Below are 72089 nucleotides of genomic sequence, written 5' to 3' on the forward strand. Positions count from 1 at the left end.
TAAATAGTGGCATTGAGACTTTTTCTTTAGTGTTTTCATGGGGGAACCCATGCTGACCTCTCAAATGATATCTACAAGAGCAAAAGAAAGCTCCCTGTGTTGTAAGATGGTCTATTATTCCCAGTTATCTTGTTTTTAAGCTAGAAAGTTTTAAATCCTTGCCAATTTTTTTTTTTAAACTGTAGACAGTTGTGTCTCTGGATGAAACTAGTAGGAGTTTCGAGAACTCTTCTCTGACAGTGATTTTAGGAAACAACAGGAGCTGAAAAGCAACAACTTTCAGCCCAAAAGTGGTTCACATTACAGGTTGGATCTGAAGCTATATCCCTCAAATCAGTGGATTCATGCAGGCATCATCTCCCTGTGTACAAGGAGGAACAAGAGCAGGCAGACTGCAACAGAGACACCCTCAAACATGTTATGAAAGAAAAGAGTGCTCAGGAGCACAGGCATGGGGACGCATTCGAGGTTATACTTGCTTTTGTTTATTTCCACTGGAATAGTGCTTTGCACATGTTCCTTGCATCAAGGAATATACCCAAGTTACAGTCTCCAACAAAGCCTTTGGTCCACACAGAATTTGAGTGTTACATGATGTCAATTATGGTTGATATGTGAATATGAGTTGGTGTAAGTGGGAAATGAGATAGTGTTATTGGGCAGGGTAAAAAAGCTGATCACATGGTACAGGATGCTCTATTGATAGTTAATCAACCTATGAAAAAGCTTAGGCTTCTATGTTCAAAATCACGTACTGTGAGGTCTAGTGCAAGCACATATTTCCTGGAAACTGCCAAATGTTTACCAATAAAATCCCCTTTGGTTATAATGACATCTCAGGTAGACATACAGACACCAGGGAAACAAACGCAGATTCTTTTTCTTTTCACAATATCGTCTTCTTTTCTGTGATACTTTCACACTCAGCATAGCTACTTAGAAGTGCTTATTAGAAAAAGGGAAATATTTTTTTTTAAAATGCATGGATACAATTGGGGTTCTTAATCTCCATTTAGTCACTAAGTTCCACTTTTCAGAATTTAGAGTGAAATCTCATGCCTCGAGATGTCCTGGACACTTAGCACACTTGGTGTCTAGCTATGAACCCATGAGTTTAGGCATCCATTTTTAAAAGAAGGTGAAGTGGGTTTTTTGTATTTATGTCCAGCTTGAATTCCTGCTGCACAGTGTGCTGGTGAAAGGGCAATGATAGTGAGCTGAAGGCACTGGCTCAGGTATCAGGAGATCTGGATTCTGTGCGTGGCTCTGCCAAGCCTTCTTTTAAATGAGTTGCATCATCTTTGTGCTTCATTCTTTCTCATCTGCAGAACAAGGAAAACAAATCCCAATTTACATTGGCATTGAGAGCATTAATTCATTACTGTCTGTAAAGGAGATCAATTCTCTGATAAAAGGTGCTAGAGGAATGCAAAGTATTTCTATTATATAAGTATGAAAATGGAGACACTGTCAAGGTCTGCCTTGGCTAAATCAAAGGCTCCAATACCAACTGCAGTCCCTCTGAGAGCTGAAAACTGGCTGGTCTTTGGGTATGTGGCGGGATTTGTGAATTCTGATCAAGGCAGGAATAACATTTAGCACTGGTAAAGATTTTCTTTAAAGGTAAAGTTGCTGTTTCTTGGTGACACAGAGCACTTTACTGTCTAGTTTGTCGTGGTTGTGTGTTTTGCAAAGAATGCGCCTCATCCCTGCGATATATTCCTGCTGGCTTCTGTCAGTGGAAAGTACACCAAGGTACTCAAGGGCCTGTAAGTGGTCCATCACAGTTCAATGGCCCCTTTTATTTCTCACTGTCGAGTCCCATCAAGTTCTAGTGGCAGTCATTAAGTCTTTATGACACGCTACAGAAGCATCATAAAAGGTACATTTAGGAAGAGATCAAGTGAAGCAAATGAGAAGAGAAGATTTCTATTCAATACTCACCGCAAGTGAGGGTTAACCTAGGACACACAAGTACACAAGCCAAGTGTAAGTAATAATAAAGGGGTTGTTTTACAAAAATAAAACGTCCAACTTTTGGACTGTGCTGGAGTCAGCTATACCTCAGACATATGCGATTCTTGGTGTACTCCCATTACATAGTAAACATACCCTGCATGAAGTTTGTAAATATTAGCAAATACTTTTCTTTCCCTGTATTTGCAAGAACGCAAATTTAGAGGCAAAATTTCTCAAGTGCTCTAGTCCCATGGGTAAAACAGCTAGTAATGAGACTATGAAGAACAGTGATTCCTTATTCAGTGGAGTGCTGTTAGCAGGGTAGGCTTCTGTGCATTGTCTGTGGCTAGTCTTTTAAGTCCTACTACCATCTACCTCACCAGTTAGTCCTTCAACATCATGCACCATATTTCCAGTGTGTACCTCCCTTTTGGCATCAGCAATATTTTGTAATGATTCCAGGCCTCAGGCAATGAAGACTCTTTAAGCACCACAGACAGAATTGCCTCTTGACCTGGTCACAATTTTTCCACCAAAACACATTTTCCAGAAAATAACTCTTTGTCAGTGGTAACTTTTTAACTTTTTTTTTTTTTTTCCTGGAAACACAATGGCACTTTGAAAGCTTTTGGCAGACACCAGGCAAGTTGGCTGCCTGGCTAAAGGTGTGACTGCCCAACGGGCTCACAATCTGGCTAGCTTCTCAGGGAACCAGCCAAATTCCTTGGCTTCCCAGTTGTAGCTGAGCAGGTATTTTGTCTGGCCAATGGACTGGGTTGTTCCCATTTGCTGGAAACTTGGCTGCTGGTGTTTTGTCCTAAGTACAATGTTAGGAGCCTGGAATTTTACACAAAGCAGAAGCTGGTTTGGTTGGGTTTTTTTTCTTCCTGTCACCACCAGTCACCTGAAATACACAGCACTAAGTTGTGCTCCAGTTATAAAGATGTTGCATCCAAGTAGAAAGGTCTTGATATCACTTTTGACCAGAGTTTGTGTTTCAATCTGTGTCTAAGGATGGTGGCAGTAGACCGCGATCATTTCTGGTGTGGTCTAAAATATGACTTCTTTTTACTGATTGATTTTTGCAAGAGTAAAAAGAAGATGAAAGCCACTGTGTGCCCTCCTTTTTCCTCCTCATCTTGTGATCTATCAATATATTTCAAAAAGTCTCCTGGCTTAGATTCTTGGCACTAAGAAAGTATTAGAATTTCTCCTCATTCCCACTACATGTGAATGCATGTGATGGTCTTGTCTCTTTTTTTCTATGTAATGAAACATCAGTGCCCCAAAGGCACCGGTCATTCATATTCTTACGCCAGCATTCTTGACACTGTCTTGACTTCTTCCAGGCAGTCTTTTTGTGCATCAGCAGCAACACATGAGACAGCATGCCTTCTTAGATCTTTTTCAAGTGACCCCTTAAAAATTTCCTCTGTTTGTCTTCTCAACACAGTTTCTTGAATTTAAACATAGACAACCATTTTGATGAGGAATACAGGTATGTCATGTTTTAGAGGCTAGGATCACTATATTCCCAACGAATTTGCATGAATATTGTTTTCAGGAGATACGCCTCTGTACATCTGAAGTATAAAAGTGTTTAATGGTAGTCACTTTAATACAAATTTTACATTCAATTTGTCTTGCCCAGCCCAGCCCAGGAATGTATTTTATATCTAATTCATGTAACTCTCATATATTCATGCATACTATTATATACTTAAAACATTCAATGCAGTTAAATTTAAAACTTTTTAACCACAGTCCATCTCCTTTGATCCTCTAAGCTTTCCAGTGTCAGACAATATATGTAACATACATTCCTTCCTCAAGGAAAGAAATTACTGGAGCTAGACAAATTTTCAGCAAAGTGCATTTGGATTATTTATACCAATTTTATTTACAAATTCAGTTTGAATTAATTAGGTACCTTTGGCTAGAACCTCGTCTCCTCCTCTTTTACCACAAAGGTAAAGGAGGATGTGACAGATACTGGATTTATCTGACAGCCTGTGAGCAGCGTGCTTACCTGGGCTGTGAGAAACCCAGGGTTAGAAGCACAACTCCACTTTGCATAAAACATTTAAATATTGCAAAAGAAAGACCACAGAGAAGTGTCCAGGAATGAGCCTCCACCTGGTGTGTGACAAATTCCTTGTAAGGCTGGAGCTCCAATCTCTGCTCCTGCAAATGTTTATCCAAAGTGAATGTGCATCAGCAGATAACTGGAGAGTGACTTTTTAACCATATGTGGTGATTATGCCACTTTTCTGGGAGGTGAGCAATGGAGACAGAGGACAGAGTTGAATCTGGATAGCTCGTGTCCTGTGTAAGTGCTACAACCCTTGAGATACTGAATAAAGGGGCAACTGTCTCCCCAGCAGCAGTTCTGAGAACTACTCCCTCTCCACATATTTATATTTCTGCTTCTGTGAAAATTCTTCAGATGAAATATTTCATGTTAGCTAGAACATGACATATCAAATTAAATCAACTTCAAGTTTTTGTTTGGCAAGAAGATTCAAATTCTCTTTGATCCCAGCTGAATTTTCGCCCAAATTTTTATTTGACTGCCAAGCCACAAAATCAATTATTTGGACAGCCATCTAGTAGATGTGTCTGATGAAATTGCTCAGAACAAATTTTACTGAAAAATGGCACAGTTTTTCTGTGTTTCTGTAAACAGATAACCTCACTGCCAAACAAATATTTTTAACTATTTACCTTCCCTTTGGCTCCCACATTTCTGTAAGGTTTCAAGGACATTCTGTAAGGTTTCAAGGACAATCAAAATATCCAAACATAGCTTATGCTTTTCTGCTGGGATTTCCATGCTCAACATGTGGTACCCTCGCAAGACCTGGAGAACAATCTGTGTTTCTATGGATTTTTTTTTTAAAAAGTGTGTATTTTCTCATTATGTTGCATGCACCACTGAGGATCCAGATATGTACTATCACTTTCTTTTGTAAATAGAGAAAACAAGACATAGGTAGGTAGATTGTTGGCTTGACTCTACCCAGGCAAAACCTGCAGAAGTAATAAGTGTGTAGAGTCAGATGTTCTCTTATCTTCAGTAAATTTAAAGAGTTAGCAGCCCTCAGAGCCTGGTTTCAAGCCACTTCAGCTAAGATACAGTAACTGATCACAGCCATAGTAACAGTCATAGCAGTGCAAACCAAGCAGACAAGTCTAAATGTCCTCTAGAAGGGGTCTAAAGCTGTCCACACTCAAATAGTTGTGCTTTTTCAGCTGAATGGGCAGCAGCTCCTAGCTGTGGGGTGGTAGTTGGAAGCTGAACAGTGAAACTATTGTACAAATGCACATACCCTAATGTTTGGTCTCGGATGCTAGACCTTACTAGCAGCATGAATTAATATGGTTATTTTACCAGAAGCACTGCCTAGGAACTGATGTCAACAGCTTTAATATCCAACAACTGCAAGAAAAGTGGGTAATTCAAGCTTATATTGGAATTATATCTGCTTCCTCAAACCTGTAATGCTCCACCTGCATTGCAAAGATGTCCATCCGTCCAATCCCTTTGTTTAAAAGACTGACCTCAGGAGTTGTTTGAGATAGTCACACAGATTAACTGGGCAGATGGTTTTAAATAAACATCCACCCAAGTGGTTAACATGTGCTAATCAGCCCAGCAGCGCTGACAGTCACATGCCTGCATCTTTTCCCATCCAGAGTGGCCAGAGTTCTGTTCCTCTGAGTGGTGCGACTTCTGCAGTGCCCAAAACAGGTACTGACATAAACTCTGGATTAGCAAGGCATTTAAACATGTGTTTAAGTATCACTGCAGCAATCAGATTTGAACCTTGAATGAAAAGCCTTGTTCAATTAGAAAAATACAGGAATTTCTATGAGAAATCAGATTGAACATCCAGCTAGTTCAAGCCCACCTTAGACTGTGGTCAGACCAGAGGTTTACAAGGCAGGCAGAAGAAGCCTGCAGCAGGCAGATGGAAATCCATCTGCTCCAGAGTGGTTTAAGTACTGGGCTATAAGATCAAAGATACTCTCCTCTTCTTTTAGTTTAGTTCCTAATCTCCCTTTTCCACACCACTTGCCATATTACACACTTTTCTCATGTAGCTCTTACTTGCCTCAGATCTGTGAAAATATCAGTACACCCAGTCTCTCTTCCTGTGAGAGGTTTTGATCATTTATCATACTTTTCTGTTCTCCATTCTGGATTTGCAGCAGCCTTTGCAAAGTAACTCACCATGGTCCTATGGCGGTCCCTGGGCATCCTGTTTGGTACCTGGCACAGCAGGGTGCCTCTCCACTTTTGATTCCTGCTGGTAAGCAGAGGGGTCAGGGAGAGGGATGGAATTTCCCAGCCCCTTTTTGTCATCATGTGTCATTTTATTGCTGCAAGCTTTGATCCTGAGAATTGTTTGTAGTTAAACATGTAAAGGGTTTTTGAGTAAAATGTGCATTAGTGATAGATGTAATTTGAAGGGTGCTGGGACCCTGGGAAATGAATGAGGTTTGCCTTCTCTAATACAATTACTAAAAATGCAGACAGATCAGCTCAACAAGCATGTACAATTTCAGTTCATTTTGCATTGGTTTCAAAGCAAATGCATGTGAGACCTTGACAGGCATATGCTGAGACTCTGAGTAGAGTTCCAGGCACCTTGAGCTGATTTAAGTTTGGTCAGCCTTAGTCTTAACTTCTCCCTTTTTTTCCTGCCCAGCCTCATATTCCTTCCTTCTTCCTCGTGCTAGAACTAATATTCGCATGTCTGCAATATGATCTACTTTGTGAGATGATCTGGTTTAAAGAGGATCACTTTTTAAAGTTATTTTTTTGGAAACTGCCAAGGCGACTTGCAGGCCTATGGACCATTTACATCCTTTTTGCATGGTAAATGGGATGTAAAAGCTTCATAGGCTTTGAATTCACCAGCCACAGAAGGACACGTGTCTCCCATCTCTTCCACTCAGCTGTGGGAAGATTCAACCGTCTAAAATTCCCTGTTCTACTTAGTGGTATGTCTAATTAATTTTCTCTTAGTGTTCAGAGCTGCACTGCATATGGGAGCACTGTATCTGCAGAGCAAGCTCTTAAAGCCAGAATTGGACCATAATTTTGGCGAGAGGCCACTACAGCAGGAGAAGCAACAAACCTATTTATAATAGGCATTTTGTCCATCAGAAGAATGTCAACAGACAAATTACCATAACCTGCCTGAACCAGCTCAGCCCTCCTGCAAATGAAAGCCCAGATTGTATTGGGAGTGTTTGTTTTGTCATTTTTTAAATAAATGAAGAAATCAATGGTGTATTCACAGCAGCCAGTAAAGCAAGTAGTCATTTTAGATGGACAACCCCAGAATCCTTACTGCTGGCACTAAGTGGCTGCAGTTCTGGCTGGTATCAGCATTAATCTCACCTGGGTAAACATAGATTTGCCCGAGTCACAAATTTAAGCTGTATCAGCTGCCATGCTTTCATCTACTAGTTTCAGGAATGTGGTTTCTGCACTGGATCCATCTGGAAATTACCCCCCCAAGACAGATTGCTTGTCAGTGTCTCCTTGGGGCTTGTCTTCAGTGCTAAACGCTGCTTTTTCTACCTTTTTTTTTTTTTTTAACCTTGGGGTAGCTGATGTACATCAACGATCTGAAGATAAAAGGAAAGGTAAAGAATACCTGCAGCCACAAGAACAGTTGCAGTGGGACAGGGGAGAGATGCTGGCTGTGGGGTAGAGCCTTAGTACAGCAGGACTTTGTAACCTTAGGGACACCTGGGAGCTGTCTACCATGTCATCTCATTCATGCTGGCACATGTAGTGGGCGAATGAGATTGAGGCTAAAGGCTATACAATGTGCACAAGAAACACACAAAGTTTTTTAATCGTGATGTTGGAGTCCTGACTTGTCCATTTTGAACTGTAAAAAAAGTCAGTTCTGTACTTTTCACACTGTTTCACACACAGGGTAGTCTTTGTTTTCAACTACATTAAGGCCCTTCTGTACCTTCATCTTGGTCATTTTATTGCATGACAGCCCTTTCTATTGACAGAGAAGTAGCTTGTTGCTGTTAATATTTTCGAGGCATTGCACTGGAGAGGAACATTGACTGGAACAGCATTGCCCAGCTGTCCCAGAGCCTCAAACAGAATCCCAAAACTTCATGGTGCAAGTACAAAGGGCTGGTGTGATCAGGCCACCAGGTCCATCAGCAAGGCCTGCCACATTTGGGCATGTTCCACTAGCAAGACACAGAAAGAGGATACCCTGTGAGTCTATTACATAGATATTTAGGTATTCTGCTGCTCAAATCATCTTCCCTCCTCATGGAAAAAACAACCCATATGGCAAGGCAGGGCTGATGGCAGGGGACCTGGGAGCCTTGAAGGCTAAATCTGAGCCACCAAGTCAGCCTTGTGGCACTGACACAGAGCTATGGACCTGGAAGCTCAAGTTCTTGGTTACTTTCCAGATCTATTAGCTGGACTCTGAGCAAGCTGCATGTCGCCGGTGGATCCAGCCTGCATTTCATCAGAAGTACACTGAAGATATTTTGATGAAACATTTTCAAGTTTATGAGTATATATTTTCTAATAAAACCCTTTTACATTGCAAATTTCTCACTACTCTCAACAGTTAAATTTTCACCTTTTGTCATATTCACACGGTCTGTCCCAACATATTTGATTCATTTGACTCTGCTAATGCTTGGAGATCGCCTAAAAATTCATTTGCAAGGAAGAAGGACAATAAAAAATTAAAGGTAACCTTCACAAAGATTCTCATCTTTCTCTGCCTTTGAGGTCTGAGTAGATAAAATTATCTTATATATGTTAATGACACTCTTTGCTTCAGCATCACGTCACCTCCCAGAGATTTTATGGTTAATCCATATGTACTATTTCCCTCCCCGTAATTCTTGTTAAGTTTTCTATCTGCCTTTAGACCATTGCCTTCCCAGAACAAGAGTACTGCTTTTCTGAATTCTGTCCATCTAGCATATACTGGGGGATACTATAATAATAGCATAATATATCATTAATATAATAAATGTTTTAAAACAGTTACTATTTTATATGTATGGTATCATTTAATGTCTTTCCCAGTAAAAAATAAGTATAATAATAATTGTGCTGAATCATCAGTCGTTCTTGAGCTTGAGAAAGCGTAATCTAAAAGGAGAACGAACTTACAAAAGCATGTAGGTATTAATTTACTCCCTGGATTCCGATTCAGTAGAACTCTTAAGCACTTACCTAAATTCCTGTGCAGCAAAGCACTTAATCTTAGATTAACTCAAAGTTTTAAACACATTTCTTTTCAAGAAAACACTTAAACTAAATATATCCATAATCGAACTGAATTACAATTCCACATTGACCAGGATAGCCAACTGGCTTTAAAAGGAATCATGAAAAAGTCATTTGGGCCATGTTTCCACCCAGAAATTGTACTGCTCCAACTATCTTCTAAAGTGCAGATGAAGATATATTGACAGTGAAGTGTTTATATCAGAGTAGTTCACTACCATATGAAAAGCAGAAGACTGTATCTGCATTTTTCAGCTGCATTTTTCCTATAGGTTTCAGCTATGTAGTTGTGCTGGTGAAAGTCATGCCTTGGACCAAAATATTATACTAATACTAAAAAGTCGACACTGGAATTGACAGAGAAACGAATAACCTCATCTGTCAAAGACATCATGAGGTTGTGAAGATAGAGCTGGATGGAAAAATACTTGCTGTGCCTGAAAAAATGTTCCTACTTCGTAGTTAACCAAAGGGCTCCCAAATGATTAGGCTTTTTTGGGCTAAACACAAACGCAGTATATTGCTGTAACAAAATAAAGTAAATATGAGGATAGTAAAGACTGAAGTAGGGGACTAAAAGAAGATGCAGATTTATAGCTTTATCTATATTGTCAATGTCTTTCACGCCCTGGTTTCTGTTTCCATTCACATATTGCAAATGACATAAACATTAGACAGTAACCGAAGAAATGAGACTGGAGCACACCAGTAGGAAGCAGCACTATAACACAGCAACCTCATATGATAAAGCTATATTCCAGCAGTAGGTAAAAACAAGGGCAGCTAGCAGCAGCCAAAAACCAGCAAAGGACAGAGAGTACCCATAACAGCACGTCTTCTGCAATGATCAGTGGACAGAATTAATATTCTTTTTGACACTTTCTTTTTTAGGGTTGAAATTTTCAAGTAAAGTAACATACCCTGACCTTACAGTGATTTACAAAAGGAAAATAATAGTTTTTCTAGTTCTCGGGAGGTTCTGAAACTGAGAAGAATTGTCAATGCTATTTTTTTAAGACTAGTTTACCTACAGGACTCTCTGAAGATCTTGGATGTTTTATAGTGAGCTTTTTATTTTTGTTTATTTGAGTTACTGGCATCAGTCTCTGATTAAATAATGTGAACAAATAGGGAGGAAGGAAACACAAAGACTTTTTTGCCTCCTAACTCTTTACATGGCATTAGAATTGGAAATTTGCAAACTGGAAACCGAGTTTTAAGCAGGCAGAAAAGACTCCCCATCAACTCAGTTAATCAGCGTTTATTTTCCTAGTTGGCTAATGTCCTATACCAGTGTCTGCTCACTGGTATAATACTTTTTCTAAAATTTTATCGTTCTTAAATGTCTATTAAAATTTTTTTCCCTAAAAAATAAACCAACAAGGTAGAGAATCCATGAATTCAGAGGCATTTTTTGCTCTTTTTTCTAAAAAGAAAAAGTACTGAAATCTTTTCTGTGTTATGACTGAAGAAGAGTGTTGCAGGGTTATTTTTTTTTTGTTTCACAAAATTTGCTGAGAATCTTTGAGAATAAGATTTTAAAGGCCATGTGGTAATAGAATTTGAGGTAAATACATTTAATTTAATCCAAAACAAGATCAGTATGAGGGAGATGCCCCTGGAGAATGAGTCAAGTGGTTTGATCAATTCCTAATATCTTATACTGATTAATGTTCTTTTATCTGACAGTGAATATTCAAATATATAAACCTGTAAGCCTATAATATAAACCTGTGCCTACAGACATGTAGGCAAAGCCACATTCATGGCTCCTAGTAGTAGCTCTGTGACTCCTAAGAGGAATTTGAAAAGCCTAGATGTGCCATTTCCACTACCCAAACTTTAATCTGATCACTAAACTCGAAATGTAGGATGACTTCTAAAACGACCTTTCTTGGAATTCTCAGCCATATAGAAACTGAAAATCATGTTGGGAAACTGTTTCGTAACATGCGAGTGACAGGTGTTATATTTTTAATATATGAATATCTGGAAGATATTTCTGTTTCCATGAGAAATCGATGAGAGTTGAATTCTCTAAGGTTAGGTGAAGTATCGGTCATTGTAACCACGCAATTTTATCCTGGACTGATCATGCAAAAATACCTTCATTTTTTATTATACTACAGAAACTGATAATACTGACAGAGAGTTGGCAGATGCAAACCTTAAGCCATCTTATTTTCCTACATTCTTCCGCGAAGCTCAGAACTGTGTGTTTGTCTGTTCTCTAAAGAAAAAAATATTAAAAAAGATCGGTGCCAGAAACCCGGGACTCACGCAACCCTTTGCTAACAACTTGGTGCCAATATGTGGCCAGTGGGACTGGTGACACACTTCCTTTCTGAGCACTGAAAATACAGCATTTGAATAGTGCGTTGCATAACCTGAAGATTTGCATTCAAATAAATAGAGTAAAAGTTGCAATGATGACCAAGCTGAAATCCAAACACCCAGAGTATGAAATCAGCTATTCTCATAGACCACTACAGTTTGAAAAAATTGCCAGTGTCTTGCTGTCCCACTCACTTTCCCAAAATGTGACAAGCAAAGACTGTCTTGGGCAGAGCTCCACCATCCCACTCTCAATTGGCTAAGCACTGTTACAGCTCCAGAAGTAAAGTGAACACCACCAGATATGTTCTGTGCATCTTTATATATATATATAAAAATATATAGGGTTATAATTTAATGTGATAAAATCCCATTATGGGAAATGAATGCTATAGAACAGTTTTCAGATTCCCCTCTTAACGAACCATAATACACAAATGAATCCATCTGTGAATGCAAAATTCATTTACACATGCAAATTGCATAACTGATTGAACAGTTACCAGACTTGTGTGCTCAGGTGAGGGATTATTTTAACATCTACCTCAAATTCTGTGGATGCAGTGTAGGCGTTCTGCTGAGTTTATGACTAATATCCCTCAGGGGAGAGCTACGAAAGGGAGAAAATAATCTGTCAAGAGCATACTTAACTTGATTAGTTTGAGCCTAAATATTTGAGCAGCCTTTGAACCTGAGCTGAGATGGTTCCAGGAACCTTCTCTAAGACAAGTGCCTCTGACTGCAGGTTCAGGATTGGCGTCTCTTCCTTAGTAAAGCAACATACTGTACAAGTAAAAGGATATTATGCTGGATCTGGGAAGTATTTTACAAGTATGTAGTAAGTGTGTGTTTAGATACTTAAATACTACATGCACTACTTTCAGACAGCATTTGTATTTAGGGCATGACCCTGAGTCAGGAGGCTACATATGGCAGGGTTTGTTTGTTTTTCAGTTCCATTGTTTTTTAGGTTTCTGCTCACCACTATCATGTCTAATTGTTCCTCTTGCTTTACACATCCACTGACTGCATGCTTCTTCTAAGAGAGTGTAGACAGCCCATCTCTATGCAAAGAAGGGACAAATAGTTTGGGTTTGGTTTTTTTTAAAAAGTGTTGTTTCTCCTCATATGCTGGACCTTGAGAGGGGAATGTACCTTCAGAAGGGACCAGCGCCCTTCAAATTCTTATCTAAAGGAATCCCACAGGAAACCTTGGAGCTCTTACAAAAATTTGGACTGTCTGTTATTTATCAGATTTACAAGGACACTAGTCTTTGGCTATCAAGCCCTCTTGGAGCCACCAACTGTCCTCTCCCCTTCTTTTTGCTTTTAACAGTAGAGGTAAACATTGACTTAAGTTTGCTTCATGCTATCAATCTGTAGTACAAACAGGTTAACTATAAATGCTGGCAAGATCTTAGCTCTGTATTAGCCCTGAAGCCCTGACATCAGCGCCTGGTTATGTCAAGTTACAGGCTCTCTAGCAACTGACAACAAACATTTGGACCCAGCCTTTACTGGGTGAGGAAACTGTAAGAGCATCTTTCTCACCAGTGGTCTGCTATCATTTCCCTGATTTGTTAGCCAGAGCCTTTAATGGTTGCACACCTCTCAACATCTTCTTAGTTACAAAGTTCGCGGTACTAATTTTTCTCCTATATAAAAAGACCCATACATTTCCTATGTGGCTGCTTCTTGTGACAAGCCAGAAACTGAGGTAACCTCTCTTGAGTAACAACCCAGAGGCATATTATAAAACTACATTTTTAAGCATATTTCAATTATGTCATTGTAATTATATGCATGTAAAGCACCGCAAAAACATCCAATGCTTGGGAAAGTTAAAAGGGACGACTTGACAGATACAGCCTATTCTAATATGTAAAGAGCAACTGAGTTCAGAAACTATTCCTAGAGTATGGTAATACAGTTTGGGCTTCTCTGAGGGGAGACATTAGTATCCCTCCCTGAGTGAACCTGGTAAGCATTCAAAAAAAAAGGCAAATAAAAATCTCAAAAATAACATTATGTAGAGCCATGACAATATGTAACATGATATCATGCTGGTGAGGTAAATTACTGAGAATGATGGTGACATAAAATATTGTCCAGCAGGAATAGTAGGTGAAACTCTTGTGTTCCAGTCCTGATAGATTCCCTGGCCCTTTTCTCACAGTCCTTTTCTTGCTTCCCTTTCCTTGCCTGTTTTTGTTCTACTGTTCTTTTTTTTTTTCTTTTAGTTTTGTGACCTAGGCTAATTCACATGACCATATCAGAGCTGCCTGTGAAATCACATTCCCACAACTCAAAGCTGTAGTTAGTGCTAAATAATGCTTATAAATTAATTTGGGACTATTAGATAAAAGGTATAAACCCACTGTATTTCTATTATTACATTAATTCAAAGACCTTCTGATGGTGTATTTTGGGGCCAAATCCTCCTCTGTTTGCCACTCAGAGCAGCGTAAAAGCTTTTTCAGCCCATGATCATTTGGTACTACTTCCAACTTGCTGAAATATGTTCTGTCCACAGCTGAAGAGTTCCTGATGAATCCAGCCCATTTTAACCTAAGAGTGCTTGAGTTTATGACGTGGTTATCTGTACAAATGTGCAGACCTACATGGTTAAAGTTCACTGTTTTAAACAGTATATCTCCACACATACTTGCCCCCGGCTTTCTTAACCATATAATTTAAAGTGTTTTAAACAATGAAATTATTATGGCCACTGCACTCACAATTCATTTTTCTACATTTTTTTTTACCTTGAGTGATATCTTGTGCACCTATTCTATAATAAACAATCCACAACAACAGAGGTTAAGTGAGTTGACAACAGAGATGGGTCTGTTCCAAAACTCCAGTTCTGAATGCATCTGAATTTCAGCAAGTTCAAAGTGAAGTGCAGGGCAATGAAACTCAGCCCTTTCTCAAATACTTCTTTTCCTGATTTCACAGGTTAGTTTCACTTTCTGTGACACAAATTAGTCCTCAACTGGGGCATTTGCATTTACTTCTCTGAAATGCAAGTTTAAATTGAAGCTGGGACTGGGAGGAGCATCCTGCTAGCACAGAAAAGAGAGCTGGTGGTTTGACTTTTTCTTGCTGGTTGAAGGGGCACTGTTCATCTCGTTGCCTCTCCTTCCTTCAGCGGGCACCACGAGATTTCCTCTCCTCTTCCACACTTCTGCAATTGCCGACACCCTTCTGAGAGCACACAGAGCCACAGTTTCTGTGTTTGTATAGAAGTGGTTTTCAGTACTTTGGCTCTGAGACACAGGAACCCAAAGAACTCATGTATTCTCTGACCTCCTTGCTATAATCTTTTTCTAATTCTTTAACTTATGCTAATCCCTTGACAATTTCAATGTTTTTCTAGGGAAAAGGGAATAATATTTTCTTTGTGAGGAAGCTACAAGGAGCTTAGTAACCTGAATGGTAACAGATTCTCGTGAAAAGAACTTCTCTAGCCTAGCATGAACAAACTAATCTTTCAGCAATAAGATATAAGACACAGCATTTTCAGGAGATTAGAGAAGGCCTTGGGCTGATCTAGTAAAAAGAAACTGAAGGCTGACAGGTTACAGCCATTTGGCAAACCAAATAACATCCAAGAAATATGTGGTTCACTACATGAATTGTCTCCAGTGTTAAAAGGAAAAGTCAACCTTGGTCATTATTTCTGCTGTTCTGATGGCAGTGACATGATCCATTGGTAGATGCCAAGAGGAGCCCTGCTGAGCCTGAGGCATTTTGAGTGAGATTGACTCTGCTGCTGCTCCTCCGCTGTGCCCATCCCTCCCGTAGCACCCCACAAGGTAAGAGCTGTTGCCAGCACTGCGGCTGCAGAGAGGAAGTGCTCGAGCCTGGAGCTGGAGCAGGTGGAGGAGACCCCGCAGGGGCCCACACTGAAAGCAGCCTTGTTAAGCAGCACGCGTCTGCCGGCAGTGGCATGCCCTGTGCATCTCCTCCATGCATGATCTGACATGCCCAGTGTCAGATCACATATAGGAGCTGAGATGTGGGCATGCATTCTCAAGTGATGATTCCCTCTGACCTCCTCCCCTCCCACGTGATGCAATTACGCGGGAGCCTCCCTGTTCCAGACTTTTGACAGTTCAGAGGTCTGCAAAGGGTTGAGCCAGACTCATTTTGTGTTAAGGATGAAATACGCCTGGGAAGACGGTTAGAATAAGACCTGGAGGATTTTAGAGGTACGGAAGGCTGGTATCCATCCCCTACATAAACAGAATTTCTTTTGATAGATAAAGCAGGTTCCTGTCTGTACCAACAGGAGAGGAAAAATCTGAAAGAATTAACGGGCTGTTTGTTTTTCAGTGAGATGCTTGTTGGTTTTTGCTTGTCCTATTCTGAGACGCTATTTTTGGAGAAATATATTTGCTTCGGCAAGTGCACTTGGGAGCCTTGACCCATGTCATCACAGCCACTGTACTCAGCTGAGCAGGCTGGAAAGGCAGACCAATGCTCCATGCCAGGGACCGTATATGACACAATGTTCTGTTAAATATCGCTGCATGTAGCACACACTCAAGCAGGAACATTTCTGAACAGAAACTGCACTGTCTAGACATGAACAATGTATGGAGGTGGACCACTCAAACAGGACAGAGCAGTGGTGTGAAAGCTTTCCCCTGCTGTAGTAGTTGCAACCTTCATTCTTTGTCTTCATAGTTCAGTAGGCACAAGGGCTTCAGTGGTCCTTTCCACACTAAGAAGAATTAAAAATAAAGATCTCCTCTCTGCCCAAATAATCTTTAGTTCTCTTTAAACAAAATTCTCCCATGTGCAGAAGTGTAACACAAGAGTTATATCCCACTTACAGACAACCTGAGGATTAAGCATAACTCTGATGCTGTATAAACTGTATCCTGGCCCTGCACACAGGGCTGAAATTCACTCAGTATTGTGCTGTGCACAGTCCTTCAGTGAGAAAGTCAATACAAGGAATCAAGAATATACCAGTATTACCACTCTTATCCTATGTATGTATCTGGTTTCACTGTCTTCCCTGTTGGCCCAACAAGTGTTGATATTACAGCAGAGGCAGCTTATCCAGCTAGAAGACGAGCTGGCTGCAGGACTGTCCATAGAGAAAGTACCGTGAGAAGAAACAGAATATGAGAAACTGTCACAGCTCAATGGGAATAAGTTGTGTGCCTAAAACTCCCCCCAGAAGAACAATAAATCTTTCTAGTTTGGAGGACTTTTTAGTATAGAGGACTTTATAGCCCAGCTTTGTGAATGTGACTGTTTCAGCTGAGGGGTTTGCATGTTGCAGGTGGCCTGTGTCGGTTTCAGTGGTTTTTCACAGGTGCCTAAAAGACAATTTGTGAGTTCTGATATATTGGCTGGAAGTGGCCTCCCGTAATATGTGAGATAATACTTAGTGTTACCGAAAGATACGACTTTTTGTGTCCTGCATTCCAGTTCTGTGTAACCACCCAGCCTCATTTTTACCTACTTTATCAACATACCATTTGGGTAGTTTTAAGAAATACAAATGTGCTGGGAGCAGGGAAAGTTCTACTGACTTTTTCCTCTATGACTGCACAACGTCTGCCTTTCTGTGGAGCCGAGTTTAAAAGTTGGATCAGGTGTGCTGGAATCTCTTCTCCTACATAGTCTGTTTAAAAACAGACATAAATGATGTAAAGAGACTGACCAAAAAAGGCAGAGAACTGGATATGCAGCTTTGAAGTTAGTTCAAGAGAATATCAGAGTCATTCTTTCCATTGTTATTTGAGTGCTCTCATTACTGCATGGTACGGTGTATTCTTTGGAAAAGAAGAGGAGTGCATATGGGGGAACAGATTGGACAGTGTTATAGTCTAAAGTTATTTGCTATTCACTCTACAAGGTACAACTGAAAACATAATTCACTGCAGTGACTAACTGAAAGGTGCATATTGCTTCTGTATGCATTGGCAAACTGTCAAGCTGCTAGTGTGAGCTCTTCCTTACCCCTGCGTCCTGGCCCTGATGTGGGGTACTCAACTGTTGTGAACAGCCTGTGCAGACCTGCAAAAGTCACACATGGAAAAGACCAAGAGGTTATCTGATCCATTTCCTTAGCAGTGCCAGATTGCACCTTTTAGATTATTCAAGGCATTTTTATTCTCCTTTTTTTTCTCTCTCTGCCACTGTTTGAAGGTATTAAAACCTGCTATCCACACAGGACTGAATTCAGGCTTTATGTCTAAACCACGATCAATGTAACCATAGTAGATTTCTGATATGGGAGACTGCTGGACTCAGAGGCATTCTCCACCGAGTGGAGACCAGAAGGAAAGGAAAGGTTCGGATTTGAACAGGATCCTAAAACTTGGCGTCTTTGTTCCAAAACAGATATGAGTTTGCATCAAGATTAAATGGAGAAGATACATTTTAGTTTAGTCACTCCAGACATGAAAGCCAACTTTTTCCTGGAAAAAAAAAAATGATAGCTGTAGTATCTGTTCATCGTGTGGCCCTGTTGCCTACAACATGTTCAGTGAGGGTCTGCAATGGCAGCCAGCCTGCACAACCCTTCCTGCAGGATCCAGTGCCACCTTTTCTTACAGTGCCCGACTTACTGCAGTAGCAGTCTCCCCGCTGTGTCTTGCCAGTGAAGGACCACATCAGCTTTTCCCGCTCTTATGTACTAGTGACATTAGGTATCAAAATCCCCTCTCTGCTTTACCTATGAGCCCCAGTAATGTCCTTCCCACAAGGCTCTGTTAACGGGTGCCAGATTTCCACACATTATCATGATAATGGATATTCCAATTGCAATCTTTCCACATTGCTCTCCAAGCAGATTTAGATGCCGGCATTGCAGCATGCCCTGCAAGCTGTCCAACTGTAAAGAAAGGCAAAGGAATTTAATCTCTCTAGATTTCATACAAGGCATCTGAACACTCCAATAGAGAGCTGCAAAATAACTCACTTCCCACTGTTGAGAATAATTATTGTTAGTTAATGTATAATTGTGTAACTAGGGCCTTTCCCAGCATTAGAAGGAAATTTGAGAGGCAGGTCTTCAGCTGATACACGCAGGTTTAATGATCTTGTCCCAAGTGCTTGTAAAAGACTAGTGCGAGACAAGCCCAGAACTAAATGAGGCCTTGTTTATTAAGCAAGGCTGCTGTATTTGCACTAGACAGCATAGCAGAAGAAAGACATTTCTGACAGTTCTTTTATTCAGCTGGCTTAGGCATTGCTTATTTGTCACGTTTTAATAGCTCTGTGTCAATTAGCAGTTCCTTTAGTCAAAATGAAAGTTGCATTGTCATCATCTGTTTATTATAGACACACATTGAAATAACATACAACACAGTTAACGTCAACTGTCAGGTTCTGGCCACTTCTGTTTAGTAAAAGCAGTATGGTTTCTTCAACCCAGCTAAGGAAAATTATGGTTTTGGTAGAGCAGATGCAGCTGTCGCATGGTCTGTTGTACACGTAGTACAATAACTTCAGCAAGGCAGCCCGAGCCTGTCCACATGCTTGTGATACAGTGGCAGTAATGCAAGACTGTACACTCTAGACTACTTTTAGACTTATCTTGGAAGTGTGGGGGTAGAGGATTGGGGGCTGTAGTTTCTGCAGGACACATTTCTGCACTCAAATATAGGCTGTTGTAATCAGATCTCTCATGAAAATGAAGGGCTTCAGGCTTCTTGGTATATTGCCAGGACAACCTTAACTTGGGCAAAATGTTGCTGCTCCTCCTTCCCCTGTGAAAATTTCATCACAAAAGGTGATGATGCAAATTGCTTTATAGGATCACAGACACACCTTATATTAACTCTGATTGTCACTGAATTGCAAAAGATCGGGGGTGAGAGTAGGGAGTGAAGCAAGGGTAGAAGATGAGGCAGACCTAAAAGCCAGGCTCCCCTGCCTAGGGAATCTTTATTGTTACAAGTATCCCCAATCAGTGAGAGTTCTTGAGCAAAGGCTGTTGACCTGAGTAAATGTTTGCAAATTGGTCCCATTATTTGCATACGTTTCCTTCTTCCAAAGAAATCTTAAATGCATGCAAGGAAAGCACTGAATTTTCTGTGCTGACTGAAGCAATGCCATCTGCAGAGTTCACCCATCTCCTTACTGACTCAATCTTTTAAAATAAATTAACTACCCCACGTAGTTTTATTTCCTCCTCCTCCCTTTTTCTCCTTCTCTCTTTGGCAAAAGAAGTAACTAATATTCAAAGGAAATGAGTTGTGAAACCTCTAACAGCCTGCTAACCATTAGTTTCTATAACCCATGCTGGCAATGCAATATTCACTGGGGACCTCTGGCTGGCTCAGATGGTCCTCTTAAGTGAAAGAAGCAGCTAGGGATGGATGTTCACCTCTGGATGCCCTTAGAGAGCACCACAACACTTCGTCTTGATGGGGTCAGTGTTCCCTTCCCCATTCCTCTTCTCTTCCTCTCCCCACCAACTGCTCCAGAGATTTTTGCAGATGGACCAGATAGCCAGGTGTAGTTAGGGGTTGTCTACTGTTATGCTCTCTGCCTTCCCTCAACTCTGATTCTTGCCAGGCCTCTCCCACATCTCATTGCTGGCACCGTTGTGAATCTGACCTGAGTTACCAGGATTTTTCCATGAGCTCCCAAAGGAGAGCAGCAACGTGGGCAATTTGCATCTGCTGAAATCCAAGTTCCCTCCAAACCCTCTTAATAACTCTTCTGATAATGGTCTAGGAGGGTACAAACCATAAGTTAAAAGGCACAAACAGCTTGCTAGCACTTCACTTGCAGGACAGCTGTGGGTGTTATGGCTCAGACTTTGCTGTCTTTTTCCCAATACCACACATGATGGAGGAGGGACCACAAAGGACCACGTAACAGGTGAAGGGGCTGTGGAGGTAGACTATGCCAGGAACTCTTGTCTTCTTACAAAACTCCTTTAACCATAGAAGGAAGAGGCACGTGCCCGGAGACAGCGTGGGTGGGCCATGACCCTTCTTTCACTCCAGGACACCAAACACAAAAGCAACTAGTATCCATAGCAAAAAATTCTTTGAAATTCATACTCCTTTAACTGTATGTATCCAACTCTCTTGCTTGCTTACTCAGATCTTTTTTTCCCCCAGATAAGACCCAAGCTAACCTTGCAAGCTGTTGCTGCAGGATTTGGAACAGGAGAATAGATGATAAGAATATGATCCTTTCCAATGTTTTCAAGGTCTATAGCCATCCTCATTTGTTATCCACAAGACTCTATTCACCAAGAGGGAAAATAAAAAGCCATCAACATTGTCTCTGTCTTTCCTCTGCCAAAATGAATGTGATGACTTTGTTTCTATAAAGGGAAGAGGTAGGTGGGAACAGCTCTTCAGGCATGTTGACTAACAAAACATGAGCACTACACGCCAAGCACAGAAGGGAGCCTGATGTGGATATGGGAACTGCCCAGTCACACACAAGGCCCTCCGTTGCACAACCTGGCACACAGACATGCAGCTGTGCAGCCCAACTGGGAGATGGGGGAGGCCAACAGCTCCTTGAATTCTCCCCTGTAATCTGCCCCTGTCACATTCAGGCAGACGCCGTAACACTGGAGAAGACTTTTGCACTGCATGACACAAGATTGATAGAAGTTAATTTAAACTAGTTTGGGAAACAAGTCTCAGAGCAATGTGCAAACGTTCATCCATATTACTATACACGAATAGAATTTAACTCCTTCTTAATGACACAAAAATAAGACTCGGCAGTGATGTTTTACATAACAAAATAACAGATTGTTGCATTATTCACTGACTCTGTTACCATGGAGCTCAGCTAGCCTTGAGCATACAGTAATGTGCTCTGGGTGTCATGATGGTAAAACCCAGTCCAAGACCGACATTGTCCGAGTTAGCATTTTTTGTACAGCTGTATGCTGATCTGTCTAGATGAATGTCAGTGTGAAGGACTAGCATAAGCATTTGGTACTACCAGTGTTTGTCTGCAAGACTGAGGGCATGGTGAAGCAGAAGGAGAAGGCCAGAGTCTTTCTTTGTAAAATATTTTGAAGGAAACCGGGTTTCATCATCCTGTTCTGAAGATCTAGCGACTGCTGTGGATGGCTGAGGAACAAGGCAGTCAAGGAAATACACGCAGAAAAGATGTTGAAATACCTGGACTTCCTGGTGAAGATATTTCTCTCAAACACTATCTCAGTGAAAAACAGATGATCCAAATGCATATTTTGCCTTGAACACATTACAGCCATTCCACACAGGTATTGTACTCATCACCAGTTATTCATTAAGCAGCATGACTAACATCAGTCATGTGGTGTTTGTTCACTCATTATCTGTCCATGGGTGAAGAAGTCTGTTGCAGTGGTATGCAGGTTGTTTTGGTAAAGGTTTTTATTCTTTTTTTTATTATTATTTAGTATGTGTTACTGTACATTCAGGGCACAAAACATGCTATGTGTAAATACTTAGGCCAAGAGGTGTGAACAATCCCATGGAGAATTTCTGAACTTTCTACAAATGTCTCATATAAAATTCTGCATCACCTGTGGACCAGTCTTACCCTTTCTGCACTGAAGAAGCAAAACTGCTTGTCATGATAGTACACGCCTCAACTTACTTAAAACCATACTTGGCTAAATGTATGATACTTGAAAGCAGTGTTGGAGGTGTCCAAATTTCAATGGATAAAGAAAAGTGAAAGATGCAGAGTTGCCAGGCATCATAGAGAACAGAGGTGTCAACCAGACGAAAATAGAATTCCAAGTGAAAAATGTCACAGGCTTGAAGAGAGGATCATAGTTCATACTCAGTACAACATGCAGTCTTTGCCACTACATGACAGCTTTCCTTTGCCCAAATAATGTCTTTTATTTGCTCCATCTAAAACGTTTTCTGACATTTATTCATTCATTTCAGGCTGTTCTAGGAAACATCTGTACAGCAAATGTGTCTTAGACATACAGCTTGGATGAAAGAGATTTCCTTTTGGACTGGACAGCCTGAAATAATGACCTATGCAAATAATACAAAGGATTGATACTTGTGGTATTGCTCACCACAGTGCTATCTGCTGTTTCTCCCCTGATTTTTTAATGAGATTTTAGAGCCTTTGAGTGAATAACCCCAGCCTTTTCATTAACTTAGCTAGCATGAAAAGCTGTGGGGCCTATATGGCAGGTGCTGTGGGTTAACAATAGGGGTACTGTTTAATCCAAGGGAAACAGAGAGTGGAAAAGGGCCATGAATAAAAGGATATGGGATCTTTTATGAGGTCAGGAGAGGCATTTTAGATCAGGAGGTGCAAAGAGAGGCCAGCTACAGAAAACATTCCTTCTTGCCATGCTCACTTGGACAGCAGCATGAAATTATGACTTGTAATTTGTTCTGCAAAAGACAAAGCAATCAAAGTGAAATATCTAAATGCAAGAAGTTTGTTGATACTCAGAGGATCACCTCTGCTTGTAAGAGTAGTTGGCTACAGTTCCTTGGGGAATAAACTACTCTTCTGGATGATGTTCCTTACCAGGCTCACCTCTTTGAAACTTGGAGAAACACAAGGAGACAGTCTAACAAGTGCAATAGCATTTCAACACAGGGAAAAATGGTATGTGATTTACAGGTTGGTTTGGTTTTAAAGACTGACTGACTCAGTTACTGACAGCACTAATTATGCAATCAGTGATTGGGAGTTTAGAGTAAAAAGTAGAAGTATTGAATCAAAATTGCAAACAAACTTTCTATAAAATGCCTGAAAGTGGTTTTGCTCTCATCTGCGCTTTATAATTGCAGTAGGTTCAGGGTCAGTCATGTCATTCCTTGTGCCTTTAAGATAGTGTTTCAGTGGTATAAATGGGCCTTTAGAGACTTCGAGACAGATGGAGAAGAGTACAGTTTCAAAATTTAATCAAATACCTTCTAGTTACGAAGCACAGATGTTCAGGGTCAGGAACACACAAGTGTAATATTGCTATAACGTGTCAGGCTACTGATGCTGCTGTTGGAATAACCTAACCATTTGCAGGTGACTCAGAAGGTGCAAGAGCACCAAAAGGAAAATTATATCATAGTTTGCCTGTGGGAAGAGTTCTTCCTCAATACTTTCAGTCACTTGCCATAAGTATTTACATACTTTACAGTTTTTAACTTTAATTTTAAATCAGTAAGTGAGGCAATGATGGATGCCCACATTATTCATTTATGTGGCCAGTGGCTTTTCAAGTTTTGCAAAGGTCTTGGGCCAAGCGATAACACCTGGGAATCATTTTCATGTGGCAATTATGCATCATGAAATTCTTCTTTTCTTTCTAATTAAAAGTTCTACCTTACAACGTCATGAAACATCCCCCATTTTTGCCTTAATAAAAAAAAAGGTTACTGTAGTTTCTCCATGACACTCATTGTTTTTAAAATGTTTAATATGATGCCTTCTACTTGATCTCTCCTCTAGCACATATAATTTTTTTTTTTTTTACTACTAGAGTTTGGCAATCCTTTTCTCTTCTTAATGTTTCCTTTACATAACTGGGGAATCCCATGCAAAGCCAGCGATGCTGATCACATAACATGCTTGTGGATTTTGTGGTTTCTCCAATCCTGCTTTTAGGCTGCCAGGAACCTCTTGCAGATGTATTTTCACTGAGCACTATACACATTAGTAGGAAAGACTGCTTAAGGGCCATGTAATTTTCTGTGGGCAATCTCACAAGAGCATCCATTGGGCATGATTCAAAGTTTTACAGATAGGTGTCTGGATACCTCCTAACCAAGGCAGTTCATTTCCCTTCCACGTGATCCCCTTTTTGTTTTCTCATTCTCTTTGTTTTCTTGTTGTGTGTTTTCTACTTGTTTCCTTCTTCTTTCCCTCTTCCCATTCACCTTTATTCTCCTTCCTCCCATTTCAACTATGTGCACATGAGAAATTTCAGCTGGCTCCTCTCAGCCCTTTGGTGTGTGGACTCCAGCGACATACCTATACATCCCAAAATCCTTAGTGTTGACGCAGTTGATATGGTCAACTCTGTATTTTTGAGTGTTTGCTTCCTGTTGCAGGGGGGAGGGCTGGAGAAGGCAGAAAATAAGTTACCCCACAAAACCAGTGTTTCTAAGATGAACCACATCCACACCATGAGCCCTTTGCCATGGTGTACAACACGTCACCCTAACCTGTCACTGACTTGCTCTTTCCCTGACCCATTTAACCCCATTTCCAGCCTCACTCATTTAAAACAGCTGTGTTGCCTTGCTTCTGCCTTGCAGTGTGAACATGGAGGAGTGAGCACTTGTGCGTGGCTGTAAGCCACTCCCAAGAAGGGCTTCATGAACATCATAAGCTTCAAGAAAGCTTCTGCCCAGATGGGGTTTTGAGCTTCTTGTGGAAGATCACTAGCTGGGGTCTCTGCCTCGCTCCCAAACTCACAGGCACACACGTGGGTGCGTACAGGAACATTTATTTATTAAACGTTCAAAATGCACACAGGGAGATGCAGTTCCTGCTGTGAAGGATTTGTAATGCACACGCGTGGACAACGTCTCGGGGAAGGGGTGAAGCCTGCCGACAGCCCCCCTTCTTTCCTCCTGAGGGCTCCTGCTCACCTTCTCCCGGCACTTCGCTGGAACCAGGAAAGGCAGCGCTCGTTTCACAGCCTTCCAGTGTCGAAAACCCGCTGAACCTGGCAGCACGAGGGAAAAAGTAAAATAAAACTGAGGGACGTTATCCCTCCTTGCCTCGACTCAAGGGAAAATACGGAGCGGAAAACACGCCTCGGGGCGCAGGGACCACCCCTGCTCGGTGGGAAGGCGCCCGGCGCCCGGCTCACCTCAGCGGCCCCCACACCCGCTCCCAACGGCCGCGCGCAGAAGGCGGGAAGAGGGGAGGTCGCGGCCCCACTCCCCTTCCCCCAGGCGGCCCCTCACGGGCGGGCGATGGCCACACTCAACCCCCGCTCTCCCGCCCCGCGGGGACCGGCCGCCCCTCACCGGGGCCGCGGGGTCGGCCCAGCCCGCCGCGGGGCCAGGAGCACCCCAGGGCGCCCCGTCGGCCTTTCCCCCGGCGGCAGCCCCGCATGCGCGGGCGGGCGGGTGGGGGAAGGAAGCGGGAGGGCACCAAATTCAAATCGCTGCTGAGGAGGGAGGGGAGAAAACCGGGGGAAGGAGGCAGCCGGGGGGAGCGGAGCGGAGGAGGGAGAAAAAGGAGGGAGGAGGAGAAGAAGAAGAGAGTGGGAGGGGAGTGTGGAAGACTCTACGGGAACGCGGCAGAGGCCGGGAGAGGAGGCACGGCGGACGGCGGGGGAAGGCAGAGGTGTCAGGGGAAGGACAGGGCGGCTCCGGGCACCCACGGCCGCAGCGCGGGGCAGCCACCCCGGCCCGCCCGCCGCACTCTGCCCGCCCTCCCGCCCTCCCTCCCGCCAGCACCATGGTGGATAGGGGCCCCTTGCTGACCTCGGCCATCATCTTCTACCTGTCCATCGGGGCGGCGATCTTCGAGGTGCTGGAGGAGCCACACTGGCGCTCGGCTACCGACGACTACAAGCGCCAGAAGACGGAGCTGCTCAAGCAGTTCCCTTGCCTGGGCCAAGAGGGGCTGGACAAGATCCTGCAGGTACAGCGGGCGCCGCCGGGGCGGGGGCTGTGGCGAGGCCGGGGGGCGCCGGGCGGTGGTGGCAGTCGGCGGCAGCAGGTGCTGCCGGGCGCCCCGGAGCGGAAAATACCGCGCCTTCGGGCGGGCGGGAGCAAGGAGTGCTGCCGGGCTGGAAAGCCAGTCGGCTCCCCGGAAAAACCCGACTGTAGCTGCGTCCTCACAAAGCCCGGTGCCTAAAAATTGTCCCGGGAGTGCGGGGAAAACTCTTAATCGTTCCTAACTACTTAATGATAGAGTGATTAAATGGGTCCGCGTTTCCTTCTCTTCTCCCTTCCCCCCCCCAAGTGGTAAAGGAGCTCGGGGTTGATTTCGGTTTTAGCTGGCACCTGGTCCTGGGGGCTGGAGGAGTTCACGCACGGAGTGTGCTCGCTCAAGCCCGTCTGCTGCTAAACCCGGTAGACCTGAATGCAGCTCTTGTTTTAGTACCCGGAGTGGTTTCTTCTGCCTCAATTGATGTTGTGTTATGAGGAAGGGAAGGTGAAGCCAAGCTTCTTGATCCTCTTCTGTTTGGTTTGATTTGATTTCCTTCCCATCCTTCCCCCCCCCTCCCCGTACTGAATACTCTCGTTGTGAGGAAAAACGTGCCTGGGGGTCTGAGTGTGGGTCCCGGAGGTCAGTCGGGGTAACTGAGGGACAGGCTGAATGGCTCGAACGGAGGGATGCTTGCAACTTTTGCGCTGTTATTTTTACTTTAGCAGAATGACTTCTTTCCAAGCCATAAGGAGTTGATAATCGTCCTATCTCGCTCATCTGGCAGAATGCCTCTTCAAAACTAATTATTAATCAATAGCATGTATTAAATCATAGAGCAGTATAAACTTGGTTAGTGCCTTTTTGTGGATGTGGTATCCATTAAAATGTGGTGGCAAGCAATGGTGAACCATGAAAAACAGGCTGCCCAGTTATGTCGGGCTCCAGTGGTGAGAATGAGTCATTTGGGACTTTATTTCAGAAATGTTTATATTGACTAGGTCTTCTGGTCATTGTGGTTTGGATTTTTTTTTATTATTTTATTTTTAAATTCACTAAAAGTCTACTAAAATACAGAAGACTGGGAAAATGGCTCATTAGTTCTATTGGTGTAATCTATACTGTGCAAGCTTAGAAGAGGACATGGTTCTTGATCCTAAAAGTTTGTGGTTTAAATTCCCTTTCTTCAGTTGGTGGCTGCTTTCTGCCTCCTTCAGATAGCAGAGCTTTCTGGTGGTAGTGTCCTTATTGTTACCATCTTAGTACCCTATTAAATGTGTTTTTGTGGTGTACAGTGGAACGGGTGGATGGAGGCTTGAAACTCTAAAGGGATGTTGGAAAATGAAAGACATGCTATGTTTTTTGAGTAAGCTTTTGCTGTTCTGGAATCTTACTCTAGGTTATATCCCAAATCTGTTTTAACATCCTCAGGAAAAACCCTTATTTGGATCGGGATGTGCATTAAGCCTGGCATGCTTAACTTGCTGCAGACACAGTGCAGAATCTAGATTCTGGCTCAATTTAGGATGAAATTCATGTTGGTATGAGGGAATCATTAATAGTTTGGGGTTTTTTTTTTTCCATGATCCTTATCACAATTAATCCTGAAGTGGCAGAAAGATTTGTCTTAAAATACAAAATGACAACAAAAAAATTATGGAATGAATGGACTGTATGATAGAGCACACTGTAGAATGGGGATGGGTGCAGAAGCAGTGAGGAGAAAGAATGTAGTATAAGGTGAACTATGGCCAGCTGAAAATATTTGGTTTGAGTATCACTCCACAGCACAATGTGGAGGGCCTTCCCGCTTCAGTGCATGTTAGCTCCTGGTGATATTCTCATATTCATGTGATTTCAGTTTTGCCTCTGTACAACTTCCAATCATACCTTACTTTCCATGTCCAGTCTTGCTGGTCTGATCCCTTATAGATAATCTGTTGTCATCTTAAGCTCAGGTTAGCTAAAATGTAAGTCTTACCTTGCTCTTATTTCACTCTAACTGGAAACTTCACTGCCTGCTTTCTTCCAGACTTGTAGTTTTGTTCCTGTTCTCATTCAACTTCTATGTGAGAAGTGATGGGAAGAAGAGGAGTGGCATTTCTTACAGAGGAGGATGGCAGGGTGAAATCTAGCCTAGCTGAAGCTAACTGGGGTGGGGGGAATCATGTGAGGACATCAGGATTTCATCCCGAGTAAGCTGTAAAGTATATCAGAAATAGTCTTCGTAGTTGTCCTTTCTCGATCACTATTAATGCTTCTTCTGTTGGGTTCTGCTGAATCTTTAAAACATTACTAACATCTGTTCTTCTTCGGCAAATCCTGATCATCCTGTTTTCATATTAAACCTCCAAATTTATTCTCTCACAATACATCCAGAATGTTGTTGACTTGAAAATGTGCATTCCACCCCCCTACCCCAGTCCCTACCTCTGTTTTGTTCCTCTGAGCCTCTTCCTCTAGCTTCTTCCATGGACTCCCTGAATCTGTTCCTGGGATTTTGCATGATTTAACTCATTTATCTGCTCTTGTATCTTTATTTTAATGTCCTTCAGTCTTCATCTTAGAGCATTTTTCTCTCGCTCTGCTTGTGGTCCCCACTGACATGTAACTCTACGGAGCCACACTGAGCTTTGGTATTACTTCACTGATAATTTTTTTAATATCCCCATTTAAAACACACTGGATAAAGTTCTTCAACAAATATCACCAACTATAGAATTTTAAACGGTTGTTAGTAAAATGCAAGGATGCCAAGAAATGTTCAAGTTGAACTAACAATACCAATTTTGTTTCCAGAAGCAACCTGAAAGGTGACAAGGACTGAGTTATTCAGAGACCGATCTCTCTGCTGCCCTTGTTCCCCACCCAGGTTAGCTCTTGTGTTCATCTGAGCCCGATGTTAGCTGTATGTGCAATGGAAACTGTGTGGAATGGCTACAAAGTTTATCTGTATTGTGATCTTAACCATTTAAAAAGACAAGTAGGTTATCAGCACAGATTCTCAATTTACATACAGACTGGTATCTCTGTACCAACGGTTTAAGTGACTAAGTGTGCTGTATTAGGTCAAATACTGTCTAAAGCTTATATTCTGTAATAAAGATTTCACAACACATTATACTAGAAATTCACTGCAATAAATGTTTATCAAAATGTGTTTAACACACATTCAGAAAACTCACAAGCTGAGTACTGTAAAATATGCTAGAAAGAAAGCTTTTTTTCCCCAATCCTAACTGGGAAATGCCTAAAAATAAACTTGTTTAAAAACAGCTTTTAGAAGTTTTTTATGTGAAGAATCCATTTGCTTTTGATTATTTTAAGTACCATATTGCTTATCATAACTACAAGGGGTGAAGAAAGTACTTAAACTCTTCTTGGAGTAATGCTACCTAGACCTTGATTTTTTTTTTTTTTTTTTAATAGGTGCCTTGCTTTGGACAGTGTATGGGCTGGTTGCTACCTGCCCATGCTCTTCTGGGTAAAGCTGATTGCTCAAATGAAAATGTGGCTGAGATGCTGCACATGACAATTTATGTAGTAGGCCTCCAAAGACACTCAACCACGACCATGTATTGACACAAGGAACTGCATAATCTTTCCTCACTATGTACAATTACCTTGGAATAGAAATGTCTCATAACTCAGTGGAATATCTGTAAAAACCCCCATTTTTTTATAGTGATATAACTGTGCCATATTTATTGGCATTGTAGAATCTTAAAAGTAGTGTAACACCTCTGTCTGTTGATAGAAGTCTATGGCTTGTCCTTTCCACTTGCTGCTGTGGCCTAAAGTCCTGGGACTCTTTAGGAAGAGGGAGAAGGCTGAGGTCCACAGTAATGACACCTTCACCTACCCTGGAGTAGGAATGAGTTTTGGAACAGAAGCAAATGTAAGGCAATTCAGTCATTTCCCTCTTCTCCAGTTCCTTACTTTTACTCTTTATTGCTCCATCCTGATTGTGAAACACCAGCTTAATGATAAAGGACCCATTCATGCAAGGAGGAGCACTCTTGACCCTCATGTCACTATTCACATGAGCAAATGTTTGCAACACTGGGCCACATCTTATTTACTGGGAAATCTTTTACTGGCCCACCACAGTCATCAAAAAATTAAATGCTTTCCATTGATAAACATCAAGGCTGGTGAAAAGAAAAGGAAGAATTTGAAGATGGGTGAAAATGGTTACTTTCAAAACAGCAATAAAATGAAAAGAGAAACTGCTGGCTCCATTTAGGAGAAGCAGACAAACATATTGAGAACAAATAATTGAGGTCTTCTATTTGAAAAGCATACAAGACTAAACAGGCCTGAGAGATAACTTTAGAAACCTAAATGTTTAGACTTAAAGCCCAGTGTTGTGAACAAACATTTAGAAGACTTTAAAGGAGAGCTTCTGCTAGGATATACATGGCACAGGGGAGGATTATGCTAAAGGAAATAACAGTTAAATGGCTTAATAGTAGTTTTTTCTCTGTTCTTTTAAAACCAGGATGTCTCCTCCATTCACAAATACTGACAGGTGCACTTACAGGATTTTGGTTTGTGTTTGAGGATGCTGAAGTTTGCATCTAGTTTTGTTTATTCTTGGAGTTTGTCAGTTTCATAATAAAACTTAAACAAATTTTCTCTGATTCTGAGCACTGTTTCCCACAATACTTTACTTCCAAGCTGGTACCTCAAGGTTTAAATCTACGTGCAATACTCTTGAGACAGTTTGCAAACTATAGTTATCTTAAAAACTTGAGCTAGGTTTTAAATGCTTTTCATTAGTTCAACATTCAATAAAGGGATTATGGCTTTTGCTTTTGCTCTGTAGAGTGATTTGTTTTCCAATGTAAAGTTAATAGGGGTGTATTTTTCATAATCTTTCCCTTCCCTTGTGTTCTTCAGGAGGTGCATCAATGAGGTTCTGGACTACTAGGGTTTAGTTGGTTGGTCTTTAACGTTCTGATCGCTTCCATCTAAGGTATTGAAGGTGGGGAGACAAATTGGAGACTAAATTCCTTAGTTGGAATGCCAGATGAGCTGTCCCTTTCAAGACTAAGACTTTTGCATGGGCTGAACAAAGTAAAGCTGAGCCGCTATGAGACAAGGACAAGTGACTGCCAATGGAAAATCTTTAATGGCAAAGTTAACAACTATATCTAATACCTGTTGTATAAAAAATTGACATTGCAAATTAAGGATTATGCCTGAGAAACAGGTATTGCTAGATTTTTCTTTAGTTATGCACCCTATAAGTTCAGCAAGGATGAACTGAGATGAAAATGTAGGACCACTGTCCACAGTGCTCTGTGGCATCTCAGATTGTAAGTTATAGATATTGCTACTGGTGCATTAGGAGAGGAAAACTGAGAGGCAGTACTATGTTACTCCCCAGCTTTTCTTTGTGTGTTTCTACATGCAAAATCATATGTAAGCAGGCATGCTTTTCTGTTGTGGTGGTGTTTAGGTTTTTTTTATTTTCCCTGTTTAACCATTAAATTGTTTAAACTTTCTTGGAACATAGTTAAACAAAGCTGATAGTGCATACACTGCAACTCTCTCTGCTGATGGAGCAATAGCAATCGATCAGAAGTTATAATTTTCCTGCAATGGACTTAATCCTTGAGTGCTTGTAGTCCTTCTGCTGCTTTAGGACAGAATGTTCGTGTTACCTGACATGTTACCTTCTGCTACTACATGTGTTTTCTGGCAAGCTCTGCTCTAGAGACCATGACATGCAAGAAGATTTGCAAGTTATCAACAGTTTGTTGTCTTAAAAGACCTTGGAACCCCTGCTTTGGTTCATACTGTATATATGATTATTGCCAGATACCTTCTGCACCCAGTGAAGATACAGTGTAATGATGACTTTGTATAGATTTCCCGTTTTAAAACAAATTGGTTTTGCTATTAATGCTAATTAAAACGAATTGTTTTGCTTTTCTCTGAATGCTGTTGACCTTCAGAGCAATCACCTTTCATGCTGGTACTGCAAGTAGATGTCAACATTGTTACAACCAGAAACAAGCTGAATTGCAAGTGGCAGTCAATAGTCTGATTAGCAAGGGAGGGAGTGAGAATTCTTTTGCACTTTGGCGCTATAGACCTGTTGATCACAGTGCCTGTATTTGCAGGGATTTTATTTTGTGCTGACTCTTGTATGATCCTATGTATTGAATGCATATGAGCAAGTTGTTAAATTTTTTCATGGAGTATGTCTTTAGGTTTTGTTTAGTCCAAAATGAGCTCAGCTCATAGCTCTGAGTCTGCTCTAGTATGAAAAAAAACTATGGTAATAAGGGACAACTGGAAGAGTTGCACTCTTCATCTAAATTAAAATACCACTGTGGTCACACCTAAAACTCTTTATGGTGCTACAGACATCCTCAGGAGACCCACACTTAGAGGCAGATTGAACCCCTAAAATACGGCATGCAATGCACACTCTGCATTTTTACTAGCTCCATTTATTAAAGGGATGGCTTAGGCTTGAAGGCATAACTTTGTCTTCCTTTATTTCCTGTCTTCATTCTGATTCAGGTTCCTCAACAGCACTGCCAGTTCTAGTGTTACAAGATCTTTTCTTTAAAACACCAAGTTTTAAAGCAGGGAACTTCAGACTGGCAGTTTGTTTTCTGTGTCCACTCATCTTATTTTAGCATGTCTTTATATTAGAGGTCTTAGATATTACTGTGTTAATTATGTACTTATTAACATTTTAATTGTAGGCAGGAGAGATCCCTCCTAGGCACGCCTTGCCCTAGCAGCTCTATTTACAGTCAAATCAGTAAGGAAGTTAAATTTCTTCTGGTTTTTTAATTGTATTGTGTGAACTCTAGTGGATCAAAGGCACTGTTAGGTGCAAAGTAGCATCTGAAATGTTTTAAACTCAAACCTTGTAGACTGTTTTCTTAAGAGAAAGAAACATGAGTGATGAAAAAGGAGTAGGAAGCTAATAATAGGTTGTATATCATAGCCTCTGTTGAATCTGAAATAAAGTTCCTTTTCTAACAATATGTGTATCTGTAGTGTTTCTTGTGGTGGACCTGTTTTTTAACCCCTGTTGTGGGATCAATTGCTACAGATCTGTAGGACTACAGATGCCTTAATGAAAAGGTAGATGCAGATTGTGATTGAGCAAACTGGCAAATACTAAATTGACTTTGTTCTGTGCCAGCATCTTACAAATATTGTGTAAGCAGGTTCCAACTGCTGAGAAACAAATCCCAGACCTTTGTGTCTCTGAGGTTGCAACAGGTGCAAAAAAGTCCCAGTTGGACCTATCACAGGTCTATGAACTCTGATCTTCCTTAACAACAAAGGTGTTAGTTATTTAACATTAATTTGGACTCCAAAGTAAGTCATAAGGTTTTCAGATAACGGCAGCTAATGAGTGATAGCTAATGGAACTTGAAAATAATTGTGCAAAGGGTTGTGAAGGTCCTGAGGTGGAAAGCATACTCAGATATGATACAGTATTTTTGGTGGTTTGGCTAAAATATCAAATTCATCAGTGATGACTTGTGTGTGTGACTTCCAAGTGCTCATATTGCTGTTCCTCTTTTCTACTCCCAATCCACTCCAAGGGAGTAAAAAAAGCTTTGGAGGAAAGTTGCTCAAGAATCATGTGTGGTCCCTTGCTAGAGAAACAGCAGCTGTAGGTATGTTTGTTCTGGCCTATGAGGGAAGTGAGGCTGATGAGTCTCCTCCAGGCACCAAAGAAACAGGGGAGGTGTTTGGAGCCAAGCAGCTGTATAAAGAGAAGGGGTCTGATCAAACTCAATGGTGGTACTGACTTCTCCCATGGCTTCTCTTGCAGCAGGGAACCCTCACCCTACTACATTCTCAGCTGTTACAGTTGCTGCTAACCAGCTTCACAGACTGTAATGCAAATATGTTAAAATCAAGTTAAATAGTTGAACTATGATAACTTGCCAGTTAAGTTAGCATTTCAACCTTCAGGCCTGTGTAAATGGTGTGTACGTGACTGCAGAATGACAGAGGGCAGTTCTGTAATCAACACTTGCCTTGTTGGCCCAAGGGTTTTTGAAGGGCACTGGAGTTTATGCTTAGAAAATCTCTCTTACTGGTATCAGTGCACTCTGAAAGCTTTTCACCTGTGTCAGTATCAATTTGCCCTTTAAAAATAACACTTGCATGTTTCTGACAATTGTTTTTTAATGGCTTTTGGGGTGGAAGGCAAGAGAAGGTAGAGGAAGAATGAAAAACTTTGAAGTTGCTTCTGTTGTAGCAGCAAAAACAGTAGCTAACTTTATTGTGTCTCTATGAGATTTGTTACAGTAATATAGAATTTCAAGGTAGTATCTTAGCTGGATTGTGACTGTAGGATAACTGTGCTTTTTCATGAAGTTGCTATGTAATCTCTGCAAGGTCCTAAAGCTGTTAACTTGATTAATTAAATGAGCATAGAAGTCTTTATTTTACATTTAAGAAAAGTAAAATATAGTTCACACTCTGAGAGTGCCTTGACTTTATTTGCATGTGTTTTAAGAATGCTTGCTCAGCTCTGCTACAATTAGACAGTTATTTGGACAGATGTTCCCACAGCTGGCTGCTTCTTGTTGTTTCCTAGCAGACAAACACTGCAATAAAGTTGTTTCACACTAGGCATTGACTAGGTGCTTTCAGCTGAATTCTGTGCATCTTTCTTAGGAAAACAATCTCACTTATTTGAGGTAACTGCAGCTTTTCTGTGATTTTCATGACTTTATGAGCATCTTGTATGCCGAGCAGCTTTTAAGCTTGAGGGTTCTCTACTTAGCAATGTGCAACTGCTTCTTTGGTCTCCAGTTCTAAGAAGGTAATAGGTGCCTGCTGAACAGTTACAGATGTCAGTTGCAGGAAATCAGGCTAGGAAGGAAAAGAGTATAACAAAGAGAAGGCAGCAGCTACAGTGCTTCTGCCAGCTGATCCCTCTTCCCTTTTAATACAGTAGCAAGAAGATAGATAGCAGAGCAGTTTGGGTTTCACACATCCTCAGGGATGGGACAGTTGAGAAGTGAGAGGGCACAGAGTCTGTTAATTACCTGACACATGTCAATGCTGTACATTACTCTTTGCCTTCAACTTGTTTTGTGTTAGGTGTTTAGGAGTGACCTGAAAATACATGGGGAAACTTTATGAATCTGGAAGTATGCACAATTTGGTAGTCTTAAAGTTGAAAGATTTTTCAGTTGACTAAACTTGCTTTTTCACTTATTCAAAACACTTTCTACAGGATATATGCAATGTTTACCATAGGTTTTTGCCCAGGAACTAAATGTGATACAGGACAGAAAAGATCATTGAAGCAGTATCTGCTCTGCTTTTTGTCAAAGTTATTGATTGGAAACTTTCTTGGGAAGTAGAAATCAGATGTAAATTGTGCTTACTGTACTTGAAACAGACTATACCTGCACTGGTCTGTTGGCAATGTTAACTGACTGCTAATGACTTTTCCAGAAGCTTTGTTGACAAAGGTGGCCACAGGGCAGAATTAAAAACTAACAAGATGTATACAGGAAGCCCAGTGGCTTCTGTGCATAAAAATCTCCATCTCCTTGGCAGGTTATTGACATTTCAGTATAAGATAGAGTTTGCATCACTTCATAGAATTTATGTAATAAGATTGGATAACTTTTCTAAGCTGATATAATCAGTAAAGACAATATAGTGATAATTCTGTGTAGTTAGTAATATAGTGCTGAACATAATAAAATAGCAGAAGATTGTGTTCCAATGTACATGGGGGGGTGGTGGGGGTGGTTTTTAATGTTATACTATCCCTGCAAAAATGGGGTTTGTGTTTCTTAAACACAATTGTGTTTAAGAAATATTCTAATGCGTAGGCAGCTCTTACCAGCAAACTGATGCTATTCCCAGTCTAATTCACTCCCCCAGAAGAAGAAACAAGATAGACTAGGCAAGTTATGCTATTACAGGTCTGAGAGCTTCTAGATCAGACTGTTTCCCAGTGCACTTATCTTAGTTACTGACTTATCTTAGTTACTGATCACACTTCTTTCTATCCTGCTGTAACTGTGCTGGCAGATCTCTGTATCTATATTTGAAAACATTTGTCCAGAGCAGCCTGCTCTCCTTCCCCAATCCTCCTCAAAGATCAGTCTTGAGCTAATCTAGTGTTGAAGGGATTTGTATTAAGTAACATAACAAGATTTTGTTTCACATTAAGCCCTGGATAAAGCTAAATACATAGTAACAGAGATCTCAAAGCAAATAGTGTTTCTGTGGCAGGTTTTTTCCCCCTTGTTACTCCTCTTAACATAAACCTATCACCTTGCTATTCATCCAAAGCATCCTGTTCATGTTGACGTTGGAAGCCTGCCTTGCCTTGTCTCCTATTGCTGTCTGATGGACCCATACAGGGAGAAAGACTAGCGTGGTTGAGGTTATGTAAAGTTTTTGGTTGGCCCTGGAAACTTTGTTTGGCCTAGCAAGGTGAGTTAGTAAAGGTTCTACCCCAAAGAGTTGATAGCCAACAGTGTGACTCTTTCTTGCTCCTATTCTGTAGTTCAAAAGTCTACTTGATTAAAAATGTCATTACACTTAGTATTCTGCTCCACTCAAGTCTGATCACTTAGTTTTGTTTAATTGATTTGATGCTGTTGGGACAAATAAGATTTTTATTCTGGCATGTGTAAGCTCACTGAACTGTCAGACAAGTAACAGTTGTGTTACCAGGACCTGCTTTTTTTTTAAACTTGTTCCTCCTTAAGATAGGTTGTTAAATAAGAAATGAGATGTGTGATACTGCTAGCAAACTTTGGCAGCAGCTTCTAGTTTGTCTTCAGAGAAGCAAGACCTTTAATGTGGTATTGAAATTTGGGGATGGAATACAAAAATGCTCGTGAAACAAAAAGCATATAACATTTTGGTGCTAGCTACTAAGAAACAAACACCAAACAGTTTTTAGGGTGTTCTAACAAAATTACTTTCTGTAAATTTCTTCATCTGAAGCATGTTTTTATGCATGGCCATAAAAGGGAGAGAGCATAATATGCTTCTTAATGCAATGTTACTTTATGCTGCCGTTCATTCATTGAATCGAAAAGCTTATTTAGGCCTCTGTAAGCAAAGTTGTCAAGCTTGGATCACTTGTGTTTTGACTTGTCCTGAGGAACTATTCTTATACACTGAAAGCATGGGGGGTGGGGAAGCTTCATTTTAAACTCAGGTTCCCATTTTACTTCTCCTGTGTAGTATCAAGGCTTTTCTGTCCAAATATTCCAGTTTATATCATTTCATGGGTGGGTGAAAGTGTGCAAAGATTAACTAGATTGCTGGGTTGCTGCTCCAGGTCTTGAGGCCTTGTTTGAATAAGGGGGAAAAAAAATTGCAACACTTCAAAGATATGGTCCAACCTCTCTCCATCTAGTAAATTAATCTCAGTAAACTGTTTTTATTGACACTAGGATTGTTTTGGTTTAATTTAAATCTACTTAAATCAATTGCAGCTAAACTGAAATATATTATTTTGGAAACTCAGACTGTTGCATGGGTTAGCATCTGCTTATGCAATCAGTACCAACTCTGTTGCAATAGTCTCATGTAAACAGTGTCTGGTTCTAACCCTGCCTAACACAAGTCACCAACTGGTGTGAGGGCTTGATTAAACTCTTGAGTCTTCTGCTTCCACTTTCTTATCTCTAAAATGGGGACAACAGCATTTTCCGAAGCCCTTTTAAAGGGGAGTTGGCTACATTAGTCACTATGTATGTGTTCAGATAGGAAGGAAGCCTAATCTGCTATTATAGATTATTCCAACTTTTTAATTTCAGCTGATGCAACATAAAAGTTGTTGAAATACTTTTTCTTTTCCAACCAAGGAAAACTGTGTTATATGCGTATTGGCACAAAAGCCCTCAAAATTAAGCTGTATTAATGAAAGCTATGAAATAATCTGATAGGTTTTATTTCTGAATGAGAGTAATCGGAGGCCAAAGAAAAGTTGGGGCACTCAGCATCTGCAGAACAGCTGCAGTTCTCATGCAGCAGTAACCTTTAGTTAATTTGTCTTCAAAACATGTCTATGTGGAACTTGGGAAAGTGGAAAGGAAAGACTTCTATAACTGCATTAATCACAAGAGCAAGGGAGTGCTGGTAAAGCACTGAATATGCTTTTCATCAAAATAGCTTATTAACTAGTTCATTAAACTGGAATCTAGTCCTGAAATTAATGGGGAAAAAAATCTATATCAACTGTTAAATTCTATAGTCATGATCTGTCAAAGAAGCCAGCTGCCTTTTCAGAACTGTTGGTATTTATGTCCATTGCACATAAGTGGAAAGGAGAAATAAAGTTACGCAGTATTAGTTCATTCAAGCATAGGATCTGCAAGTATCGCAAATAGGTAAGCTTCAGTGGTCAATTCTGCAATGACAAAATAGTTCCAGTTAACTAATTTGCTGAACTATGAGTTTTACTTATTTAACTCTGCAGAAAGCCACAAAAAGGAAATAACCTTGTTGATCTCTTTCCATTAATATCCCTCACATTGTTTGTCCTATGAATTATGACTTATAGGAAAATTAATTGTCCATGCTATACATCATGCACAAGCAAGTCTTAAACAGTGCATGCTGTAAAAATATTGACATGCCTCCAAGAATCCCTACAAATTAGAACTTTTTTCCAGAGGAAACAGTAACACCTATTTGTACTGCAGAATGGAAGTAGAGTTCCATTTGTTCAAATAATTAATGGGCTCTTACCATGTAAGTCTCTCACTTAATTTCACATTTCATTCTAAAATAGAAGCTATTCCAAAACTTGGGGGTTTATTGCAGAATTAATTAATTATCTTATTACAATAGTTTACCCTTAGCTGTCTTTTTCACACATCTGGGCTGGGAAGTCACTAATAAAGCATGCTGTTATCTAGTTCTTATGGCAAAGAAAAGGTTAGCAGCAGGACACCAAGGGTTGGTAGTGAGGGGGAACTTAATCATTCAAGTGTAATGGTTCAATTTGCCAAAAAACCCTCAAAATTCACCATGTGGCAGCTTACGACTACCTGATTTCTGATCAAACAGTGGCTTTAAGTTCTTCTGTGCTTTCTCTTAGGGCCTTGATTTCATTTCTGATAATGAAAACTGCCGATGTACTCATGAGATAGTTCGTTATTACACAGAGAAGGGCGACGAAGCTGGTGAGGGGTCTGGAGCACAAGTCTTATGAGGAGTGGCTGAGGGAGCTGGGGTTGTTCAGTCCGCAGAAGAGGAGGCTGGGGGGAGACCTCATAGTTCTCTACAATTACCTGAGAGGGGGTTGCAGAGAGGTGGGTGTTGGCCTCTTCTCCCAAGTGACTCGTGATAGGACAAGAGGAAATGGCCTCAAGTTGCGCCAGGGGAGGTTCAGGCTGGATATTAGGAAAAATTTCTTCACTGAGAGAGTGGTGAGACACTGGAATAAACTGCCCAGGGAAGTGGTGGAGTCACCCTCCCTGGAGGTGTTTAAGGAACGTGTGGACGTGGCATTGCGGGACATGGTTTAGTGGGCATGGTGGTGTTGTGTTGATGGTTGGACTTGATGATCTTACAGGTCTTTTCCAACCTTAGTGACTCTGTGATTTAAGGTACAGAATCAGCAATAAATATTTCCAAAGACCTGACTACTCACAGCTTTTCTGTCAAATCACATGAGCAATGCTGGCTTGGCCTCAACTTGCCTTGGTAAGGAAGAAGGGGCATGTGCTTAGGTCCAACCTTGTTTGGGCTGAGCATCCTTTTGCGGCTTTATTCTTGAATTTACTGCATGAAAACTGAAGCCTCAGACTGGGGTATTCCTTTCAGTAGAGGTAGTTTGGGAAAGCAATGGGGAGTTTCCATGAGGATGGAGAAAAAGGCAAAACACAGAACTTGTTGCAGACTGTGAAATCAATAAGCATTATCCAAATCCTGGTGGGCAGAGTACAACAGGTTTCTACAAACAGACGTGTATGCGGTGTGAAGACTTTTTAGAAAATGCTTATGTGTCTTTTTGACTGAAAATTTCTCAAACTTCCTGTTTTTAAAATACTATTTTGTAGAATAGAAGTTTATGATGGAAAGCTGCAAGGATAAATCGTAACTCTTGCTTTGCTTTTTACAAAACAAAATAACAAAGACCTACCCTTCATCACCACCATCACCCTCCCCTTCTCCCCCCTAGTTGTGTAGTGTTTCTGCTGCAATCCTTGATTAGTGTTCTGTTTCCATTATCAGCTGGAATATTTTCATGTAAAATTTGCTTAATCTGAAGAAGATAGCTCTTGTGTTATGACTGTAGCTGTAGAGGTAACAGCCGTCTGTAAACTTTCAGTAGAATAGCACTTTGTACAAGTAAGGAGTGCAAATTATCATTACAAAATCACTAATCTTGACTTGTACTTCTCTTAAATGTGCCCTTAAGATGAGGCTTCACAAAATCAGTAGGGCAATGTATGCAGTTTGTAGAGCCTCTAGTGTACTCAGTAAAGGAAACTACCTGTATTTTATGATGCTCCAGCCTTATTGAAAGACATTTTTAAAATATTGTACGAAGTCTGCCAGGAAAAAGATATAAATCAAGCTGGTGCTGCAAAAGTTTTGGTGTTCTGTTTAGCAGTACAGTTGTTTCTTTCCAAGTAATTTGTTTTACTCTTTAGCATTTATCTCTCACCTACTCTGCATTGTGTCAGTCCTTGAGGAAGAACTCCTGCATGCCTTTGAATGGTACCACAGAAAATGGTGAAATTGTTTACTCTTTCTCACAACTTCTGTCTGAAGAACTCCTCCTCTCTTGCTAAGGATTTTACTGTAGGACAATAATATGCTCCCCAATGCTTTATAATTGTAATAAAGATTTCAGATCCAAAAATCTTACCTGTAACACCACATTGTAGAAATATTTACATTAAACTAAACCAATCATTGTTGAGCTGGATCTTGGTTTAGACAGGGATGTTCATCTACACTACAATGCTGAATGCTTTGATTAAAAACTATTGTATAGGTTAAGAACCTGTTTTAATTTACAGCTTAATTTTATTCACGCTCAGTTTTTTGTTTTGTTTTTATATCAACACTGGGTTTAAATGGCTTTTGTTTGTGGTCTTATGTTATAGTGTCTGATGTAGTGCAAAAGAAAGCAATGCTATCCCCTTTCAGCCTTTATTTTTGCAGTACAAATTGCTTTGGGTGACCCATAATAGTCTTCTCATTCTTCTAGCCCTTGTCTGCCTCTTCTCATTTCTTGAAGGTGGATGACCAGAACTGTAGAAATCACGCCAGCTAAGTTTCACCAATGCTTTGCAGAATGATAGCAAGACATCAGGAAAGGGATTTCAAGCATCTAGCTGTTTCTTGAAGTTCTTCCCCTTTTGTTTTTATTGATGTACTAGCACTTCTATGTCAGAGAATGGGTAAGGAGAGGCAGAATAAATTGCAGTGGGTGACTAGGATATCTTAAAGCTGACTTTAAAAATATCCAATTTTTAAGATCTGGTTCTTTATTAAGATATGTTATCCTTGAAATTAAAGTGGTAATGATTTAGTATACAATTGGCCAGGACTGTCTGCAGGCCTCTCAAATCAGCTGAGCAATAAACGTTTGAAAAAGGTGCTTGTATGTTGAAGGCATGTCAAAGGCTATAATGTCACCACATTTACAGGGTGACCAAGTACATGGTTAATATGAATGAAAGGTCTGGTGCCGTCCTTGCCAACGACTGAAATCATGACAGTAAATGACTCTAAAAGATACAGCGAGTGTGCTAGCTGATTGCTCTGTCACTACTTTTTTTTTAAGCTTACAGCACTGCTGGGGCTTATCACAACCCATGTGCTATCTATATAAGACCTTATCTTCTCTAAATAAAATTGATGACAAAACCTATATTGCTTTCAAGGGCAATAAGGTCCAATTTCAAGATACAGAAGTTCTGGAACTCTCCTCTTCAGACTAATTGAAGGAGAGAGTCAGTTTATAGCATAGACTGAAGGAGAAAATTACGGGGAACTAGATCCATTTTAAGCTGTATTTTGCTAGTCTGCTCTCTCTTGTGGAAGGACAAAATTCAGCAAAGTCAGATGGTTTTCCAGTGGTTCTATTCTACTCTACAGGCAGGCATTTTCTGTTGTTAAATCAACACCCTTCCCTGGAACTACTATTAATTTTCGGATACTGAAGAAGCTGGGAGGCTAGGGGGGTTAAGTGGTACATTTGTTCCCTGCTCACTTGTTTGTCCCGCATGAGATGGTGATTATTTCCCAGGATGTTTTCCATTAACATTAAAACTCTCAGCCCTTGTTCTCCATGCCAAGGGACAAAAAAAAAAAAAAAAAAAAAAACCCGAACCAAAAAAGTGCACTTACGTCTTGGGAAGCATCATGTCCTCAGGCAAGCTCTCTCGATTAGATTTATTACTCAGCTTTAACTTTCCATGCAAAACTCAAAAATATCAATACATTTTGTGAAGCTTGTGTTCACCCTGGTGGGAATGAAGAGGTGATGGTGCTAGTTACCAGTGCTGATCAAGCAGGTAATCTTGCAGTACATTACAGCAATACTAAAACTCTGTTTCTTCAAGTAGAAGCAACCCTAAGAACTTGCTGTAGCTAGAGTAGAATTAATTGCAGTGATCAGCATTTACATCTATATGAACTACTAAAATGGTCAGCACATGAATGTCTGGTTTTAATGGGGGGGGGGGCAGGGCGGGGCAGCAGGCAGGGGAAGGGAGGAGAGAAGAATATTCAATATATTTAATGCTGGCACTATGAAAGTGCCCAAGATATTTATCCTCTTTTCTTCTGTATCCTGTTTCATCCTGCTCATGCTTTGTCTAATTTTGATCATCTTTCCAAGCAGGGAAGAGGTGGCACAATTGTCTACCTTCTCTATTCCCAAGCAATAATATGGAATTAATTTGTCTGTAGACTCACAAATTGTTTCCACTGGACTGTGTCCTGAGGCCTCCAGACTCATAAATATTGGCCACAATTAATTATTTTTGAGTCTTTCAGGTTCAAGCAAGTACAAAGATAGTTCTTTACATCTCCTCTAAATTCATTATTTATTGCATGGCCTTCAGATAACAAGCTAAAACCAGGGTAGAGCATGTATCTTCTAATTTTGCATGTAAAAACCTTTTCCCCCCCTCTTGTCTCTGACTAGAGCTATTTCTGGTTAATAAATTGAGATTGTGCTTGAAGAGCATGATTTCTTCTGCCCAGTATGGGTTAATTAATAGATTGCCTTTCTAAAGGATCACTTAATCTGGTTAAATTGTAATTGAAAAAACAAGAAAACAAATGAGCACATAAAATAATGAAATAACAAGTGTTCCTATCTGTGACAAACGTGCATTCTCTACCCTGGTTCTTTTTGCCAACTAGGAAGCATATAGAGTGCGAGAGCACAGTGGCAAGAAGAGATGCCTGGGCTTATACTCCTGTCTCTACTGAGAATACCCTTCACAGATTAAACAAATTATTTTCTCTCTTCACTGGGTTGTCAGTAGTTATGGATTAAGATAGCTTAATGCTTGGTCCCTGTTACAAATTTATCTTTTTAATATTGTTCCCACACACACATTGCACTTGCAAAAAGGTAAAACAAAACCGAGGAGAAAAAACCTGAAGTGCCCAGACTTAAATAAGTCTCCGCTCTGTTCCTTTTGAGACTCAGTCCACTGAAGAACTTCCTGCATTGTTTAACATGCATAATTGGTGATATGTTAAAATAATGATGCCAGAGTGAGGGGAAAAAGTGCTGTCATCAGTGCTTGGGAGAAGGTGGAGGAAAACTCCTTTCCACTTAGCAGCACAGTTAGAAAGAAGGTCTCTTCTGCAAGGTCAGGATGGATTTTTAGGTCACTAGCCTAATAAAGGTAGGGACCTGTGACAGTATTCTCTCTTCAGTTTTATTCATCATGGCATTGCATCCAAACGCAAGTGGTTTTGAAAAACTTTGCTTACAACTTTTTTGGAAAGTCCTGGAGTCTGTATGCAGTAGTACACTAACCCATAGCAAGGATGCTCTTGTTTAAATCCTCTCTGTACGTACAGGTTATTCTGATTGGGTAGTGTGAATTTAAAAAAAAAAAAAGAAGCTAACCTGATGTAACTTTAGGCACAAATAGGAATTCATAGGCTTATCCAACAAACTGTCTCTTTTGCAGAGATGTCTTAGACCTCACTGTTGAGCAGTTTGCTTTGGGATATTTCTATGTTCTTTCTCAGTTCTGAGCACCTAAATAAACCCCAGATGAAGCTCCCTCAGAACTACACTAGATAGCAAATATTTTTCAGCATGAAAGTATGTGTGTAGGGTTAAGATGTGAATGCCTTCTAGTCCCTTCTCAAACTCAGTCATGTTCTTTAAAGGACTTACATAGGCTTTCTTTACAGCAGAGTGATGCAGTTATTTAGTCAAGAGTATTTTCCCTCTGCTGAAGACCACTTCTGTGCTTCTCTGTGTGTCGTAGTATCTTGCATGCCTAACTGTGTTTAGTGCTGTGATCTTCAGGTGTTCTTACTAGACAGCCTGTTCTGCTTTCCTGGCTAATCAGTAAACTTAAAGGAATTCACAGCTCTAATCCATGGCTTTTTTCACAGCATGTCCTTAATTACTTTCATTGGAATCTGGTTTCAAAGTCCAGTACTAGACAATGTACCCCACTCTGTGCTTTCTCCATCTAATAAAACTATCAAGGCTGCTTTAAAAAAAAATAAGCGCTAAGGCACATTGAAGTCTAGGAAAGGAGTTTCCCCAATACTTAAAAAAAATCAATAAAGAATTGTAACAAAACAGTCTAATTAAGAAATCAAGACCAAGAAGCATGTAAAAAGCCCTTTGGGTGTGTTGTATTCTAGATTAACAGACACAAATGATGTCTGGTTTGCTGTCCTGTTATATAACAAAACTATGCAAAGTGAAAACCAGGCATGCATTTACGTGTGTTCTTTAAGTATCATGCTTAATGTAGGGACAGCTCTATGAAGTGGCATGTGCTGGAGGCTCTATTAGGTAAGAAAAGGTATGCTTAGATGGAAATCCAAATTGCTGACAGACCAAAGTTAAGCGTAATGAAGGGAAAGCAAGAGAGTGTCTTGGTTCTGTAATTTATTTATGCATTGAGAAGTACTGTTGCATGAATAGAATGAAACACTGAGAAGTTGCCTGGGTAAACGAAGAATCAACAAGGCTGGCTAAACTTTCTCTGCAGAGCAAGTTCAATCTTGTTTTATAATCTTTTGGATAAAATCTGGTATCTACAGTGCATTTGACCTATATATGTACCTTTTTATTTTGTATGCTAAGATACTGGTGGATCATTTAAAGTAACTTTTAGCAAATTTAAATAACTTTTATAATTGCCTTGTTAAAAAAAGTACTGATATGTTGAAGCAGTTAAAAAAAAAAAAAAGAGTTGAGAACTTATTAAGTTCTCCTTTCTCTGAAGACTGTGGAAAACTGACAAGACAACATTCTATCTGCTGTGTCAGTAGGAGTGTGAAAATACCATCTCATTCTGGATTAAATCTTGCTATTGCTGGAAAGAAAACCCTCCCCTGAAGTATGTAAATCCATATTTTGCCAGGATTCTTTTCTCCCAAGTGGGAATTTTTCAAAGTTTGCCCTTTGATAGGAACTGTATTTTAAGATTAAGCTGTTGATTGAAAAATGCAAAATATGTTTTTACTTGTAATCACACTTAATCAACCATTTTATAAATGCAGTGTATGACAGCAAGGGGAAAAATTGTCCCCTGCTATTTGTCGTTGATCTATGTAGGAATGTAAACACTGGGACTAACACTTGCTTTCCAGGGTTTGATTTTATTTTTGTTCTAGTTCACTTCATAGATAAGGGGGAAGAACTCATATATGCCCATATTGATCTCTCTGGCTTTTTGGGTAATGTTCATGTATGGTTTTGGTTAGGTTTATTATTTACATCTATCAACACCAAACATAAGGGTTGTGGGGTTTTATTCTTTTGGAAATAAAAGGTAACATTATTCCCTCTACGCCTGCTTCCTATTTTTTGACTCCATTTCAACTTTGGCCTTGTGATAGGTGTCAACTGGCCATAACCTCATTGTGCTATTAGAAACAAACTGTTTCTGCTACAGATTTTACGTTTGTTAAAATAGATTGTACAAGTTCTAGGATTAGCGCGAGTCTTGGAGAACCTAGCAACTCTTAGTATAGGCCAGCTGGGAAGAAATGCATGCACAGCAGTTGAATTCACTGTGGATTCACTCCTATATGCTCAGTTGATCCAGAATCAGACTTGCGTAGTCAACTGATGTCCTCTTTAATAAATGTGGAATTTATTAAATCCCACCATCCTTCTCTAATGCAGGTGCTGCTGACTCATATCCTGCACCTCTTGCCCCAGCCACCTTCCAACTTGATTCTCTGCATATGTCAGTAAACGATAGTAAAACTTTCACAGGTTAGCAAGACACAAGGGTGTTGCCTGTTAGACAATATGGTTCACTTGTCTTATTTTTCTTTCTACAAAAAAGGTCGCAAACCATTCCCCACAGAAGTGAAGTAGGAAGTCCAGGACTCAGCTAAAAGACATCTTTTTACATCTGGCATGGTTCTTGTCCTGACAAACATGAAATTCATATTGTGAACACAGATAATGCTGAGAGGGAAATGAAAGGTCAGGTGTCCTAAGTCCTGCTGGTTAGCATAGTCCTGCAGAGACTGTGAAGTGGCTAAGGCAGCCTGAAAGGCTTGTTCGTTTGGCCCGGTGCGCTGGCCCTGGTCATATGCCAGCGTGTTTCAGTCAGCTGGGAACTCGGAGGCCAAGTGAGCAATCAGGATAAGCCTGTCATTACACTAGAGATGGTGGTGAAAAAAAGGATGGCAGGAACCACAAGTGTATGCTTTACTGATGACTTTGAGCTGCTCTGGAGGGATGTATAGTTACTACCATCCTTCCCCAAGAACTCTTGCCTTGAGCTGATTATGCACAAAATGTGCCAGGTGCCAAGTGGCTGGCAGAAATATGTGTGTCCAAATAGGGTGCTGCTGTTTTGTATTCTAGGCTGTGGGTTTTTTGTATTCTAATCCTCAAATGATTTCTTTTTTTGCTCTCCAAGAAGTGATGAGCTTTGATTTCTCTGTGCACAGACAAGTGTCTAGCAGCCCTCCTAAAGATGACATTGGAATAGCTGTTCTTTCTGCTGCCTTCATCAAGTCATTTACCCTTATGTGTAGTCTCTCATCTTTCTGCAGCTCTGTCATGTTGTGTCTCTGGCTACCAAAGTGAGCATTGTGGCATAGCAAGATTTTCTCAGTGGTAATGCAGCTGTCTTTGGAAGTGAAGGCTGGGAAGAGAGGTGAAATATTTTAGTCTCCAGAATATACAGGTTAATAGGAAGGTTTTGGAGAACTCAAACAGAAAATTTTAATAAATCATTACATGTACACACCTCATAACTAGATATCAAAAGTAATTGGGTGGAAAAAGTTTAATTTGAGTTTTACTCATTGATAAAACCATTACTTGCATAGTTGGCTTCTCTTTCCCTTTCCTTACCCAAACCCCAAGCTGCCAAGACACTCTAGTGAGGAAAATACTTCCTCTGATGCGCAGTATCCTCCATTCAGTCAGGACACATTGGGTGTGCGTGGTGGGTGGGTGGGCAGTGTGTTGGGGTGAAGGCAGTTGCTTTAAATCTCTTTTCTTTTTTTTCTTTTCTCTTTCTCCAACTACTATAACTCAAAGCAATACACTATGGCATTTATTATTATGTTAAATATGTATTTGTTGCTTAAAAACTAGACACACAAACCAATTCAATAGGTGAGCTATGACAGCTGTCAGCCAGGATTAATATATTCCTAGTTTGACTGTGAATCTACCACTTTTGATCTAGCTATAAAGTACTTGCAAATTCAGACTGTTCCTGTGAAATAGCTTCTTCTGCTTTTAATATGCAAGCAGATGTCAAAAGTGCAATGTGCCAACAAGGCAGGAAATTTCTGGCCATGGTGACTGTGTTGCCTGTCTGCATGACGAGTCTGAGGAAGTTGTTCTGTCAATCTAGCTGTGATCACCCACAGACTTTTTACCTTCAGAAGCAATAGTGACTGGGGGGGGGTTTCTTTTCTCTTTATTTACATATAAACCTGAGACAATTTTATCCAGGTTACCAGAACTTTGTAATGTATATCTGACCTGCTGGCCTTAACATGTGACTCAATTTTTTTATTATTGGAAAGACAAACATTAGCAATTAAATATGTTTTGACTGCATTTAAAAATCTGATTATTATAAACAGCTGGCTGATACTGTAACTTTATAGCTGGAGCCAGAAAACACAGGTAACTGCAAAAACCATGGGGGACAAGTACAATGATGTGCAATTTGCATGGCATGGATTTTTATTTTTTTACTTTTAAAGTAACTTAGGAGTTACTTTAAGCCTTTTCTTGATTTTTAAAAGCCATGAAAAATGTCCATACAGCTTCTTGTACCACTTCACCTATTTGTTTTGCTCTGCTGCTGCTGGATTTGGTTAAAATTAAAATCTGCTTAAAGATTAACAGCATTATAGAGTTTCATCTGATGTTATAAATTTAAACCTTATTACCCTGGACAATTTTATTACGATTGGCTAAATTGTTAGTATTGTATGTACCCATGATTAGATAACTACTCCGCAGTTTTTCGGTTTCTTCAAATTGTATAAAAGATTTTACGTCAACATGAAAAGAGATTGCTGTTGAAGCTTTATTCCTTGTAGGAAGGTCTCTAAAGTACTTGGTAGATTTGTAATTCTCAGTGGTTTTCGCTGCATTAAATGTTTACATCCTCGATTAAAAGAACTTGAGAAAGAAGCAAAATTACTCCATGTTCCTTCAGAGTCAGAAGTAGGGACAAAGCCTAGGAGTCCTGAAAGGATGCATCAGTTGGTGCTTTAATGAACTCTGCTTTTGGATGCAGCAGCCGGCTGAGATTGTCCTTTATGCACATGGTAATGCTCTGAGAGTAGAATGAAAGCCACTGATTCTGACTTCAGGCTTAATAGTTCAATTACGTCTCCTTTCTTATGGAGAAACACTTGGTATTTGCAAAAGAGGATTGTTCATACCACTGGGAAAACTACGATTAGACTTAAGTGTCAGATCTCCAGGGAATGCTTTGAATAACATGGGGCGCTTTATCCTCTTCAAAAGAGGCTTGGCACTGAGCAGTACCTGGCTGTTCTTGTATGTAATAGGGTGCCTGTGGGGCAGGCTTTGTTGCTCTAGTTTGTATAGCCTGTTAATTGTCTTGTATCTTTAGTCTGACCTATCTGTCTATCTGGCCATAAGTACTCCCGAAGCCCTTTTTCTTTCCTATCGCCCATTGTTATCAGACCTAGCTAATCCTTATTAAAGTGTCTAGGATTTCACACCAAATACGACATTGTTCCTACTCGATACGCAAAACCTGGATCACAGCTTTCTTGCAGTCCTTTACTCTTAGAATAACGTCACTGATCACATGTGGATCCATGCACCAATACATGCTGGGGGCCACGCAGCTGGAAAGCAGCTTTGCAGAAAAGGACCTGGGGGTCCTGGTGGGCATCAAGTTGAACATGAACCAACAATGTGCCCTTGCAGCAAATGTGGCTAAAGCTGTCCTGAGCTGCATTAGGCAAAGCATTGCCAGTGGGTTGAGGGAGGCGATCCTTCCCCTATACTCTGTACTGGTGAGACCACACCTGGAGTACTGTGTCCAGTTCTGGGCTCCCCAATACAAGAGAGATGTGGGGGGCATGCTGGAGAGACTCCAGCAAAGAGTTACTAAGATGATCAAGGGACTGGAGGATGCTCCAGCTCTCCTATGAGGAAAGGCTAAGAGGGCCAGGACTGTTCAGCCTGGAGAAGAGAAGGCTCGGCGGGGTCTCATCAAGGTAAGTACCTGAAGGGATGGCATAAAAGAATATTTTCTTCTTTTCCTAGAAAGAAAATAAAGCCCTGTGCACTTGCTCGTGCTTATGGAGGCAGGTGATTCTGTCCCATTTTTCCTTCTGAAGGCCAAGAAGGCAAAGTAAAATGGCACATTCAACATACTTAGTCTCTAATGTGCTTGTTCCCTTAGTTTTGTACTCTCACGTTACTTCTACAGGGACTAAATGTCATTCTGTTGTGAACCATTTTACCTTGCAGTGGTATTGATCAAACTTCGAACTTAACTATCCCTACTGCTAATACAAAGACAAGGACAGCTAAGGTAGGTCTGCTGACTATTGCAAGCTTTTAAGCAACCACAGAGAGTTGTCCTAGCAAACCTTGACAGGCTGGTGGAAAAAACCATTTTGAATAAATGCATTAGTATGTGGCTTCCCAGTTTGGGAAAACCTTGCTGCTGTTCTGGGCTTTCCCACAGCAGAAAATGGAGAAGTAGAATAAATAGAGGTAGGAACATATCCATAATACCTATGTGGGTCAAGACTTCTCCTTGCTTTTTTCAAAATTGTTTTGAGAACTTTTCAGCCCTACTGTTAGTCATATAGGGGGGATGCAAGTGGCATGTGCCCAAAGCATGGGAGAGAAACTTCTCTTTGCTCAAGATAGAGGAGATTTTAACAACTATTTCTTGTGATATCTGGTAAATCTTGAGTGAACCTGGTCATCAGAGAGTTAATAAAAAATATCACCAAGCCCAGGAAACACAAGGCTGTATTGGAGCAGTGCTGGGGTTTGTCTGTGGGGAAGTACCTGCAAATGGAGCAAATTGTCTGCTTGATTATGTTCAAATGGCATCCTGCTTTCTACTTGGGTTAATGTCATCAGAATAAGTATTAGTTTTATGTGTGTCTTAAATCTCCCTCTGAGATTGCAAGTCTGTTTACTTTCAGCAATAGCTCCAGGGACTCTAGATCTTCTCTTCCTTTTTCATTTGCCAAAGTGTAAACTTGGGGTGGTGGAGAGTGAGAGAGGAGAGGAGGTTTGATTCCTGTGAGGCAAAAGTCGTTTGACTGAAAATAAAATCCTGCCTTTATCAGTACAAACTGTCATGAGCTGGGGTTTAAGGAGATGTGTAAATTCAGAGTTAGTTAACTATTTTCAGCTTTTGAATTTGGGCATACTTGAAAAGGTATCTTCTAAATGACAACTTCCAAGATATTAACGCCCCTTGCACAATCTACCCTTTTCTTCCTCTCCCTCCTTGCCTCCTATTTTCCTATCCAAAGGCTTTTTAGAGGAAATTTTCTATAGTTTAAGAAATCCAGCACAGGCAACTTGGGGCATGCTGTACCCTAGCATATGAAAATAAAGGCATCTCTGACATTGCCTAACAGATTTACCAAGCAAAAAACTGTATTTGCTGTTCAGTTGTATAGTGTCCACTCACATTGTTTGTTGAAGCCAAAATATTTAATTATTTCAGTATGAGCAAGAGTTATGCTGCTTGGAAAGCAGTTATGTATTTCCCACTGCACCAAAGCTATCTAAGCATGTTTTGTGACCATCTTTGTTCCTGAAGCTGGGTTGCATACATTGTGTGCAGCAATGCACATACAGGCTTATTGCAGGCATAAAGTAACTTAAAAGACTAGACTATAGATCGTAGATAATTCTGCGCTAATAGCAGATAGGTGTGTACAAATAGGGACAGGAAGAGAGTGGCAGCTTAGGCCAGAAAGTATTTGTGGTTCTCTATAAAAAGTGTCTCTAGAACTCAGAGAGCTGGCCATCGCTCCCCCAAAATGTTAGCTGCCTGGGTGTGAACGGCATCTGTGTGCTACTCAGTCCAGCAGCTTCTTCCCCTCGGGTCTGGGCCCCCTTCACACCTCCAGACCTCAAAAGCTGGCAGATCTTAAAGTAACTGTATGTACTGGGAAACTGAGCTCATTATCTCAGACTGAAGGTGGAGTAATGCAATGAGATAATGGCCCAGTGACAATGGAAACAGATACTTCAGTGCGTCTCTGTGAGGAAATAACAATAAAAAAAAAATAATCCAACTGCACTTATAGCATGGAAAATGACTGGAGAACTGGTGTTTGATAGAACATTTAGTACAGTGTTGCTGGGCAGTGGAAGAAGTCAAGGCATCTTTTGAGGGCTAGTAGGTCACAGGTTGTGTCTATCAGGTACTTTGGATGTCCTTTGGGACTTTTAGGAAGTTCATCTGCAGACCATAGCAGAAATGAATGAAGTTACTTTGGTCTCTACTCAGATGAACTCTTGTGATCCATTGTAGCTGCCTCAAATACAAATATTTTTTTTACTTTTTTTTTGGAAGGGGGTGGCATTGGGGGTTTACTTGCCTGCTCTCGATCTGCCCATTTTAGGGCTACTTCTCATTTCAACATTACTTTCTTATGACAAATGACTGCCTTGGTGAGAACTCTCCCTACATCCTTTTCTATCCAGAGCCTGTAGGCTATGGAAAGACACTGCATGCAGTTTTGCACACACATTGAGTTTACCAGGAGAAAAATCTAGTTCTGTATGTTCATTCACTTTCAATGCCTCTCCTTTTATCTTCTGTAATAGCTTGTGTGTTGAAAGTGCATTTTTAATTAAATTGTTTGCATCTTGTATATGCACAATACATTCACTTTGAGGGCATTTTTATTACAGTAGGAGGGTGGTGATATGTAATAAGTCTCTAGAATAATTAAAACCTGTGTTAACTTGTGTATGTTTTCAGTAGCGATTGAACTTTGTGTTGAGTCTGCTGGGTCCAAGATCAGATCTTAATCAAGTAGGAAGGAAGGAAGGGGTGACAAGGGAAGGAAGAGTTGGTTGTAGGTACTTCTGTAAGTTCTTACCTGTTTAAGATAAACCTCAACTGTCATGTTTATTAAAAAAAGTATATTGCCTCCAATTTTAGGGATTTAGCTCAAGATATTTTTTGTGTTCAACACTTACTGAGGGATAAACACAGAAAGTGGGATAATGTTATGACTCAACTTTTTGGAGATACTGTCACCTCTCCTGTATATGGATGTAGCCTCAGAGTTTTGTTCAAACAACCTTGGTTTACACTGAAAGAAAAAAACAGAGTAACCTGAGAGAGCTCTAAGTGCAGCATGACATGACAGAACAAAGATTTAAATAACTAGGGATTTCTAGGAGACAATATGATAAATCATTTTTCTCTTTACTTCAGAGAGGTAGAAATACATGTCAGAGTCAGAAAGATGCGTGATTTTGATCTGAAACTTTGACTTTCTGCACTAAATAGTCGTTAGGTTTTTTTATCAACGCCTTTTCTGCAGTCCAGTTTTGGAAAAACAGGGGCGGCTAGGTCTTGTAAGTCCCTTCCTCCAAAAGGTGAATATCGTTTAATAATTCTTGAGCACCTGAAGACCTGAACAGATGTTAAAAAAATTGGCTTGCTGAGTCTGTGGAAATGCCAATAACTACACTTGCTTCCCTAAAACATTGCAAACGAGTGCTTTGTATTCATCATGGCACACTAGATTCAAAGATGGGATAAGAAAGGGGCCAGATTCAAGGACAATGATTAGAGTCCTGTTGCATGAAATACTTTGGAAAAGTGTTAATTTGTCTGTCTTGTACAGTTTTACGTTGGCTTGTGGATGGTTTGACTTTGCCAGGGACAGCAGGTGAATTAACATTAATTGCACTAGCTTTGCCAAGGATTCTGTGATGTCCTGCTCATACCCAAGTCAAGCTGAGGCATGTAACAGTGTTTTGAAATGGATAGTAGTCCTGAAGATGTCCCTAATAGTAAACCAAACTGAAGAACTGCACTGGAGGTTAAATGCTAGTTCAGTCTGTAGGAGTGTGTTTGGTCTCTGGAAGAAATCCATTTGGGTTAAACTGGTAAATCAAGTAAAAGCTTATCTAATTAAAACCCCCTATTTGAATGTTAGAGCACCTGCACTACTTTTTCTTAGGTGAAGCAAGTTTTTAATATTTCATAAAATTATTGTTAGCAAATATACTAGGCTAGCCTTCACAAAATACTTAATTGTTTTGAAAGCATGAACAAAGGGGGAAACCCAAGAGGGACAGACACATTTCTTTTTCAGGCTGCCAGGATTTTCCAAGAATGACTGTAAACTGTTTTCTTACAGGTTGTGTCAAATGCTGCTGGACAGGGGGTTGCCATCACTGGGAACAATACTTTCAACAACTGGAATTGGCCTAACGCTGTGATCTTTGCTGCTACTGTGATCACTACAATCGGTAAGTATTTATTATGTCAACTTTCCTAACTGTAGTTTTCTGTATGCTCTAGGGTGATTGTATTCTTCCATTTGTGTGTCAAGAATAGCCACTGAATAAAGTCCCAATGGCTGGAGTTGCCTGCAGTACATCTTTACCCACAGGTTCATAGAGGAAAAAAACATCTTTTTTGGCAGTCTCTCCATGGGTATACAGAAGAGAAATGTGTACCTTTCCAATAAGTAACAGATTCAAGGTGCTGTTGGGGATGACTGCTGTCATTCCAGTTCCATTAATTCGTGCACTTAAATTTCCAAATCATAAAATTCCAAAATAAAAGCATTAGAAAACATTCCATTAAACTAATACTTAAAGCATGTGCATATGAGGTTTTTGTATAGCTGTCCTGTTCCTCACGTGCACCCTCTTAAGCTACTGATTTATCAGTGTTCTTAGCTTGCAAAACCATCTAGACTTTTTATCTATCTCTCAAAGAAGGCAAAGTAGAACAAGTGTTGTCTTCTAAATCTCATTACTGATTTGTGCTTGTAAACTCCTCTGCATTGACAGACTTCTTCCTCCTTTGATATACAGATTTTCAGAGCTCAACATCATCTGCCTTCTGCTTTTACAGAAAAATCTTTTCTACACAGTGTTGCTACACCCTTGCTACATTTACAATGCAAAATAACCAGAGAAGGCTGGAGGTATACAGAAATGGAAGTCTTGATGTTAAACCATATGCAGTACTGTGGTTTTCTTTATCATTTGAAACTCACAATACCCGGTTTATAATATAACTTATGACAAAATGTTGAAGTCGGGAACACACCTAAATAAGAAAGCTCTGGCAGAAGTTCAGAAAATAGGCTGCTGATTGTAGAGCCTGAGTTTGTAATGCCCTGTTGGGTTCTGTGACCAGGAAAGAACTAAATTCAGTTGAAATACTTTGCTATGTCACAACTCACCTTGCACTTAACTCACAAACTCTTACCCTGGAAAAGTACCAGGTCACAAGTTAAATGTGTATAGTGGATCTTTCATGTGGAAGCTAACTTCAGGATGAATTTTGAGCTTTTATTCTATAAAATTGGATCAATCAAGTTTTAAACAGTGCTGCTTAAGGTTGAGGAAATCATATTTGAAGTTTTGCGATGAGCTTTATTTCATATTTATCTCATGTTTTTCATCTATCTTCTTGTCAAGAAAAAGAGACACAAAATCTAGGAAACACCTAAAATGCAGTAATCCTCTCAGCCTGCATTAATGGAATACACATTTGCAAGAGCAGAATGGGAAATTATCCAGATTCAGAAGATCAGCAGCTGGAGGAGACTGAAGCTCTTATAGATGGTGAAGTAAGGAGTGTCTGATACAGCAGAAGCCCACGCAGTGTTGTTTTGTGCATAGGTAGAATTGCCTTGAATTCTCTGCAACAAGAACAGACCGTGCACATACTTATCTCTTCTAGGTTATGGAAATGTTTCTCCAAAGACACCCTCTGGGCGTCTCTTCTGCATATTTTATGGGCTCTTTGGAGTTCCTCTCTGCTTGACTTGGATCAGTGCTCTGGGGAAGTTCTTTGGAGGACGTGCCAAGAGGCTGGGCCAGTTTCTGACAAAAAGAGGAGTAAGCCTGGTAAGGCCCTCTCTTGTTTACCCTTGTGCTGTGTATTTTTGATGCATGGATTAAGCTTACACTTCTTAATTTACCTGCTAATCTTGGTAGTAAATGAACACTTGCACAAATATGAATTTTACCAAATGGTGTTGCATAGAAATAACTGAAAGGGGGATTGGGTCTGATGTGTTAGTTCTGCTAGAAGTTTTAGCAAAATGAGATCATGTAGAAACCTTTGATACTAAATATAGATATTCCAGCTTCTGTGGAGGCATATGTATCTCCTTACATTGGAAACCTGTAGGACAAATGTAGGTGAGGCTCCATTTCAGACATTCTGTGCAAGCTCCTCTGGCATGGAAATAAGCTGTCCTGCTTTGTTCCCACCTGCTTCTGTGCTAGCATGAGTACTTCCTGCTGTGCAGTGAACCAACTGGAAGATAATGTTTTGTTCTAAGTTACTGGCTTGTGGTTTTTCGTTTGTGGCTTTTTGTTGTTTCGTTGGTGGTGGTTTGTTTGTTTTTTGTTTTGGTTTTGTTTTTTTCCCCAGTGAGTTCTGTCTTGGTTCTAACTCTACACTGAGATGGGAGGCAATGCAGGGCCATAGTGCCTGGAGGACAGTGGGACTGGTTTACGTCCTGGTTTCAGAAACAGAGCAAGAAATTTCTTGGTTCAGCACCTGAGAAGAAAGTACAGAAAATGATGGTGAAATGCATATGTGTGTGTGCAGCTTTGTGCAGAGGTTACATGAATAGGAGGCATAAATAGGAGTGAAGCATCTTAAATACTTCTGATCCTCTGTACTCAAATGAATAAAAGGAAAATCAGAGGTACTGACTGCTTTTTAGACTATAGTGCTATGTCTGTATCCCTATTTATAAAATATGAGGACTCCTTAAACTTTTCTAGAGTGTGAAAGAAAACTATGAGGAAATAATCCTGTTTGAGCAAGTAGCTGTAAGAATAGTGAATTCTGCAAAAAGGAAAAAAAAAATAGTTGTGTGTTTACTTCAGTCAGTGACTTTTAGTGACAGCTGATAAACAGTTAGCACAAAACTCTGAAATGTCTGATACCGTCAGATGATGCTTGGTGCCACGGATGGGAAAAGAAAATTGGTAGATCTTTACCTGACCTTTTTTTTTATTATTTCTTTACAGAGGAAAGCACAAATTACATGCACAGCTATTTTCATTGTTTGGGGTGTCTTGGTCCATCTGGTTATTCCTCCCTTTGTCTTTATGGTGACTGAAGGATGGGATTACATTGAAGGCCTCTATTTCTCATTCATCACTATCACCACCATAGGATTTGGAGATTTTGTTGCTGGTCAGTAATTGTATTTCGTGTAATTTTTCACTACATATGCATGGTGTGGCAATTCTGTTTCCAAACTCTCATTCAAAAAGGTGATTTCTAAGCTTTTGTAAAACATTTTGCTGAATAGAAGATTCAATAAAAGCTGGGTACTGATCCAATGGGCTAGATCTGGCTCTTGAATCTTGGTTTAGATACCTAAGGCTATTATTGGACTAAGTCTGGAGCCAAGTTCTGGAGTTTAACTCTTTCGGGTGCCCCAGGTCCCTGTTTCAGGCAAGGCGCTATCCTATCCACCATGATAGTTAAGCATCTTTAAATGGGATCCAGTATACTAAGCAGGGTGCGTAAGTACTGGGCAATGCTCTCTGTGCAGCTGTCTAGAACTAGTCAACATGAAATGCTGAGCATACTGGTGTCTCCTTCCTAAATCCTGTCTTTATCTAGAATCCACTGCCTTGTTCAGGGCTTTGGAGATTGTCCTTGTAAGTGGAATTCTGAATCCTTTTCTCAAGGAAGGTACGTATATCCATACCTCAATGGCAGGGAAAAGGCTTATAATTTTCAAAGAGGAAAAAAGTTCACTTTTATAGCTTACAATGAGAGGATAAATATACTTCCATTTTATGTTGTAGACCAGTGGTCAGAATACATGCAGCCAAGAAGTGGAAGACCTGGGATCAACTTTTTCTGTCAGAAGGGTTTCGGATCCCCACTTACCACCTCTCAGAGCAGTTTTCAAACAACTAGGCTCTGTTAGTATGGGAGGTAGTAGTTCTCCAGGTCATAACTTCAAATGTTTATCAGCTGTGAGTCCTCTTTCAGTAATGTTCTTGTTTTTAATTCTTTTGTAGGTGTAAATCCAGATGCAAACTATCATGCCCTTTACAGATATTTTGTGGAGTTATGGATTTATCTGGGACTAGCTTGGCTTTCACTTTTTGTTAACTGGAAGGTCAGTATGTTTGTGGAAGTCCACAAAGCAATCAAGAAACGGAGGAAAAAAAGAAAAGAGTCATTTGACAGCCATCCTCGGTCTAAAAAACCTCTTCAAATGGGTAGCTCAAAAGATGTCAACATCTTCAGCTTCCTTTCAAAGAAGGAAGAGACCTACAATGACCTTATTAAACAAATTGGGAAGAAGGCCCTGAAGACAAACAATGACAAAATGATTAAAGTAGAAAATACCAAACAAAATATGCAGAATGCCAGTATAGATGTCCAGGTGACTTACACAAAGACAGAGTCATTTGAGTACGATGAGGCTTCCCTGGACATTCAAAATGGTCATGTATTGAGACAGCTGCATGATAAACGTGTTGGAGACAGCCCTCTAGAAGGCACCATGTTTGTAAACCAGCTAGACAGGATTAGTGAAGAAGAAGGCGAAGTGTGGGATTCCAGAGACTATCGACCCTTAATATTTGAGAATGCCAACATAACATTTGTAAATGAAGATGATGATGAAGAGGAAGATATCTCAGATGATGAGGAAACATCAAAATCCTCCATGGATGATAATCTCGCAGAGGAATCTGAAACTGCAAAAAAACTGGTAAAATTTCCATCCTCTGATGAATCTACCTTTACGAGTAACGAGCTAGAACTTTCTGTGCCTTATGAACAACTGATGAATGAATATAATACAGTAAGCAATGTGAAGGCTGCAACATGAAGCATGTTTGACAATGGTTTTCTGGAAGTGGTCAGTGTATATTGACAAAATTAACAGAGCAAGGAGAAAAGCGTCTTTTTGCAGCTTCTCCTGTCTCTTTGAAAACAAAAGCAAGTCCCAAACTAACAAATTCCAGTGTCCTTTTCCCATCCTAAGTTGGTTTCTGAGCCCATCAGCTTTGCTTATCTGAAAAACTTGTAAACTAACAGTTGAATTTGGAGTCCTGCTCCTTCTTGTGATTTTTATGGTTCTCAAACAAAGTAGAAAAGACGAGACTAGTTAATACACTGGACCTGCTCTGCATTTATGCATTTCATTGAGGAATTAGTTTGGGAGTGTGACTATACTGTTGCAAAGAGACTGTTTTGGGCATCAAATGTGTTCGGTTACTCCATTAGCCTTTCACCTCTGAAAACCTGCATTTGAATCCTGCTTTGATCACAAATTAAAGTAAGGGGTTTGCTTTTTTTTTTAAAGTTGCCCATTGTTAATTTGTTACCACAAAAAATAGTGCAACCACTAGTTGTTCTTAATGAGAAACTTTAGGTGGAATACCAGGACACACAGATCTGAGCTGAGGTGTGCTGGCAGACTGAAGAGAAAGCATCTGAAACATCTGTCTAGAATATGTCAGTGCTTGTCAAATTATAGTGAATTGTAATTTCATAAATAAAATAATAAAATTAAAAATTCAAAGGAATGGATTGAGAAGGAGCCCTCTAACAAGAAGAATCATCTGGGATGAAGCTCACCAATTACGCTGCTAAACTGCACATCAGCCCCAGAACTGTTGAAGAGTAAAGTGACTGGAAGACCTATTGATCAAAGCATATATGAGCACAAGCAGGATGCAATGAACTTTTTTAATGTTGAAAGTGTCCTTCCACTGTCCATTTCCTAGAGGAAATACTTGAATGAACCTTATACAGTATCTATGTACAGGTGAAGTTTTATTAACACTGTTGTTCTGAGGAAAAAAAATCACCTTGGGAGGCAGAGATATTCTCCAAATTCCCTAATGCCTGTCAGAAGGGACCTGTAGCGCTGCTGTTGATCGGTGCAGTGTGTTAGTCAGTATTGTTATTTGATATTCCTCCCTGCCTTGGTACTTCAGACTAGACTTGAATGAGAGATGATTTTTTGAAACAGTTGATTACACTTTGCTTATTTGTATTGTTTTAAAGTATGACCTATGTGCATATAAAATGGTTATTCTATCCCACTTTCAAGAAGGCTGGGCAGTGTCAAATCTTGGGCAAATTGAAATGTGATCAAGTGACTTAAGGCCGTAAGGCACTTCTTCTTTTTTTTTTTTTTAAAAGAACTTTGGCTCTAAGCTCCTGAAAGTATTATCTTTTGGCTTGGAGATGGACTTGTCATTGAGAATGAAGTATATCTCTTCATAACATTTATGCCCAAATTGTTTTGGCTACAAAGAAAATTATACCATGGTTTTATTTTTCTTTCTTTCTCCATATCTATGTGTTAACCCTGACAACTCTTTCAAATGAGGCTCTTGATTACATGTTGGCAAAAGGTACTGACTTCAGTTGTATCCAATACACTTGGAACAGAAAATAGCCAAGACCTTTGAACCTTAACATGTCAAGTTCTGTTGTTCTGTTTAGTTTTACAGTATTTAAGTCATTCCAGTATGTCCAAAAGTTTCCAAAGTTCAGTGAACAGTTAAAAGTTGTCTCATTCTCATTTTTGGTGTAATGCTGGCAGACTCACTAGCTCTGTAAGAAGAGCTTATGGAATCTTGCAATGCTAACCTTGAATTGCTAGATGTTTCTAATAACTGCAAATATTGGCTGCAGCTTCAGTTGCTGGCCTCTTCTTCCACAGAAGGAGGAGGACATATGGGAAACTGGCACTCTGGTTCAATAGTCTGTTGATGGGAAGTTTTGAAGTCATCTACTGTGAAACAAGGGACTGTCTTTACTCATTTCTTTTCAGAATTTTCCACATATATGACATTTTTTCAAATAGAAAGTGAACAAAAGGCTAGGGCCAACTCTGTTATACTGGCAAAAATGTGGAATCGACATAATTGAATTTGGTAGTTAATCTGTATTTTAATGTAATATCGCTGAAGAGAGATTCTAATTTGAGATCAAATTTTATTATATTACTGCTATTTGGAGCAGGGGTAGCTGGATGAATTTGACTTGTATCTGACAGGAAAGAGGGAGACGCCCTATCGAGAAGATTCTGATTTATTTCTAATAGACACCCCCACCCCCATTGTTTTAAAAGGACTCCAAGCCCTTCAAGTATTTCTGTGTATCTGAAGGGTTGTGGTTGACAGCTATACCTTTTAACTGTAAGAAATGGTAGGTAAGACTACATGCATGATACACAGGATGCTTGTGTAGCAAGTCTACCCTTCTCTTTTTTTCCTTTTTGTTTAAAAAAGTGCACATTAGCTTGAAAGAAAATGAGAAAGCACTCCATATAGCTTTTGTTGTCCTCCAGCTTGTCTTCCATTACTGATGCAAAGATCAAAGTTTTTGTGACAGTGAGAAAGCTACACAACAGTGAGGAGAGAAAAGGCTTGCTGAAAGTGCATGAAATGGAAAAGCATAGCCCAATCTTCATTTAAAAAAAGATAAATTTCTCTTTAATACAGAACTAATACAACCCAGACACTTGGCTGGGCTGCTTTGATTGGGAGGAGATGTTGCGCACTGGAACCCAGGCTCTCCGATCTCTCTAGCGAAGTGCACTTGTACGCCAGAGCTGCGAATGGGTGGGATCTGTTTCATATTATTAAGTTAGATGTGGCTCTCTGGCCTTTCCCAGTGTAGTCAGCATAGACTATAAGTCTGTATAATAAGTATCATGGGATTTAAAGTAATAGTTTAAATTTATTAAAACAAAGTACAGTATTCCCGCTTTTTTGGGAAACATGATTGCACTTCACAAAACTGTTCTCAAGACATCCCACCATGTGCCTTAATGTAATCCTAACACTGAGGAGAAAATTCTTCTTTATACAGGGGCCAACATAATTGGTCCTATTAAGTCCTACTTGTTTTCAATGTTTAGGAGGGTTTTGGTTGGCGCATAGCTTTCATACCTGCTCTCTCCAAAAAGTTGAACCATTTCCCAGGGTTTTTAAAATTATGGTGCCATCTCAGAACTGCCGAAGTGCTAAGCAAGACAGCTTTTTGCCTGCCTGTCTTCCATGACTTGAGAAAAGCAGCTGCCTGGGGGATCTAAATTAATGTCTTTCTGCTTTCAGATTTCCATGTAGTGAGTTAGAGGGGTGTCCAGTCTGGATTTTGAGCTATTCAGCCCCAAAAGTGCCTCTAAGTGAATTCCCCAGTGCTACTTGGTAAGGTCTTGTAGTTATTTCAATTATCTGGGGAATCTGGAAACATTTTCTTTGGATGCCATGTAAGATTTCATTTGGCTAACCAATAATGTTAACAGCTCTCCTAATGCTATGGAATTAGTTTTATAGGTGAGACACATCTCTTCCTGGAAAGAGAGGAAAGGGGATTTTTAAAGAAGAAGAAGAAAAAAAGCTTAAAAGCACATATAACTTATAAGGAAGGCATGGAGTAAAAGTGGAAACTCTTCCTTCTAGCTATTGCCTACAACTAGATTGTATTTCCAGTCACATCATGTGAAGCATGGGTCTAGTTTCACAATATAAACCTACTGATTTTGCCAAGATGAGCCACTACTTTAAAAACAAAAAAAAATTAAAAATCATGAAATGTGACAACAAAAACCTGTTCCTACAAAAGCCCTTTTAAGTGCTATAAACTATGTGACCCCATCCTTCATAACATCATTGCAACACTTCTTGGTTTTCCCTTGTGCTTATTGAAGCCTATTTTTACCAGAAGGGCATCATTTTCAGATACATATCTCACAGCAGGCAGTCTAACACATCTGATACACTGGTACGAAATCACTGAGGAAATACAGAAAGTGGTGTGTTAAATTTTTCTGAACTAATGATTTGTGAATCTGTTGCTGGCAATGGATGTCACAAAACATGCATAAATAAAACCATAGACTGATAACAGATCCATGGTGACACAGTTGTAAATGTTGAGATTTTTTTTTTTCTCCAGTTGATCTGGGAGAATATGTGTAGAGACAGACAAGCGTCACTGATGAGGAGAGCAAAAAGCAATATACAAGTTTGTTGACCTAAACAAAATGCCCTAAGAATTCTGTTGTAGACTTGTAGTTTTTGTGCCTCATGGGATTCATTCAAATTGTGATGGATTTACCTTTTAAAAAATTAGCTTGTCTTTCATACAGCTTTTGAAGTTTGTACAGTTCTGACTCTTATCACTCCATAATATGCCTGTCTGTCTGTTCTTCGTTGCTGATTGTCACTGGAATCACACTGTATGTAAATATTTGCTAAGTCTTTGTAAAATGTAATTTATTTTAATATTTTGCAATAAAAATTTTACAATTTATCCTCTCTGTCATGAGGAGAATGGCAATCAAGAAATGAGATTTCTTTTTACAACTCCCTACACTTGTAATGCACCTTACAGATGAGACTGGTCCTGGTCCAAAGATCTTGAAGGTAAGGAGCCAATAAAGCAAGCTGTTTTATGCAAGCAGATGCCTGTACTTGTATGGGGTATTGATGAAGTCATCAATACCCCATAGTTCAACGGCATCTGATATTCAATTAGATACAGCATAGCGAAGTATTCAATGAGGATTTTGGACAGCTGTTGAAAGATAAAGAAAAGTTTATTCTAGGGGCTGTGTTTTTTCAGGCGGCTGTTTCTAAAGATGTACTGAGACAGGAAGTGTTAGAATTGATCAGTACTACAATAAAACGGGTGTTTGACTGCTGTCTGACTCTTATGCCAGAGCTATTAAAATATTTGAGTAGCTGTTTATGAATCTTCACAAGATTTCTAGCAGCAATCCTCACTATTTTGCAGTCTAGAAGTATTTGCAGTCCTTCAACTCCAGCAGTGTCATTAAAACACCTTGGAAAACATAACTACCTACCTTAATGGGTAGGTAGTGACTCAGTGATACCCATTAGAGACTAAGCCATCTGCAGAAACTGGGACAACCTCAGCTTGAGGGTGAAGAGACTGAACCTTGGCTTTTGGGCAACTGAGTGAAATTGCTGAGGTGTGAGCTAGGAAAGTGGGGAGATGCATAGGCACAGGAGGGAAGGGTGGATGCTGTCATGATTTGAGTAAGGGTAGCTGATCTCTACACTTTCCTCCAGACCCACAGCAGAGGGGCAGTGGAGGAGGAAGAGGTGCCTGACGGGTGACTGATGCCAAAAACAGCCACAGAGAGAGGTGGGGTCCCCTACTGGAGCTGAGGGCAGGACATAACTTCGGGTCTGGTAAGCATCTGACTGCTTGCCAGCAGGTTGGAGCCTACAGACTATTGTTCACCTTCTGCCCTTGGTATTTTAGTAAAGTGTTAGTAATTTATAGGGGGTAGGGTAGCAAGAAGTAGGAAAACAGGATAAACCTGTATCTATTAAGCACCTGTTCTTATGGTCCATGCCTGGCTGTGGGTTCCTCTGAACACAATAGCTTAATAGATAAAATCACAGACCAGCTGATACTTAAAAACTGAAATCTTTTCACTGAACGCTTATCATAAGTCTTTACAAAGTGTGGTGCAACATGATACCAGCAACCTGCAGTTCACGGAAATGGAGAACTCAAACCTTTGATTCTGGGAGATGAAGATGGTAATGTAGCAGGTAGAGTGTTGCTGTTCAGGACTGTTTTACACAGGAAAATGCTACTTCACTCCCTTAAAGGCAATTTCCTGTAGCTGGACTTAAGTCCTGAAGAACCCATAAAATATCTCTTTCAACTCTTACGCAAGGACCTACGGGGGAGGTGGGGGAGGTCTGTTGCCCTGTAGTTTGAGCAGTAAGAGTTTTCTTCTTAAATTCATGACTTGTGCCTTTTGGCAAGGGCTGTGTGGGTTTTTTGAGGGGTTTTTTTGTTGTTTGATTTTAAATCTTTTTTTAGCCTCAACCTCCCTGTGGTAAGATAACCAATACTGTAATATCTAGGAATAAAAGGTTGGGCTGAGCACAGCACCCATTAGATTTTTGGCGTCTTTTTGTTCCAGAAAGCCCTCAGAGAACTCCCCTGACCTGCACACAGACTGGGCATCCTCTACATACCCTGCCTGGCTTCACAGCGTGATTGTGGGCTGTGGCTTTATTTCAACTCCATGCCCGAGGAACAAGGGGGAGCGATGGGTCAGTGGGAGCAAACCTAACCCAGACAGGGGCCATGCATCTCACTGAGAGTAAGCCCGTGGCATTGCCTTTCCCTGGCTAAGGAGCTCTCCGCTCAAACATGTTTGTCACCTACAGGTCTTGTGCAGCCTGGAATACTTGAAGGGCTTGCTGAAGGATTGCTTTTCACTTTCGTGTTGGCAGATACCTTCTGCGATGCAGCTAATGCCACTCCTGCTGACTCATGGCATGTGGGCAAAGTCTCTGGGAAAAGGGGTGCACTACTGACCTTTACTGCCTTGATTTCCATCCCAGCTCCCAAGAAAACCAGACTCAAAAGGGGTGGGTTTTTTTGGGGCGGAGTGATGTTTTGTGGAAACAGGGATAGGTGTCCAAGCAGGTGTTTTGTGTCTTGGGGCAAAACCAAATTCAAGCAGTGGTTATCTTGGACTACGCAGCCACCCTAGCACAGGGAGTGGTACCGCAACTGATAGGAGCACAGAGGTCCAAAATGAAACATGCACAAAGATTCAGCTTGCTGACCAAGGAAATTTGCTATTTCACATCAGAAGGGCTTATCTGGAAAGGGAAAGTTGAGGTGGACTGGGATGCTGGAGGCATTGTCCTGCACAGAGGCTCCCTGAAAGCCAGGTAGCACACTCTAGTTAGGAGGGCTTCCACCGAAGGCCAAGTTTCCAAGTACAGCCTGTAGCCAGAACTCCTTCTGGTTAAAATACATATATATATATATATATATGAGAAATATATTGACAAATGAGAAATATTCTGGTGGAAATATTTTAATAATAACTTTGGATTTTACAAGTTGAACTGAAACAACTGTGAATAAAAGCGTTTTATTTGTCTATTTTTAGAATATTTTTTATGGGGTGCCAGAAGTTGCCTCCCTATTGTTACTCCTTGCTGCTCATAGGAAAGAGTAGAAGAGAGGTGGTGACAACTCACTCTTCATATTTTGATGGTTATGTTGTTTTCTACGTAGAGGATGTTGTGGAAAATACACCCTGCCCCCCTTTTCTCCCTACTAGGGTGGGGCTGTGAATGACAGAGAAAGCAGAACAAAAAAAGTGAAAATATGAATTATGAAATTGGGGTGAGGAGGTTAAAGCACAAAATATCTGAAGCAAAAGTTAACATTTTTCCCGTAGACAATCTTTGAAAATTCCCATGCTAACCTTTAATAAAATACTTTTGGATACTTTCCTAAATATGCCAAACAAAATTACTTGTGTTTTCATATTAGAACTATGCATTATTTATTCAGGAAAAAAACAAGTACTTTGACATGCTTCTGATCTTATTTGAATCTAAAAGTAGTGTGTGGCACCATGATATGCCTTTTAATTGTAAGGAGAATGAACACACTCTGTGTGAATGGCCGTAGTCCCACACTGAGAGCAAAAACTTGTTCAAGGCCCGTCAACAGCTTTGCACTGTTCTGTGAACTTACGGCTTTAAGCACTTGATCACATTTTTGTTTATCTAGTTAAGTTTCTGGGTGTATAAGGAAGTATCATAATTCCTAATGCTGCTAAGGTCAGAGACAAAAATCCTCTTGTGTGCTTATTTGTGGGTTGGGCCCTACCCATACTGATCAAAATAAACTGGGTGCAGAGGAGCACTCGTTCCTACATACTTCTGGTTGCTGGGCAGAACTGCAAAATAAGTGCATGTGAATGTGAAATAAATTCATGTTCATGTTGAGGTAGAAGTCACAAGCTTCTGAAGCTAGAGGATAAGTGTTTATTCATAAAGCTGTGTTGTCCTTCTCTGGCAATCTTCATATTTGCTGCTTATTGGCTGTACGTTGGCAGTTAGCAAAAAAGTAAAGGAACAAATCAAGACTTGAGACACAGACAACCTCTTTTGATATTTTCTATTCCTCTCAGACTGGGACTTTTGCCAATTCCATCTTTGGCACGGCTGGAAAGGAAGGAAAAATAGTAAGCTAATTGGTCTGCTTTTTAATTGCTGATTAGAATGGGAAATTAATACAAGAGCAGGAGTAAGCAATACGCCTTGGACATCTGAGGGGGATGCTGCCCTCTCTGGCTGGTTTTGTGGCTGTCAGTTTCTAATAAATGATAGAAAATTGGTGGCTTAACTCAAAGTGAGAAAGGCTTGAAAGGGGGGCTTTTTTTCATGGAAGGAAGGCAGCCCAGGTTTTAAGATTTTCTTCTGTCCTGCATTAAATTAGTCTAAAATATCAGACTAGACTCTGAGATGTACAATAGGAATCCGATGCAGACAAGAAGGTAAAGCGAATACCTATTTTTAAACTTTAACCTCCAAGTTCTCTGTAGTTCTGTGATGCAAGTTCTCCATCCTTTACAGCTGCTTAAACTGAGGAGAGAGCCCAACATTTAGCCCCCACTCTGATAATCTCAGCATGTCACTCAAGCAAAGTTAAAGGGATGTGGTTTTGAACTGAGAACAATTTTTTTAGGGCAAGAGACACAATTTGTATTAAGTGCAGGAAGAAATCAGAGGCCCAAAACTATAGTAGCTGAGGAATCTGTTATTTGTGGGGAGATTTGCTCTAAAACACTAGGAAATAAGTTTTCTGGGAAATAATTTCAAGCATTTCAAGATGTTGTCTGGCCAAGAGATATTGACTTCTCTGAGGAAGTTTAATTCTATGATGTTTATCAGTAGCTGAAAAGTATAATTTTATGGGGGCATAATAGCTGAAGGCTGCAAAATCTGCAGGAAAGAACTGGCAGCATGTTAAAATGTGTAGGCTTGAGACAGACTTTTTCTTTCAGAGAATGCAATAAAAATAAAAAATAAGGTGGAAATGGATTGAAGCTCTAACTGGCTTTTATTTAAAAGTTTCTGACCCCATATATTACTGTGCCTTCAAATGCTATGTGATTTTGGAAATGCTTGGGATAAACTCAGCTTCCTCTGGCACAGAGAGGGAGGAAAACTCTTTGGGGTTATCACAGTTTATTTACTGTAAAATGACCATTCTTTAAAACAACAAGAAGATTTAGGAGGGGGAGAACAGTGACTGGTTTCAAACACTATTCTACTCAGACCTACTCAGTAACGACCCAACTAATTTTTCACGGAAGGATACCACTTCCACCCCTTTTGTCTGTATCTTCTGGCTCCCACCACTTTTCTCCTTGCTTATATGTCTTAATTTTCCCTTTTCTCTGCTGTGTTGCATCTGTCCCATTACAATTCCTGTGGCCCCCTAGGAACATCACGGCTGCCTGCAGGCAGGACACAGCAGCTGCTTGGCATGTCAGGCTGACAGCCAGAAGATAGATTTGGCTTCTCCTGCTCAAAGAGTGCCAGCCTGGACTGCTGCAGCTAAAGGAGACAGAGGTTGAACAACCAAGGCACCCGGCTGAGTGGTGAACTCCAGTTGCCTTTTACCACCACTCCTACACTCCCCAGTCCCACTTTATGACCACAGTTGTCCTTACCGCTCCAGCCCCTGAACTGGGAGCATAAGCTTAGCTCTTTTTAGTCTGGAACTCTCCAGAAGGCTTCTAAAGCCTTAGAAACACTTTAGCTTGTTGCTGTGTGTTCAGACTACTTGACATGACTACATTTGTCATGTAGATGTGACCTAAAACTATGTTCCAGTTGCACCAAGTAAGCAGCAAAGTTATCACCTGTTTAAATAAACCTTTGGCTCCTGATCAACAATTCAACAGAAGAAAAGGAATTGAATAGAACAAAATATGTTTGATTATTTACTAAAGACATAATGGCCTGGAGACTGAAAACAAAGAGTGGGACTGAGCGCCAAACGGCAACCAATATAATATAACCTAGGCAGCCTACATGTTGAGTCTTTAGGGTACAGAAAACTCCCACAGTGGAATTTTTTTTAAGCACTAGAGAAATCCCTATGTGCTACTTTTCCAGTTACAGTTATTCCCAATAAATGCCAAAACTGTGACTTTAAAAATATCATAGATCAATGTCAGGAACCATTTGTGCATTTCATAACACTTGAACGTAAGTGGCTCCGGAACACCAGTGAGAGGGCAGGAGCCCCCTTTGAGAGATTTGCCATCTGTGTTATCAAGGAGTCTATAGAGAGCTAGTAACGCATGAAAGCACAGGTTCATAGCACGGGTATGGCTGGTACCGTGTGCCGTAGTTGAATTCTAGTGTATTATGCTGCCAGGGAGCATTAAAGGAAAATTTTAGACAGGGACAATCAGCTGATTACAGACACAGAAGACCAGACCACGAATAGCAAGTGCCACTGGCCCCAGGCAGAGTTATTGGTGGCATTCACATACTTTGCATACCTCTTGGCTAGCTAGTCATGAACTGAAGTAGAGGAGTCTTCTTCAAGTACTAGGGATAGCTAGCACCATCAAAGTAATTGTATTTGTACACAAAAATGTAACCCTGGGAACGAGAAATGGGGCTAGATGGGGACAGTCATCATCTAGAGCTTTGGGAAGGAGGAGGACAATGGAGTGACCCTCACTCCAGAGCATCCGCACACAGTAGGTAGTCTACACGAGAAGGCATAAGAAGCCTTGTTAACTACAGAGGAAGAGTATTCTTCTACATAGCCATGTCCTGCTAAACAGATCTTTGCTTTGGCTTATGTTTAGGCCTGGCTGATATTTGAAGTGGGAAGGGTAAGAACATGAGTTTGGGTGAATGCAGCAGCTTTAGGACACTTTCTCTTGTTTCTCTTGTTGGAGCTGAAGGTCCTCTCTTCAAGTATCCCTGCGTCCTGGGACTCCGGGATGTGGCACGTTCCCTTAACAGGAGTCTGTAAGAGAGGAGGGCAGAGCATGTGCTGCCATATGCCACCTGCTGGGAAAGGAGTTTGGGGAAGCAAAAATTAGCATCTACTCACAAGGAGCAAACAGTAGAGAGAGGTGTTTCCTCTCTTCCACTGAATGAGCACAGTGATCTTCAAGGATTAAAAGGAGCTAGGCCTACATCTTCATACTGAAGGTCTCCATTATATGAAATTTAAACAAAAACTGTTGTGCATATGCTTCATGAGAAGTGTACAGCCTTCTCTTGCGGAGAAGACTCTTCAGGAGGGCAGCTGGCAATTACTGAGGAGATAACCTTGTTCCCTGTTGCTCCAAACTATGAGGTGTCTCTTGTCTTGTTGTTGCTTCTTCATTCACCCATTTTCTCACAGGGGAGGCAGTGGTACTGTTTCCCTCAGGATCAGACCAGAACCTAGGTAGGATCCCTAATGCAAGCTTAGTCTTCCCTCAGCTGTTCAATGCCATTTACAGCCTTGGAAGGCCAAGGAGCGTGAGCAGACCTCTGTAACTTACGACTCTTTGCAGTAAGCAAACCTGTACAACTGTGTGCTGACAACGTGTAGCCAGCGAGCTTTGGCGAGATCTACTGGTGGTGTTTCCACCACCTTCCTTGGCAGAATTTTTTTTTTCAGGTAGCCTAATTTTTCTTATTTGTAATATGCACCTCTGAAGTTTAATCTCATGATCATTTTCTGTTCTCATTAGAAAGTAGAAATAATAAGTTCCTGTTCTCATCTTAATTTTAATTTTTGGCTGCCCTGGGTGCAGAGGCCTCTGGGCAGCAAAACAGGAAGAAACTGAAAACAGAACTCACGAGAAAAAACACAGCATGCGTCAGTATAGAGCCCATATCATGAAAGTCTTAAAATCCCATCCTCCCACTTCAAGAAAGTCATCCCAAACACTTTAAAGATAATTAAAATCAAATAAAAGATCTGGAATAGTGTCAGAGTTACTACTGCATGAAAGGATCTGAGAGGTATGAAAGTTCCCCCACCAAACAAGTGTGGCGGCTTCCAAAAGGATGAGTGTTATCCTGGAATGTATGAGCAAAAGCAGCATGTGTGAGAGATGGGAGGTATTATTCCATTCTCTAGGACAGTGAGGCTAGTATGGTCTCAGATCATCAGATTTTAAGGAAGCTGTAGATAAGCTGAGAGTAGTCTATCACAGCAACAAGAAAATATTCTAAGAAAGCTTGATGTTTGAGAAAACCACTAGAAAAGGTTGAAAAAATGGGCTTATTCAGACTAGAAAAGAAAACAAAACAGCTAGTACACATAAGTTTTCTGATGGGTAAAAGACTGCTGAAGAGTGCTAAGTGGGGGCTAAACTCTTTCTTCTAGACCTTGGAGAAAATTAAAAAAAGAAATCTGTCCACATTGCAGTAAACAAGACAAAGCCTGATGCTGCAAAATGCTTTCCAACTATAAGAGCAATAAACTCTCCTAGACAGACATAGACTTCAAATTATTGGAGGATTTGAGAACAGTTTAGGCAAACAGCTGTCAGGGATGGTCTTGCTACATTTACTGGCCCCCGTACAGAAGTGTGGATTCAGTAATCTCTTCAGGTCCCTTTCAGCTTTACATTTCTGTGGTTTGTATCCATTTCTAAGAGGTCTGATATATTTTTATTGCTCCCTAACATTATTCCTTATTTTATATAACTAGAATTACTCAGCAAACAGAGTGTCTGCTAGAAATCAGATGCAATATTTCATACACATCTTAGAAGTAAAATATTCTTTTCCACTTACCAAGATTGATTGGCTGCCCTAACATGGTTCAAGTGTAGTAACGTAAAAAAGAATGAATCTGTGTAAGTAACAAAAAGACAAGGAGACTTCGTACCATTTCTATTTCCTGAGCTTCCTTAATTATTGAAGGCCATTGGAAAATGATGTTGTATGGGATCTTCTAGTTCAATGCCTGTCTCCCCTTTCCAGTGCTGAGTGTTTGGACGTAATAGTGTTAAGGCAAAGTTTGCTATGCCTAGACCGGTGTATTCTATCCGTTTTTCTTCTTGAAAAGAAACGAGGATTTTTTTCTTTTCAAGCAGCTTCTCCTTGAACAGTGTGTCCTCCCTGCCTAGCTTCTCCTCCCACTCCTTATTCACCTTCCATTGCTTTTCAACCACATGTATGGATTTTTGT

At 40.5% G+C, this 72089-nt stretch overlaps 1 protein-coding gene across 1 annotated transcript; it reads left to right on the forward strand.

The window, feature by feature from the left end:
- The first annotated feature begins 25981 nt into the window (after positions 1–25981).
- Positions 25982–58930, forward strand: KCNK5 (potassium two pore domain channel subfamily K member 5). Its single transcript, XM_059835725.1, has 5 exons — positions 25982–26167; positions 54230–54341; positions 55792–55958; positions 57099–57267; positions 58110–58930. The coding sequence occupies exons 1-5, from the start codon at positions 25982–25984 to the stop codon at positions 58928–58930; spliced, it is 1455 nt and encodes a 484-aa protein (XP_059691708.1).
- The last annotated feature ends 13159 nt before the right edge of the window (positions 58931–72089 follow it).

The sequence above is a fragment of the Gavia stellata genome, chromosome 2, assembly GCF_030936135.1.
Source record: "Gavia stellata isolate bGavSte3 chromosome 2, bGavSte3.hap2, whole genome shotgun sequence".
Taxonomy (NCBI): domain Eukaryota; kingdom Metazoa; phylum Chordata; class Aves; order Gaviiformes; family Gaviidae; genus Gavia; species Gavia stellata.

Coding starts and splice junctions, on each gene's coding strand:
- KCNK5 (XM_059835725.1), top strand. CDS start 25,982: ATGGTGGATAGGGGCCCCTTGCTGACCTCGGCCATCATCTTCTACCTG. Junction 54,342..55,791: donor TACTGTGATCACTACAATCG/GTAAGTATTTAT, acceptor TATCTCTTCTAG/GTTATGGAAATGTTTCTCCA. Junction 57,268..58,109: donor ATTTGGAGATTTTGTTGCTG/GTCAGTAATTGT, acceptor ATTCTTTTGTAG/GTGTAAATCCAGATGCAAAC.